This window comes from Astatotilapia calliptera, chromosome 10, assembly GCF_964374335.1.
Source record: "Astatotilapia calliptera chromosome 10, fAstCal68.1, whole genome shotgun sequence".
Classification (NCBI taxonomy): Eukaryota; Metazoa; Chordata; class Actinopteri; order Cichliformes; family Cichlidae; genus Astatotilapia; species Astatotilapia calliptera.
The window spans coordinates 10,401,139-10,473,227 of NC_137431.1; the positions used below are offsets into that span (position 1 = coordinate 10,401,139).

At 38.7% G+C, this 72,089-nt stretch overlaps 3 protein-coding genes across 8 annotated transcripts in view; all 3 read left to right on the forward strand.

Annotated features, from left to right (window-relative positions):
- Nucleotides 1–5,358, forward strand: part of LOC113031073 (protocadherin alpha-C2-like) — a 5,541-nt gene extending 183 nt beyond the window's left edge. Inside the window, exons 1-3 of one of the 4 annotated variants that reach the window (XM_026182953.2) lie at nucleotides 1–2,426; nucleotides 3,746–3,782; nucleotides 4,737–5,358. The exon at nucleotides 1–2,426 is cut by the window's left edge and continues 183 nt beyond it. In XM_026182953.2, the coding sequence (XP_026038738.1) occupies nucleotides 1–2,426; nucleotides 3,746–3,757 (2,438 nt within the window). In that variant the 3' untranslated portion in view covers nucleotides 3,758–3,782; nucleotides 4,737–5,358. The remainder of the gene's footprint in view (nucleotides 2,427–3,745; nucleotides 3,783–4,736) is intronic. The other 3 variants (XM_026182954.2, XM_026182952.2, XM_080307018.1) reach the window with 3 other exon arrangements.
- Nucleotides 5,359–16,410: 11,052 nt separating this feature from the next.
- Nucleotides 16,411–38,222, forward strand: LOC113030459 (protocadherin alpha-C2-like). Of its 2 annotated transcripts, XM_026181941.2 has the most exons (4): nucleotides 16,411–19,209; nucleotides 21,536–21,594; nucleotides 25,189–25,274; nucleotides 34,234–38,222. In XM_026181941.2, the coding sequence occupies exons 1-4, from the start codon at nucleotides 16,669–16,671 to the stop codon at nucleotides 34,545–34,547; spliced, it is 3,000 nt and encodes a 999-aa protein (XP_026037726.1). In that variant the 5' UTR covers nucleotides 16,411–16,668; the 3' UTR covers nucleotides 34,548–38,222. The 2 variants fall into 2 exon arrangements, with proteins under 2 accessions (XP_026037726.1, XP_080163145.1); XM_080307019.1 differs by lacking the exon at nucleotides 21,536–21,594 and having other exon boundaries at nucleotides 34,234–34,485.
- A 4,464-nt stretch (nucleotides 38,223–42,686) lies between these two features.
- Nucleotides 42,687–51,290, forward strand: LOC113031259 (uncharacterized). Of its 2 annotated transcripts, none has more exons than XM_026183288.2 (4): nucleotides 42,687–43,127; nucleotides 44,140–47,449; nucleotides 48,916–48,990; nucleotides 50,549–51,290. In XM_026183288.2, the coding sequence occupies exons 2-4, from the start codon at nucleotides 44,211–44,213 to the stop codon at nucleotides 50,745–50,747; spliced, it is 3,513 nt and encodes a 1,170-aa protein (XP_026039073.1). In that variant the 5' UTR covers nucleotides 42,687–43,127; nucleotides 44,140–44,210; the 3' UTR covers nucleotides 50,748–51,290. The 2 variants fall into 2 exon arrangements, with proteins under 2 accessions (XP_026039073.1, XP_026039074.1); XM_026183289.2 differs by having other exon boundaries at nucleotides 44,187–47,449.
- Nucleotides 51,291–72,089: the final 20,799 nt, after the last annotated feature.

Genomic DNA, 72,089 nt, shown 5'->3' on the forward strand with positions numbered 1-72,089 from the left:
TTATCCCTGCATCTTTACGGACACGGTTAGTGGTGGGTGTTTTTTCGTTCTTTGCAATGTGGGGATTTGCGCTCTCCATCACTCGGTACTCTATTCCGGAGGAAATGGAAGAGGGTTCCTTTGTTGCTAATCTGGCCACAGATTTGGGTCTGGATATTCGCAGTTTGGAGGAGCGCAAAGCAAAACTCGATGTCATTCACAGTAAAAATTACCTCGACATCAACAAAGATACGGGGGAGCTGGTTATCCGCGAGAAGATAGACCGGGAAAGCATATGCATGACTAAAACAACCTCGTGTTTTCTGAAAATGGATGTCATACTTTCAAGCCCGGTTCGCATTTTTAACATCGAGCTGGAAATTATGGACATAAATGACAACGCGCCGGTGTTTCGCAGAAAGACAATGCACTTAGACATTTCGGAGGCAACCCTTCCCGGTGAGAGATTCTCACTGACAAACGCCGTGGATGCGGATGTGGGGGCGAATTCAATCAAGACCTACTATCTCAGTGAAAGCAAATACTTCAACATCGACATCCAGACCGGCAGCGATGGCTCCAAATATGTCGATTTAGTGCTTAGTGGTAATTTGGACCGTGAGGAGCATGCTGTTCACGATTTAATTCTAACCGCTGTGGATGGAGGTGTGCCTCCTCGCTCCGGCACAGCCAGCATCATTATTAACGTCCTGGATATCAACGACAACGCCCCCATATTCAGTCAGCCGGTATATGCAGTCAATGTCTCGGAGAACTCGGCAGCAGGAACGGTGGTCATGACCTTAAATGCAACAGACTTAGACGAAGGCACAAACGCCCAGTTGGTATACTCACACACACTGTACACATCGGAGAAGACACAAGAGCTATTCTCACTTGATCCAAATTCAGGTGAGATCAAGGTGAAGGGGGTGATCGATTATGAAGAGAGTCAGAGTTTTGAGATGCACATACAGGCACAGGACAGAGGGACGAACCCTCTGTCCGGACACTGTAAAGTCACAGTGTTTGTGACAGATCTCAATGATAATTACCCTGAAGTGACTATCAAGTCTCTGAAAAGTTCGCTGACTGAGGATGTCTCTGTAGGGACGCTGATTGCAGTGGTCAGTGTGAGCGACAGGGACTCTGGAGCCAACGGAGAAGTGGAGCTCTCTCTAAATAGGCAAGAAACGTTACCGTTTCTCTTAAGCAAGTCCTCTGAGGGTTACTTTGAAATGCTAGTGTCAAAACCACTGGACAGAGAGGTAATAAGCAAATATGACATCATACTGAGAGTGACAGACAAAGGTGTGCCACCCTTATCGGAAAATGAAACCATCACTTTGGAGATACTGGATATCAATGACAATGCACCTACATTCTCCCAGTCGTTCTACACAATCCATGTCATGGAGAACAATCCACCGGGGGCATTATTGACATCTCTGAGCGCATTTGACCCAGATCTGAATGAGAACCAGTACTTGGTTTATTTCATAATGGAGAAAGAAATCGTTAACACTTCTATGTCGATGTTGTTTTCCATCAATCCTGAGAATGGTGATCTTTATGCCCTGAAGACCTTTGATTATGAGAGAGAAAGGGACTTTCTTTTCCACATTGAGGCAAGAGACTCTGGTGTTCCCCCGCTGAGCACCAATTGTACCGTGCATATTATTATTCTGGATCAAAATGACAACACCCCTCTCATAGTGTCACCTTGGCGCGCACAGGGCTCTGTTGTAGAGGAGGTGATACCGAGGTCGACTGATAAGGGACATTTGGTGGCCAAAGTGATCGCCATTGATGCAGACTCTGAGCAGAACGCCAGAGTCACATATCAGCTACTTCAGATCAGCGATTCAACCCTCTTTAGCCTGGATCAGTACAACGGTGAGATCCGGACAACAAGGATGTTTAGTTACAGAGATCCAAGACAACAGAGGCTGGTAATTGTTGCTAAAGACAATGGTCAACCTTCTCTTTCTGCTACTGTCACCATCAAGATATCAACAGTGGAACATGCAATGGCCTTTTCAGAGACTACAGAGCTTCCACTAGACTATGACATGTTCACTGACCTAAACCTCTATTTAGTGATCGGTTTAGGAGCCGTGTCCTTTCTGCTACTGATAACCATCTTAGTTATTATTGTGCTCAAGTGTCAAAAACCAAAGCCAAAGGCCATCAAGATCCCTCCAGCCAATAGAAATAGCGTGATCAGCAGGAACAGCGTGATCAGCCAGAGAAGCTCCACTATCGCAGATTCCACGCTGATCTCCAGCGATGCCTACTGGTACAGCTTGTTCCTCGCAGAGACCAGGAAGGGCAAAGTGGTCGTGAGACAGCCCATAATTCCCAAAGGAGCTGGGTATTTTGTTTCCAGCATACCCAGGAGCATAGGGCCAAGTGAGACCACAGATTCCAGAGCATCAACACTGGAGGTATGTAGAAATATCGGATGGGTTTGGTAAAAAGCTTAAAAACGTTGAAATTGCCCATATGGAAAAGATATATATAAATCTTATAAAGTTTGTATCTGTCTTGTGTGAAACTTGTATGAAAAGCATACAAGCGTGAAAACACTTGAGTTGAAGTTTCCTTCAACCTGCATTCAAGTATAAATCAGAAATACTGTACTTATACTCGACAACATTTCAGAAGTAAATATTGCAAGTTTGAGGTTAATCCTGAAGTGAAGATTTTACCAAGTCTCGGGATCCCCTGAAGGAGGCCAACCTCTGGCTTAGTTTAAACTATTGAACTGTATATAAATCAAATGACGTACTGTAATATGTAATAATGTGTCATTTTTCAGTGTGTTTAATAATAATATTTATGAAGGATTTTGAATGTTAATTCAGGCTGTTTAAAAGTGTAGGACTGGTACTTTTACTTGGGCAAAGGATCTTAGTACTTCTTCCACTGCAGTGACTCCTCGCTTGTACTTTGAAATGCATTCAGGATGACACGACTGACTGAAAAATCAAAGCGCTTTCTATTATTTACCTTGGGTCTGTGTCATGGGTCTGATGGGCTAGTTTTCTCTGCAGTCTGAAATCTGATATGAGTTGAAAATAAAAGTGGGGCTAAAGTTTTTAGAATGGATGAATTTGATAATGACTATAAGTAATTTCATTGACATTAATCAAGTGAAATGTATATTGTAATGAATAATAATGCACCTATTTTCAAAATTATTGGAAATAAGTTACAAGTAAGAGGACAGCTCAATTTATTTAGTTTAGTTTAGTTTTTTCATCAAGCATGTGTTTCTAGAGCAAATCATCAGTGCTGCTATTGCATAATTAGGCCAAACAAGTCCACCCCACAAAAAATTGTCACTTTTTGATGTCTTATGTAGCATGTAGGTCATGTACTGCAGATGCATAGCACAGAATAATAGCATAACTGGTAGGTGCAAGAGCGGGAGTACTACAAAGAAGATCAGACGTGGGAGGGTTGTCTTCAAGGACAAGCGAGATGCCTCTTGAGTCTCTAGCAGTGTTCTGGCACACTGTAGACTATCAACAATGCATGGATGCTAAAAAAATGATCCAGATGTTGTTTCTGTTTGTACAGCTGGACCTGCAGAGTAAACTGAATCGAGTGATCCGCTGAATGATCAGCATAAATATGCATGTTGTACGGGGGCATATGGAGGGAAAGAGACAAACACCCATGTATGATGTGGATGTATTGTGAGCGTGAGTTCGAGTGTCTGCATTACCACTGAATTTGTCTCTTTTTTTCTATTCTTAAGTACTCAAAATGAAAGGAAGTCCATTCTACAACTGGAGGTATGCTGGTTGCTAACTACATCTGTAGAGCCACTATAATTGTGTAGACATTTTCTATCTCTTTCTATTTGGTGTTCGTTCTTCGTTTGGCTCTAAAAATTTGGATTTTATACAATTTTTTTTTCTGATTCTTCTTTTTTTTTTGCTGAAATCATTTCCCAAGATATTTTCCTGATTAAATAGAACAGGTTACACTAGCCCACAAAAAAACAACACTCCCCTCTAATTCACTGCTACTGTGAGCATTAAAATCTAAATTGGCTGGTCTCTGAAGTGAGAAAACCATGTATCAGCTTATAACAAGAGCTGAGATTAGAATAAAATTGGCTGCTTGTCAGATCTGTGTTGCGCACATCTGGCTAGCTTGGTAGAGATTCAGGGCAAAAGTGATGGCACAGACATAAAAAAAGGATTAAAGAATGAATTGCCCTGAGTGGATTCTCAGCATACCTGAGAGCAGTGACTATATAAACTCAGATCTCCACATATAAACTCTGTTAGGTGACGTTTTAAATGTCGCAAATGAATTATGCCCTATTCTTTTCCCCCCACGTCAAAAAAACATTAGACAGTTTAATATTGGCATACCAAAATACCAAATAGCACATTGTGATGCTTGCTTGTGCATGCTTTAGTCACACCTTCTGCTTCCCTTATTTCAGTTAATGACTTTGATATTTTATTTTAGTCATGTATGTTAGTCAAACAAATTTTTTTGTATTTTTAAATTTGTAGATTGATTTTTTTTAAAAAAAAAACAAATTTAAAAAACAATCCTGATTATGATTGATTTAGTGACTTATCTTTCAATTTAAAAGTCCCTAACGTCTATTGACATGTCAATGATGGTGGCAGTAACCAGTCACGATCCACTGTTGCATGAGTGAGGACTTTCTGTAAGTTTATATTAAGACTTACTTCCTGTGTTGGCTAATTCTATGTTCTTTCTCTCAGCAGGGGCCCAGAAGAGAACTGCCATGATATAATCATCTCTTCATGGGAGTCTTTGGCTAAAAAATCTTCCCTGTGACTCACAAAGAAGATGTAAAAAAAAAAAAAAAACCAGAAACAAAAAAAACATCTGCTAGTCCCTCTGCTCCAGCTGTTCTTTCTCTCTGCTTCCTCCATTGGCCACTAACCACCTCAGCCTTCCAGCTTTGTTAATCTTTTAAGCATGAATCTGCATGATTCTACAACTAAGTATTCAGACAACAATTTGAAATAGTTTCTGGCAGGATATGTGGACATTACTGAGCAGACCTCATGTCATAAATCATTCCCTTCATGATGTTCTGAAACTTTTAAATAGACAATTTTGCCTTTTTTCTCCAGAGTTTAAGCTGAGTGTTGTAGTTGTAGAAACCTTCAGTACTTTGCAATATTCTTAAGTTCAAGTCAGGCAGCATTTCATATAAGCAAGAGTTCAAAATATGCCTAAACCTAAATATACAAGTGAATCAGGGTGAATATACTTCTTCCATAATACTGATATAACATAACTGCAGCTGGTTATGTCACTGATTCAGCCTTTTTGTCTTGTTTCTTTTTCGGTTTTTAATAAAACGTTTCTACTCTATTATGGGTCTTGCTGGTTAGTAAGATTCATATGCTTTTAGTTGAGCTGTTTTCACACATGTGCTCCAGAAAATATTGAGAGAATTACTGAAGGACATTGTCTACAATTGCCCTTTTCACATGTAGCACACAAAAGGGGAATAGTCGGTGTCAGATGCTTTCTCATTACCAGATAGACGAGAGTGCTGCCTTGGCGGAGTGTGCAGAAAGCACACTTGCTGTGAATTCACTGGGCAATTACCTGCTCTAGTCTCAAATGGGTGCATTCAGATGTTACATGGTGTTTTTACTAAAGAGCTGTCAGGGTAAAGACTGTTAAATGTCCAAAATGACATTTGCTTTCTCACGTAGAGCTCTGCTGGTTAATGCTGAGGAAAGTTTAGGCCCACAGTGCAAGTGTGAAAACAGCTGTAGTAAGTTTCTAAGAAAAAGAGCAAAAAAAAGATTTTATTCAATTTTAAATTTTTTAAACAGTATTTGTTGTACTAGAGAAGTTATGAATGTGTCAAAGTGATGAAAAAGAATGAAAGATAAGAAAACTAAAAAAAAAACAATCACATTATAGGTGATACATTGTTTCTCTTTTCATTTGATTGTAGATAGATTAGTCGTATAGGGACGATAACAAGATTACAAAAGTTAACTAACAACAGATTTACGTTTTTTATCTGACGTGTATGAGCTACACAAAAATATTGAACTACACAAATATTGAACAATTTTCATTTTCACACTGTAGTTTGAGCTTGTCTCATTACGTTGTACTAAGCAAGGGGTCTGGAGGAGGGGTGCGCTTACACCTCTTTTTTTTTTTTTTTTTAACTGAGGTAATCACAGAGTGGGGTGAGGCCAGAGTGGGGGACATGTACAACTCTCAGACACAATGAACCGTATTTTGAAAAAACACAATCAAATATCAAATGTCAGTTTAACTGTCTGTGAGAAGATTTGCTTATTACAAGCTATCATCTCTTCGGGCTCATTTCCTTAAAAGTTCACAGTTCAAATAATAACTGTGTTCACTCATTGCACAAAGTGCAAATTGATTAATTTAATATGAAAACAAAGGAATAATATAGAGCAAGTATATCCAAATGTATTTATCTTTGCCAGGGTACAAAGGGATATCAGGTACAGGCATGGCAATTTAGGAATATTATTGTTTTTATATATTTTTTGGTAGTAACTTTTAATGCTGCTTTTGTGAGCTTATTTGAGGGCATTTTTTGTTGCATATTTGTAGTTTAGTGTACGTAATGTTGTTTTGATGGTGTACATATTAATATATAAATAATAAAACTAGAATACTTCTCTTGACCTCAAAAGTAGCGCTGTTGCACTACGAATAAGCCCAGGACTTTCATGACTCAGAAACAAGGAGCTTATTAATACCACTTATTAGGGTGCTAATTGATCAAATGTAACTGTATGTGGTAAAAGTATTGGATTATGAGAAGAAGAGCGCAGTGTTAATTATGCTCACAGCATTAAAGTGCAGACTCTGCAAGTTCAGAAATCTGCTGAACCCATACGTGGAGCGTGAAAAGCATTAAGCAGATGCCAGCACTTTGAATCTGAATCTAAATGTGATCGGAGCACTCCCTTCAGTAATGCAGTGAAGGTAGAAGATTTCAGGAAGTATCAGTCTTCACATTTAGAGTCAGTGAAATTGAACCTCTCTTCCTCTCTTTTGCACCAGGCTTCCCAGACATAAACACATCTTTCTGGCTGTCTGTCAGGCTAACGATGTCACGTAATAAACGATTTCTCGCTGTGAAGAACGTTTTATATGTTTAATTCATGCCTGAACCAATTCGAACAGTGTTTAAAATGATTTTTTTTAGAATTGCACATACGATGAGCTCTTTGTGTGCCTTCTGCATTGTAAAAAATAAACATGACTGTTGATGAATGAAATAATGGCATTCCACTAGTATTACAAATTACACTGACACCCATGATACAATACCTTGAATTTCTTGTTGGGTGGGGCTCAGCCTTTTGGTTTCAGAGCAGGTTTTCAGTTAAAAACAAAGAAACAAACAAAAAAAAGCAACAAAAAAAAACATGCATTTACTGTAAAATGAAGTGCTTTGTACTTTGTTTTTTCTACAGTAGACTTTTTTGATATTTTCTGTATTCACTGTGACTGAATGGCACAGGAGGTGCTTGTGCTCAGTATTGTAAACGTGAGTAATTCTCATGCGTACACAGCTCAGTTTTTTTTTTTACTTTTCTCCTTCTCACTTATTTGCCAGTCAGACTGTACAGTATGCTTTGAGAGTCGCATCAAATGTTAGCCAGTTCCATCCCATTTAATGAATCAAAGACAGTATGGGTGAGAATGGTCTTGCTTTGTTTTCAAGTCTAGTCAATTGTCAGATTTTGATGTTGCTTATTTGGCTTAAATGTTCTGCCTGATCATGCTAGTTTGAATAAAGCTTTTTAATCTGTCTTTCTATTGTTTCTCTAATGAAGAATGAAGCTGAAGTGATCAGAAGTGACTTCTTCAATATGATGTTCTCTCTTCCCCCTCTTCCTTGCTCTCTCAAATTCCCTCACATACACACATTTTGACCCAGTTTCTCTTTATAACGCTCTGTACTAATTCTTGGAAATTGAAAACTAAATAAAGGAGATGCGCCTGCAGTTCAAATCACAGAAGCAGACAAATAATAGCTTTGTCAGGATTAGTAAAAGCCATGAGCCAAATTGCAGTAGTCTGCTCTTCGCTGTGGCCACACAGGGCTTTTAGTTTGTAGTCCTATGGCAGACTCATGTATGAGAGTACTGTGAATTTGTATCACTAGCTATTGCCACTGCTATCAATAACAGCAAATTTCTATCTGTTATCTGGCTAAATAATAACAACTTCCATACCTGGATTGATGTGATTTACAGTGTCTTTCACAGTAATGATCTGGCTTGCTTTTCAAACAAAATCAATACCTGTATATAATAAAACTATTAAGGATAGTATTGACTGAAATCTAGTAGATTTGGATAATAAAATTGAGAAACAGTCCTGTGTCTCAGCTGTATGCTGGTCAGTTCAGAAATACAGCACCTTGTAAAATTACACAATACTATAGAGAAGGCCCAAAAGTTCTTAAGTAACTTGTGCTTTAAAAGATCCTGAAGTAGGTCAGTGCAAATGAGCAGTGCAACTGTGGCTACATCCCATGTGCTGAGTGCTGTTCCCGCCAACTCTTCCCTCAGGAGAGCTACGTTTTTTAAACCAACGCAGTCCATGTTATTGAAATTGTTGTGCAACCCACCAGTGATAAACACGAGCAGAGTGCAACTACAGTTCAAAAGGGTACTTTTAATCACACTGGTTCCTAGAATGTTTAACTGTTTTACAATGTTTATAAGTACTGTACTGCACAAGGTCATCATACTGTAATTAAAAGGTAAACCAAAATCTAAAATGTAAATACAAATTAAAAAGTAGATTTCAGGAGGAAAGAAAAGATTTTGTATCCTGACTAAACTGAAACAGTTCCCACCAGTAAAAAATAAACTGTCATGATTCAATCTGGAAGCCAAAACCTCTGATAACTGTGCTGCAGTATTTAGGGCAGCACTGTCTAGCCACCCAGCTCTGATCTGTTTAGGGATCCACACAGTTTCAATGCAATAAAACTGGTGACCTGCCCAGGGTGCTCTGTTCAGTGATTCTTGTCCCACCGTGAACCCAAACAGAGCAGGCAAATGTGGAAAATCAAACCGATGTTAGGTTAGGTTAAGTGTTTTCAGAGTGCACTTATAGTGAAGCAGCAGCACTTAAAAAAACAAACTCCTCTCTGCTGTAATCTGTAATGTAGTAGAAGTTGTTTTGGGGTTTTTTTTCAGACAACTTTGTGGTCTGAAGAGGTATGCAATTAAGCACCCCATTACACATCATCACCACTTTTTTCTGCAATGCTGCAGTGCTTCCATATCTAATGTGTGGGCTTCATTATAAATCATTTTAAAATCTATCTGCCTCACAGTAAAAAGAAATGTTTTTGTTTGCAGCTAGCTCATCACACAGCACTATATCGATCCGTTAAGTGTGGCAGTGTGTTTTAATCTTCAGTACTGAGATACAATATTCAAAACAGAGCTTTGGGGAAGCTGCTTAAGCATATTTTTACCAGATTATCTGGACTGACTCAAGTCTATATTTTGGCCACTGTAAAAGCTTCTTTTAGATCAGCTTTAGATCAGCTTCAGTGTGTGGATTTGCATTAACTATAATCAACCTAAAACAATTCTCCTTTTTATGAATTAATGTGATTTTGATTTAGTTGCTTTAAACACATGTTTAAGCAGGGTTTTTTTTCTCCAATAAATGAAGTTCAAAAAAGGAGTCAGTGACCAAATATTATACCTAAAATATAAAGTAGACATCTGGTGCCTACATTGTGGATCGTCCACTCTAGATAACTCTATATAAGCCCATATTATATTCCCAAAAAGTATTCACTCACCCATCCAGATTTTTGAATTTAGATGTTCCAATAAATTCCACGGCCACAGTTCTATAAAATTAAGCATGTAGGCATGCAGACGGCTTCTACAAACAAGAATTGGTCACTCTCAGGAGTTCAGCGAATTCCAGTGTGAAACTGCAGGATGCTACCTATGCAACAAGTCCACTTGTGAATGTTCCTCACAGCTAAATATTTCACCGTCAGATGTTAGTGGATGTGTAACAAAGTGATTGGGAACAACCGCAACTAAGGGCACATCAAATTACAGATCGGGGTTAGTGCACAAGGTCGACAACTTTCTGCAGTCAATCACTACAGACCTCCAAATTTCATGAATGTGGTTCCATAGCCGAGCAGCTGCATGCAAGACTTACATCAGCAGTTGCAATGCAAAGTGTCCGATGCAGTGATATAAAGCACACCGCCACTGGACTCTAGAGACGTGTTCTCTGGACTGACAAATCACGCTTCTCTGTCTGGTAATCCAATGGACAGATCTAGGTTTGGCAGTTGCCACGAGAGCAGAACTTGTCTGAAGTTTGGTAGAGTGGGGGATTATGGTGTGGAGGTGTGTGGAGGCCCCCTTAGTCCCCCTCTTAGTTGACCCCCTTAGTTCCAGTAAAAAGAACTCTTAATGCTTCAGCATATCAAGATATTTTGGACAATTTCATGTTCCCAACTTTGTGGGAACAATTTGGGGATGGCCTCTTTTCTTCCAACATGACTGCACACCAGTGCACAAAGCAAGGTCCATAAAGACATGAATGGTGTGGAAGAACTTGCCTGGGCTGCACAAAGTTCTGACCTCAACCTGATAGAGCATATTTGGGATGAATTAGGGCGGAAACTGCAAGCCAGGCTTCCCATTCAACATCACTGTCTGACCTCACAAATTTGCTTCTGGAAAAATGGTCAAAGATCCCCATAAACATATTTCCAATCCTTGTGGAAAGCCTATCTCAGAAGAGTTGACACTGTTCTAACTGCAAAGGATGGACCCACATCATATTGAACCCTAAAGAATGGGATGTCACACAAGTTTATATGTGTGTGAAGGCAGACAATCAAATACTTTTGGCAAAAATCTGTGAGGTCGACGCTTACACTACCAGAACACTCAGGCAAAGTCAGATAACCTTGGCAAAAATATTATTTAGAAACTCTTAATCAATGTGAACAATGGTAAAATGTGTGCACTCTTAAGACTTATTGTATTTGCAATATTAAGATTATCCTTTAGCAGGGAATCTCTACTCCAACTTAGCATTACAGTTTTTTCTAAACTACCGTAGGTTTCTACTACTACTGCCGTCACCACTCCCAGGGTATGGGCCACCAAAGTTAGATCTCCAGAGTGGTTCTCCTGGTTGAAAGGAGAATCGGTTCGGTGGCTTCCTTTCGGCTTTCACCACCTAGCGTCATTCGTCCCTGAACTGTCGGGGGTCCTCCATCTTCCAGAAAGTTAGTCTCTGTTTTTCTTATTGGCATTTCCTGTAGTGGTTGAGATTTTCTCTGGGGTGGGGTTGCTAACCCCAGGCCCAACCCTCCTCCTTTAACTCCTCCAACGGCGGAGTTAAACAAGGTTTACCTGACCCATATTTGTTAAAATCGGATAATAAAGACATCACTCAGATTTGGCAAGAAGTTACTGGGTCAGTCTGACTTCTGAGGATGGAAGAGGAGCAATGCTGGATCGTCCAGTATAAAATAGTTATCACACTTGTCATCTGGATATGATGTTCAGAAAAAAACAATTTTAAATGCTTGATTTAATCAGGTCAGATCAGAGCAGCTTTACCTGCTACACAAGCTTACCCTTGTTGTTTCATTTAGGAACCCATGTTGCTATTAGATTGGCAGCATTATTGGTCAAAGTGTCAGACAGCATGTGAGAACTTGACCCATTTATGCATGAGTCAGATGAGCAGCCAAGATACCCTGGCTGGAGCCCATGCACAATGGGGTCATGAGTCTTATCACCTAGAGCTTTGGTCTTCACTACAGCTAAAAGAAAACTAAAGAGGTTTCCTGCAAAGTATCCCTGTCATTTGTTTGATTTTGTGAGGAGGCTGTGTGACAAAGATAAAACAGTTATTACATTATTGCAGAAAAGGACATGACCAGGCTGTCACTCTGATTTAGAGAGACACACTGGACAAGACACTGATACAAATCTGTTGCAGAATCTACAAAATTTACCGTTTATTTCACTAGATCTCCACAGACAAAATCTGTCTATTTTGGTGTGTTTGTTGTAATTTGTTGTATGTATTGAATATTAAAGATGTGGATATACAAACACGAATAACCAGGATACCAATAAGCAAGCTTCCCACTCGCAGGGAGACCAGTGATGGAAATAGTGAATGTTGAACTGGAGGGTAATCTTCTGGATGTACTATGATGGAGTGAAGTGCAGTGTGACTTATGCTCCATCTTGAGTGATGCCTGTGGCCGGTTTTCTATGTGCATGGTTGCCCTTGCCATGGGGTTACTGCTGCACTCATTTATGATGCGTCTGCTGGTTGTTTTAGATGCAAGCAGGAGTCCATTAAATACTGTGCAGTTTGGCAAAATGGCCATGTCTGTCGCAGAAGTCACAAAAGGCTTGTGTTAAATCGAACATTAACATGAACAGGCACAGACTTTCCACAGCAGGCAAAGTTAAGATCAGTTCAAAAATCTCTGTGGTGAAAGGTGTACTCCCACACTTCTTTCTTTGTTGGTAAGTGTAACACGGACCTTTCTTTATGTTGGAATATAAATAAGCATAGATCTGTGTGAGGACAGCACATCCAATTTAGCTCACATATTCATCAAATTGCTGTTGCTATGGAAACAGAAGTCTTATGCAACAAATGCAAAATGGTTCCTATAACCAGGTGAACAGCAAGGAGAATATCTGAATGAAAAATGTGTCTATCTATAACATGCACATACACACACACACACACATATATATATATATATATATATATATATATATATATATATATATATATATATATAAAAATTCCCCACTCGCCCCTGTGGGCGGTCAATCCTTCAAGCTCGGGTCCTCTACCAGAGGCCTGGGAGCTTGAGGGTCCTGCGCAGTATCTTAGCTGTTCCCAGGACTGCGCTCTTCTGGACAGAGATCTCCGATGTTGTTCCCGGGATCTGCTGGAGCCACTCGCCTAGCTTGGGAGTCACCGCACCTAGTGCTCCGATTACCACTGGGACCACCGTCATCTTCACCCTCCACATCTTCTCGAGCTCTTCTCTGAGCCCTTGGTATTTCTTGAGCTTCTCGTGTTCCTTCTTCCTGATGTTGCTGTCATTCGGAACCGCTACATCGATCACTGCAGCCGTCTTCTCATGTTTGTCTACCACCACTATGTCCGGTTGGTTAGCCACCACCATTTTGTCCACCACCTCCTCTATCTCCTCTCTATATATGGCGATATTCAATAATTACTTAATTATATTTTTTATTACATTATTATCATATCATTATATTGTTTCATAACTGTGTGGAGTTCACACAGGAGGTCTGAGACTTAATATTGTAAACCTTTAATTCTTTTGTGCCTGTTGTTTTTCACTATCACAACCCTGCATTAGCACCAAGATGAAATTTAATAGCTTGTAAAAATCCAAATTAGGGACTAAAGACATGCTAATTCTAGGGCAGGATGGGAAACAGCTTTGTGCAAGTAGCAAAATATCTTCTGTGTACTAAATAAAAACACATCGATGGCTGTTTTAACCTATTTTCTCCTCATTTTTTCTTTACTTCAGCTATGTGGTGATTCATGATATCTCAGTAGCATATGGCATTGACATTAAAGTGATGTTTTGTTGCAGAAATACTGATAAAACTTTGATTATTATTGCAACACATTCTAGTGGTCCAGCTAACTGTGCATAAATAGCCAAAGAAGACATTATGGCTTTCCTCCATTGGATGCATTCATCCAGTGATCTATTCTGCTTAAGGCTATCAGGACAGCCTTGCCAGCTGTTGTGACCGACTTTGCTTTCCTGATTTGGAACGATTTCCCAGACCTTAGCTTAATCAGAAACAAAATGCTGCCCTTTTACATTGAAATGATACAAGTCATTTTTTTTCCAGTGGTTTGCTAGCTTTCACCTCAAATTGCTATTACTCTTCCTTGTTATTCACCATAAAGCTCTGAGCTTCATAATGTGTAATCAGTAGAGCTTCCTTTGTATTCACAGTGTGATAGGTGTTATGTTCTGGCTCTACCCCAAGCCATGGTTACTGACCTAGCAAACCTCTGTCATGGTTTTCTGTGATTTATGATCATTTCCTATGATTCTGTTGCTCCTTTAGTACTACACCCCCCCCCCCCCCCCTTCACACACACACACACACACACACACACACAAACACACATATATTATATTAGATATCTCTAATCAAACAGCATCTTGGTTCTCTTGGCTCATCTGTTCACCTGAGCCTCAGGTACCTTGGTGTGATCTTTGATTCTGCCATGTCCCTAGAACAACACTCTTGCCAGTTGTTTAGGAATTGCCTTTTTTAGCTAAGAAACATCTCCAAACTGCGAACTTTGCAGTCTGAGTTAGAAATGGTTATTCATGCTTTTATTTCATCTCGCTTAGATTGTTGTAACAGTCTTTTTCTTTGTTTGGGCAAAAGGAATCTTGACCGTCTCCAGTTAGTCCAGAATGCTGCCGCAAGGCTTTTAACTAAGACACCAGTGTTACGTTCATTACACTGGCTTCCAGTACATTTTAGAATTCATTTTAAAATCTTGGTACTGACTTTTAAAGCTTTGAATTGTGATGCCCCTGCTTACATTTCTGATCTTTTAGAACCCCACGCTCCCTCTCGCAGCCTGAGATCATCTAATCAAAGGCTGTTGGTAGTCCCACGAACTCGTTTTAAGACTAGAGGTGGTTGTGGACTGCTCTCCCTCCATCATTACGTTGCCTTGATTGTATTTATTCTTTTAAAAAGCAGCTTAAGACTCATTTATTTAGATTGGCTTTTAATTAGATTTGTGCTGTATGTTTGATTATTAATGTATTCTGTTTTATATAACTGTGAAGCACTTTGTGGTTTTTATCCTGTGAAAAGTGCTATATAAATAAATTGATTTGATTTGATTTGATATATATATATATATATATATATATATATATATATATATATATATATATATATATATATATATATATATAGTCATCATTTTGTCATCATTCACCTGTACATCGTATATCACGTTTCATACAAGGAATGAGACTTCTGCTTTATGGGGTCCTTTATGGGGCTTCTTTAATACGATTATGTGACCTGACAGTCTGAGGTCTGCCTCTGACAGTGATCCATGTGGAGAGGAGCTTGTGATTGTCAGTACAATGCTTTCTTGCTGCTGTGCCTTGCCTAAATGATCGCCATGCGGTAGGCTGCGCTGCAGAATCGCCACTGGCAAATTAACCATCCTTGCGACTTCGGAGCAGACAAAGGACGACAAATATGAGCCAGTTCCCGGACATGTGTCTGTGTTTGTGAACACGTTTCCCCACGTTTGTATTTTATTACGCTGAGAATTTCGGCGGATCCATTCATTACCACCGCCCCTCACTTCTTGCGCAATAGTGAATCCAAGAGAATCTGCCAAATAAAACATTTTAACTAAATATTCACGTTATATCATCAATTCCCTGTAAGTCTGCGATTAATATTTTGCCACATGCTGCACAGCTAATTTTAATTACCGGATGAAAGTCTGGTGAGACTGGATGCATACGCCAAATATTTATGTGGTCTTTTTGTGTGGTCGCCATTCTTTTTTTTTCTGGAGGTGCTTTAATATGTGGTTAGCTCACAGACCTTACACCGACATCGCAATGGGGGGATGAGAGGAGAGAAATGGGTGGAGGGGGAAGCGGGGAGCTGCGCCACAGCGGAGAGGAGAGAGCTGAAATCTGAGTGCGCGCTAGGGCGGATAGTGTCCTTCCAAGGTCAAGTCACCTACATTGAATTTTATGAGTTCCGGTTATCCATTCAAAATAAACCTAATATGAACAGACTGCACTGCTTTTTTTGCACAGAACATACTGTGTAAATATTTGATCCGTAGTGCTTGGTTCATAGTTCCATTTATTAAACTAAATTAAATACATAAACATAATACTTTTTAATCATGTCATACAACATGAGGCACAAAAAAAATGTAATACATTTCAAGCATCACGTCTCACATAAAAGTCTTTAATCAATACTAAAATAACTATTTAAAATGGTAATAGTTAAGTGACATATCACAAATTTTTATGTGATTATGAACAAATTATTATTCATAATGGTTCAAAATTTTACAATTTTTTTTGTAAGTAAGGAATTACAGAACTCCTCGCCAAGCTGTGACCTTTTTCCTTTTATTTCAGCGCCTAAAATAATCCCACACATTGGATTGGTTAAATCGTTTTTTCTTCTCTTCTAGTGCAAGCAAACTTGGGCACAGACCGCTTATAATTTTATTTTGAAAGGGACAGCAGTCTTTTCCGATTCCATAAGGTAAAACTTCGCCTGCCTTGATTATCTGACGGCTCCAGCGACAGGGAAACACACCCGTCAGCAGCGCGCATTGGAGACAAAAAAAGCGCCTCACGGACAAAGGTAATATGGATGCGCTGGAGAGGATTCGCTTCAGCCGGGTATCACAGTGGATGAGCCGCTTCTGTTTCATTTACCGGGACACCAATTAGCCCACCTTAATGAGGTGCTGGGATGCGAGATACTGCAAGCTAAAAAGGCGGAAGGCTGCATTTAATCCGTCTGCGGATCCTGTGAGCTTGCAATGGCTGTGGCTGGGCTGTGCAACCGGATAGGGAATAATGTGCCTTTTTATTTTGTGATATTTTCATTATTTTGTGGCCTTTCATTTGGACAGTTACGATATTCGATTACAGAAGAACTAGAAAATGGGGCACTGGTTGGTGATCTAGCGCATGACTTGGGGCTGGATATTCGAAAGCTCGCCACCCGAAAAATCAAGGTAACCTCCAACAGCGGCAAACGCAATGTGATTGTCAACCCCAAAAATGGGAAATTGCTTGTCAATGAAAGGATTGACAGGGAGGCACTGTGCGATTTATCCAGCACCTGCCTCATTAATCTAGAGGTGCTGATTGAAAACCCCACTGAAGTGCACCACGTCGAGGTGGAGATTGTAGATGCCAACGACAATGCGCCGCAGTTCCCCAGAGACGAGTATCAATTGGAAATAATAGAGTCTGCTTTACCGGGGTCTCGTTACCCAATTGAAAACGCTCAAGATCCAGATACTGGGTCAAATTCTGTTCGCATGTATCAGCTTAGCACAAACGACCATTTCGCGCTGGTTTCTAACAAACCCTCTCTAAATACAAAGCACATCGAGCTTGTGCTCAAAAAGCCCCTTGATCGCGAGCAGACGCCTTACCATCAATTAATTCTAAGTGCTGTGGATGGTGGGACGCCGGAAAAAACGGGGACGACTAAAATCAGTGTCCGGGTACTGGACTCAAATGACAATATTCCCTCATTTGACAGCTCAGTGTACAAAGTGAAAGTGTTAGAAAACTCCCCCAAAGACACCCTGGTGATCAAACTGAATGCAACTGACCTGGATGAGGGCACAAATGGGGAGATTTATTACTCCTTCAGCAGCTACACCCCGGAGAGAGTGAGGCAGATGTTCAGCATGGACACTAATACAGGAGAGATAAGAGTGAGAAACAATGTTGATTATGAAGAGACTAACTCCTATGAGATGTACATTCAGGCAATGGACAGGGGCCCCGGTGCTGTGGCAGCACACTGTAAGGTGGTAGTAGAGGTTGTGGATGTGAATGACAACGTCCCTCAGATAGTGTTGTCATCTCTGTCGAGCCCCGTGAGGGAGGATGCCCGTGCAGACACAGTTGTGGCCCTTATTAGTGTTACTGATCGAGACTCTGGAGCTAACAAGCAGGTGAACTTGGAGATCCCAGCAGGCCTTCCATTCAAGATCAAGTCATTCAGAAACTATTACACTCTGGTTACCTCAGCCTTTCTGGACCGTGAGACCACTGATGCCTACAATGTCACTCTGAGTGCCACAGATGGAGGAAATCCTCCCCTATCCTCCCAGAAGACTATACAGGTGGATGTGGCAGATGTTAATGACAACCCTCCACGATTTGAACAGACCTCATATACAGTCTATGTGGCTGAGAACAATGCCCCCGGGGCCTCTCTGTGTACTGTGAAAGCTCGAGATGCCGACATCAAAGAGAACGCACGCATCACCTACACAGTGCTCAATGACAACAACCACGGCATTCCTGTCACCTCATATGTGTCTGTGAAGGCCGATACAGGGGAGGCTTATGCCCTGCGAGCCTTTGACTATGAGTCACTGAGAGAGTTTCACTTCCAGGTCAAAGCCCAAGATGGGGGCATTCCTCCGCTCAGCCGCGTCGCCACAGTCTACATCTATATAATGGATCAGAATGACCATGCACCACTGATAGTCAACCCCCCTGGCAATGGCACGCGCTCCTTGGAGACGGTACAAAAGAATGCCGAACCTGGTGTCCTGGTGACCAAAGTGGTGGCATACGATGCAGACGCTGGTCCAAATGCTTGGCTCGGGTATGTGCTGGAGACAGCCACTGACCCGGACTTGTTCAAGGTGCATGAACACAACGGAGAGATCAGGACCACTCGGAGGATCTTGGAAGACAACTCCACCTCCTTCACTCTAACTGTTCTTGTAAAGGATCATGGCCAGCCTGCTCTTTCCTCCACTGCTACTATTAACGTGGCAGTCATGGAGGTGCCACCAAAAGTGGTGTCTGATCCCAAGAGGATTATGCGACCTCAAGGCCCAATCCCTTTGTCCAAAGTGACCGTCTACTTGACCGTGGCTTTGAGTGCCACGACCTTTGTTTTCCTGGTCACTGTGGTGGTGCTGGCTATTGTCCGCTGCCACGCCTACTGCACCCAGCCTGGGTCCTGTTCCCCATGCTGTGTGTCACAGAAACCCCCTCCAGATGGTGGGAACAGCAGCGTGAGTGCTGGCGGAGGTGGCAGCAGTGGAGCTCCAGGCCAGCCTAATAACAATGTGGTGCTTCGGAGAGACCTTAAAGTGGAGCCTCACTACATCGAAGTACGTGGGAATGGCTCCCTAACGAAGACTTACTGCTACAAGACCTGCCTGACTGCCACGTCTGGCAGTGACACTTTCATGTTCTACAACACAGGACGACCCATCAGCGGCACCTGGGGCAGCGGTGCCGACCGCTTTTTCACCAGTGGAAGTGGATTTGTACGCAGACTCAGCATGCCCGATGCCTCCCTCCAAATCTGCCCAGAGGTGGGTCATGAATTTTTTATTTTTACCTTTTGTTCGCATAGCCGGAAGGTCAGGAACCTTCAAGTTTTAAAAAGTGTCTTGAATTTGACCAAGGTGTAAGCAGTATTAGGCACTTTTAAACATACCAAACCGGACTTTTCATTCCAATATGGTGCCAGTGTGCAGTGTTACCATATTCTCTGTCACTGTCACTTTGTTGCTGCAGGGAGATGACATGTTGCACATCAGGTTTTTACCCTCTCCTGAACTGAATCCCTGCAAGCTTCAGTCTCTTTGTTTAGTTCCCACTTGCACTGCAAACTCACTCAGTGTAGCCTAGCTCAGCACTCACACCGAATTAGTGTCAGTTGTGATGCTTTTCAAGGGTCCTATGTTATTTCTGATGATTCAGAGATTTGTGTTTCACCTTGAGATTGTCATCACGTCTACACCAGGAACAGGTCATGTATCATTCCTACTACTTGGTCACCCTCTTTGCATGCAGTTTTGATTTGTCTGTGTTTTTGTTGTGTTGAGTAAGGCAGTGACATAGGAGCAGTTGGGGTTTCCTGACTTGATTTCTGATTATGGTTAGTTTTGAGGTTTATTTTTATGGCTGTATTGCATTTATGACTTCTGGGTGATTTTTTTTTAAAAAAGAGAGAATCATTAATGAGTTAACCTCATTTAATAATAGAGCTTTTTAACTGGCAATATTAAAATCAAGGGTTTGGCTTATGTGATTTCCTGAGCACATTATTTCCATTTGTGTTTATTTTAAAGTTATTCTAAAGTCATTTAGATTATGTCTTAAATGACTCTTGCAAAAAAGTTTGGGGTGACACATTCTGCTTTTATCACTAATGCTTGCTGATGATGCAAATATTCATTTTTTCAGTTATTTTTAGTTTTTTGCTTTTTTGTTGTTGTTGTTTTTTAATTTATATGATGTTGAAGGTTTGGATTTTCCACGAGTTCCCTGTCTTAATTAGCAGGTGGCAGTCTCTGGTAAATTAGTTATTTTAAAAATAAATCTGATCAAGACAAGTGTAGCAGTGTAAATGAAATTAACCTCCACACTGTGTTCATCAACCTTGCAAATTAAATTTACTCAAATGGGCTGGGTCTACCAGCAAAAAATACTCCCCCCTGATATGAACTAAGGAACATGATGTGCTTTCTTTATCTGGGACACTTGCTGCTGCCAGCGCAGGTTTGTTTCTTAAACACAGCTTTTTTTTAAATTCAGCGTTGTGCATGTGCCTACTCATGAAGAACATGATTATGAAAGAGTCCGGCATAATTAATGGCTGTGAAGCATTAACTTGTAAATGGTAAATGGCCTGTATTTATATAGCGCTTTAGCTCATTAAAACAATGACTTGCCCCTCTATGCCATTTATATTGCAAAGAGGGGGACGTTCTTTGAACTTAAATGTAGAATCATCAGTGAAATCTACAATGACCAAAGTCATATTGGGACTTCCACTTATTTCTGGGAGTCCTAGCAGGCTTTCAATGGTGAATAGCCTCAAGCCCCAGATCTGAACTTCACCAATACTTTTTAAATTTCTGTGCTCATGTGGAATTTTGTTTATCAGGTTTTCAGTGCAAGTATAGAATGTGCTATGTACTATTAAAATGTGTCCATACAGTTACCATTGATTAATGATAATTTAATGTTTTAGATGAGATATTCAGAAAAGGAACACAAGTAAAGAGGAAATACTTTTATAAATACTATGTGTTGATAGCTGAGATAGCCGTATCTTAATATAGCAAGGACCAATGCAGGCCAGAGATAGTGGATGTGGCTGGTCTCTCTTTTTTATTGGAGTTTAAAGGCAATTATTTACCAGAGGGCTGCTGGGAATTTGAAGCACTCAGCTAGGTTCATCAGGAGCAGACAGATTTACTCCAGTGACACACAAACACATACGCATCAGTCTGTACTGTCATCATAGTATTCCTTTAAAGGGCATTACTCTCCCAGCTCACACATTTACAGAACAGTGGAATGAGAGACTGTCCAGAAGCTGTCAATATGGCTTGCAGTCATTGTCCTTATTAAAGTCCTTTCGTGTGTGTGTGTTTGTGTGTTTGTGTGTGCGCGCGCGTGCATGCGTGCATAAGTGTGTGTGTTTGTGCTTGTAATCAGTGACACAACTGCAGTGTTCCTATCACGTCCAGAGCTGGGATGCGTATCATGATTAATTGATGAGGCCATGGCTCTGCACAGTATGAGATCAAGCTAAACTTACTCTCTTCATCCTCCCTCTCTGTCTCTACCTCTCTCTCCTTCATTTTCTTTTCTCTCGCAACCTCTCTCTCCCTCTTGCTCGCTCAGCCCAAAGCCCCGAATGCTGACTGGAGATATTCTGCATCTTTGAGGGCAGGGGTGCAGAGGTAAGCATTTTCCACGTTAAAGTCTTGTGCAACTTTTTATCATCTCAAAAAAGGTTCCACCTTTCCACTCTACTCATCCTGCCGCCATCTAGTCTGCACCATTAGAGAGACCCCTCATTTTGCTCTTGCAACTATAGCATATACGATTCCCCAAGCAAATGATTTATTGACATGTTACAGTTACATTTATCCCTACACCTCTATGGAAATGATTCAAAAAGCTACTGCAACACTAATGCTGTAGCTTTTCAGAAATGACTGTGAGTGGCGCCTAAGCATTTGTTTGAACCTTTAACCTCAACCTCTCCCTTTGGGAAAAGGCCTTTGCGGTTCGGTCACTGGATTCATAGCCTTGGTCCTCTGCAGTGAAATACTATATAGGTCATCTACATTCTGAGCATCACTCCCTCACTTGCAGTCTTTAAGCTGGAAGCATGAAGGACAAACAGGCAGATGATGACATTTCCTAGATTATCACATGCACATGTGCTTCAGTGTCTGCATGTACAACTGCCCCTCACCACCACCCCATGCATGCGTTTGCATTTCTCTGTGTATCACATATTATTGTGCAAAGATGATGTTTTTTTACATCTCTAAGTTTTTCCACTTCTTATTGTTAGACCAAATCCACACAAAACAACACCTCCAAAGACATATTAAACTAAAACATTTGAATTGTTTTAAGTCTACAAACACTGTAGTACTCTAGCCATGATTATCCTCTCCTAAAATCATGATTTCTAAGATTTGGGCTTGAAACCTCTCCTAGGTATTGTGTCAACAATAGATTGCTGTGATTTTAGTGTGCTTGCTCGAGTATTCCCACCTACATATATCTAATTAATGAAGCACTACACTTTAAGCAGTGTCATTAGCTGCAAATCAGAGAATACTGAAATGAAGAGGATCATAGAAAAAAGCACCAACGATTAGAAAAAATTCTACCCAAAAACAAAACTTAACAGTTTTCCCATGATTATGTCAGAAAATGTCATTTATTTCCCCATAAGTTGATCTAAAAACAGCAGGGACATCAGGAATTAATGTGTTTACTATTCACACGCCTATGCTTTCTGCAAAACTCTCCCAAATTTCATGGTACCAGTGCTTACCGCTCATTTGTGAAGTCATCTTCTTAGTCTAAGTTGATTTAATTGGATATTAGTGTTAATTTGTATGGATCATGTGCACTCTGTCATCAAGTCACTGTTACATGACATGGATTCAGATAAATCATCACTGCAATTTGCCGCTGCCACTTCTTAAATGACAGTGACTGTAAAACACACAGAGACACAGAGATGGCTCACATCAACACTTAGCCACAACACAGGCGTGCTGTAATGTAACAGCATGTAACACCAGCACTGTTGACCCATATTCTGAGTGTAGACAGAAGTGCAGTACATCAGTACTTTCTGTGTCATATTCGTATACATCAAACTGCTTAGAATACACCTGGTCATTTTTTCTTCATGGGGAAATCAAGATAATGCAGGTTGCAGATGATAGTATTAATGTGCTGCAGAAAAACCTAGTCAACAACAATTAACTATATATGTATAACAAATGGATGAGGGAAAAGATTTTTTGCTAGGGTGGGTGTGTCAGTTTTATATAAGCTCATACACTCATATTTAATCAAATATTTGGACTTTCTGCCAAATGCATTTCCTCAAATGTGATTGTTTTCACACCACGGTGTCAGCGTGGTAAAGATAACGCTATAAAGCAAGCTGTCAGTTGGCTTCCCTTAGCTTAAAAACTGGAGACCAGGATGGAAAGGGGCAGGTTTGCTCAGTCACTCAGAAAATTGGACAAACTAAAATAATTGTTTTTCTTTCTCAGAACTGAGTTAAATCCTATTTTTGCACCTAATTGTACCCTTGTTAGTCTTTCTCTCTAGCAGCCAGTGTAGGTGAAAGCCAGATCTCTTCCTCTTGTTTGGGGGTTGCTAGGGCACTGGCCAGAACTAGCTTTCCTATCATCAGAAGGAGAACTTCTAGCAACCTTGTTACTGCTGGCAGATTCAGGTTGGCTGATTTAGAAAATGCTGATATTTTTGGCCTGATTTTCAGACATCTGGGATCGACATCTGTTCATCCTTGGATGCAAACGGATTAACATTTGTTGGTAGGCTTATTGCACTCGTAGAAAAGTACCAAGTGCTCTTTAACTTAAATAGTTTTGCTGTCTTCACTTCACCTGTTTCTCCCCTACTGTGCTTCTTATAGCTCAGCCCCTGCTAACACACACAAGGTGAAACAAAGATCACAGGGAAGATGAAAAGCTAGCACACCCAAAAATGATGGCAAAACAAAGTCTCACACTGTACTAAATCTGTAATTAGTAAAAAATTTGATTGATAGACTGTTAAATGACTTTTTCACTGGTTTAACTGATCTTTTTAAAAAGCTCTACATTTGAAAAGCTCTATATATACTATTGCCATCAGTAGTATTCTTATGTATTTGTATAAACATGTAACAACTACATTAACCTACATTATGCTATTATTTCAAAGTGAATATGAAAGTATTTGTCACTTAAAGTGTTGAATTACTTTTTTTTAAAGGCACACAATGAAACATATGCATTTTATGCATTATTCTATTGTGATATCAAAGTCATTTAGACATATTCAATTACTATTCAAAACACTGAGCATGGATCAGGATAGTTCATTATGCTTATAAATTTCAAAAGCTATGGAACGATTACAAGTGCAGAAATCCGTCAAGTCATATTTTACATGGAAGCTCCAAAATGAATGAAAATGAAGACTTGCAGTGCACCTTTGTTATTCTTTGCAAGTGGCACTGTTTTCATGTAGCAAGGTGTTTGGCCATAGTTATAGTATTTTAGTGTAGTTATAGTGTATACTGGTGCGCACTGTTTTAGCGGTTCTTAATCCTGGTCAACTTCAACCACAAACACAACCACATAAAACAGCTGGTTATCTGGGACAGAACAGCTATTTTCAGTTTCCATTATAAGCAGCAAAGTTTAAAGAGCACTTCATGTAGTCCTACAGTAGTCGTCAGTATGCATATTTCTATTCTGTGAAAAGTCGCTCATTCTTTTATGTGCTCCGTCTTTCTTCATAGCTATTCCTAGACCAATTTAAATGCATTACAAAAGCCCTGAGTCTTTAGATATTCTGTCATATGAGGCAAAGCACAGGTATTCAGCCTGAAGGGTGGGATGGTTTGGGTTTGGGTTTGGGTTTTTTTTTTTTTAAAAGTGGGGGTGGGGGGCTGTACCCACTTACAACAAGACCACATGAATGTATCCACAATTTCTCTTTCTGGAGAGCCAGAAAGCCACTGTCAATGTCTAAAATAATCAGTATTGCTGTTTGAAAGTTTTTAAGCTATTTGAATACCACTTAATTTGCCTTATATTAAACAGAAATGTCATCTTATTAGACTATTATTTTAAATTGCTCAGTTGTGGATGGATTCCAGGGTCTGCACCAACAATCATTTGAATTTCATAACAAAATCTCCGAATGTTAAGGAAAATGTGTCCTATTTTTAAATATTTGAATGTTTGCAAATTTTTCACTGACTAAATGTGATTGCCTTTCAGTTCCGTCCACATGGAGGAGTCCTCTGTGATGCAGGGAGCCCAGGGCATGCTGGTTCAGAACTGGCCCACTGTATCTAGTGCTGCAGGTGAGTGGAAATGTAGGAATCAGGATACAGGATGAAGATTTTTTTTTAACTGATTTTGTGTTAGTTAGATGTAGTTCAGAATATTTAGCTAGAAATAGTTCAGATGCCCAAAATATAATTTGGGTTAAACCATCTAGGTCAAGGTCAAGTTGATTTATATAACACATTTAAAACAACAGTGTTGACCAAAGTACTGTACATTAGAAAAAAGTGTCCCAAGAAAAAGTAGACTAAAAATCCAAAACACAATAAAACAAAATAAAATGAAATGAAATAAAATAAAATACAAAACAATAAAATAAAGCAAAGGAAAAAGTTCTACTTTTTGATGGATGAGAAGCTGTTTTTGTCCTTACATCATGATATAACTTGAAGGGCAGCTGAACAGTGAAGCCCACTGCCAAGGTCAACACCTTATGCCAAAATCTTAAAGATTTTTTTCCTAATTTTGACAGGTTCCTCTTTTGAAGAAGAACCCGTGTTCAATCTCTACCTGCAACTTTTTTTGTAAGATCATTTTTTTGGCCTTTTAACCTTTATTGGATAGAGACAGTGTAGGTAGACAGGAAAGCGGGGAGAGAGAGAGAGAGGGGAAGACATGCAGCAAAAGGCCACGGGTCAGACTTGAGCAGGTGAACCAGTCACCTGCTCACCCACTCAGCTAAACCAGCACCCTAATCTATAACTTTTTATCCACCATTAATATTTACCATAAATAAGTAATTGACATTTGTCTCATCATGTAACTGTCAGCAAACAAACAAATTAGCATGTATGCAGAGTTCCATAGGCCAAGCAACATGCATAGTCAGATAGCCACCAGAGCCGTTGGACCCTTATGCAGAGCACTTTCATACCTAGAATATTGTCACTTTCCACAACAGCAGCAAGCAAGAGCTAGAAATCAGAAAAGGCAGCTGTCTCTTATAAGAATGAGTTAGTGAGTGGGTGACAGTGCTGAAAAATGTTGCAACACAACTGATGTGTAAAGAAAGCTGGACTCATAGACCTGTGCTTTACAGAAAGTGTGTCTTAGAGCTAATGCTTAAAAGTTTGTGTGTGGAACTTTACAAGGGCACAGAGGCTGGAAGACTTTGGTAAGCAAGATTTCAAAACCATGTTTCAGCACTGTGAACCGTCCCCCTATTCTTCCACCCCCGCTTCCATTCATTGATTTTCTGTCTGGCTTCAGGAATTAGGACATACGTAGACACTTGAGGGTGAAGAGTAGCATCACAGTAAATCACTTGGCAAACCAGGGACAGAGTATGAATTTACTGCCTGTCAGTAAACATGAATAAATAAAGATTTTTTTTCTCTCTGTATAAAAGGAAGTTGGGAAATTGTTTGAGATACCAGCTGCATCATTTCCCAGTTCTAGTGTATTCCCCTCTGCCAGAGTGCAGCAAAAAATGTGCAATTTTTTTACTTACAGCAGATGGAAACCATCTGGCCAACTCCGCCCCTATAAAGACTCAAATATTGTCTCAAATATTATCTTTAAGCGGAGTGCTCAGCATACTGCGGTCCTTCCAGTTGTTGCTGATGCATTAGGAAATACATTTTTAGAAGTGGCTTAGTGCAATAGCACAGACAAGTTTATCCTCTCTGTTACACGTCATCCTTTATTGTGACACATTTTCACATCTGTAGCAAACTGTTATCACAATGAAGCCTTTAATAATTGACCAATTATTAATAATTGGCCAATTATTAAAGTTCTTCATCTTCCATCAAGTGTTGCTGGAGTTCCTGCATTGTGAATTCTTTCATCCTCTCCATGCACCTTGGAAATAGGTGAAGTTGTGCCAGAAATCTTTGCTGCGATTTATCACAATGAAGTCTTCCGACATGCTGTGATGCATCTAAATGTGGCACCTTCAAAACTGTGTTTATGTAAGTGACCCTTGGTGCAGATGAGGAGACATTTGTCTGATGCCAGAGGGGGAGATGTGCTGTTATCACAAACAAGAAAGTGCCGTAAAAAAAAGAAAGATGTGGCAACATTTAAAGAAACTGTGATTAGAAGATGAACAGAAGAGACGTACAGGGGGATGGAGGGAAAAAAAGCGAGGTGTGGGGGGATGGAGAAACAGAGAGAGAAAGGTTAAGAGGATTGGCAGGTTCCTGCAGTAGTGGTGTTGCTAGGGAACACCATGTGACCTGTTGCCTGGCAACACTGTCTAACTGAGAGATTGCTGCAGCAGCCGCACCCTCCATCAGCAGGGAGTGGGCGAAGGCAGTTTCCATAGCAACCGGTCATATCTCTGAATGGAATATTTAGAGACAAAAAAACAGAGGAGTAAAGGGGAAGGGGACTTGGCAAAATCATGGTTTTAAGAAAGAAAGAAAAGGCATTTTAGAGGATATCAGGTGGAAAAGCAAAGTTTATGCTTCCTATGCAGAATACATGTGGTACATGTCACATATATGTACGAGCACTGTGACTGTCGCATGTCAGTGTGCCACAAACCATCAGAGGGATTCATTTCAGATGGAACCGTGTCTCGGAGTAGCCTATTTTAAATGTAGGTTACACCAAATGAGGCTTCCGACACCCTTATATTTTCACATCAGGTGCCACTACATGCTCCTCGCTATACTTCCCTGCTCACTAGCAGTTACAGTGTAATCCATTTGCTGTGAAGTATAGGCTGTTAAAAAGAAACACTGGCTGGAGCATGTTAGATAAACAGCAGCACAAAGGCAGCAAAGCTCTTTAAAATTTTGCACTCTGTGACATGAAGAGCTTATATATACCTAAACAGGAAATGTCTGAATTAAAACGTGGGTTGTTTTTTAAATTAACAATGCCAGAGGTCTGGATTTTTTTCAAGCAGTGCATGAAGCCCTAGAATGTTCCAAGACACTAAGGCGATACCCATTTGTTTCAGTATGCTGTGTCAGTGGATATTGTACTTCTCTGTACATCATGCAGAGAAATACAAACTTTTTGACCTCTGCTCTGTGTATACTATATCCACACACATTTGGTACTCTAAGCAGGTAATGGTAACATGGTTACAAATCAAAATTAAAATTGTAGAAAATCTAAAGATCATCCAAACATTTATTTACTACAGATTATAGATCCAGATGTTTCCACCAACGCAAGTAGCAACATTTCAGGATGAAAAATTAAGCAGCGCTGGCTCAAAGGTTAAGCCAATCCCTCCCTCCCAATGGTAAATTGCCAGACAGCAGAAATAAATGTTTTTACAGCCTCTATGGAGACCAGAAATTATTTGGCCTTTATGGGAACTCTAGAGTGAGTTTTAATATATTGAGATCACCTGTTTAAATTGCTTAAAGGCTTAACACTATGTATTATTAGGCCCATGGCCCCTTTGACTGATAGGTAGACGCTAAGCTTTACCTCAGCTAATTTGAGTCACTTAACTGGAAGTCTCTCTGGTACCTTCTGGAGTATTTTTAGTGTAGTTATCTAACAAATAGTATGGTTTGCTGTGAGGTATAGACCTTCTAAGAGTTTCTGCTTGAGTTTTGATATTTGACAACTGATATCTTTATATCCATTGATCCAAATATGCTCACTGCTTGTTCAAACCCCACCACCACCACCACACACACACACAAAAGAACACAAGCCATGCAGGCATCAGGGGCCCGTTCTTCGTACGTCGCTCACTACATCCAAGATCAAATGACACATCCAAGACCAAACCATCGCGCTAACCGTGAGCTCGCTATTCCGGTTCCCCGAACACACCTGCTGTTGACGATTAGTACAGCTGGACGCAGTAATGTGACATCACTGGGTGTCGTAAAAGGGGCTACGCATCGATAGTGGAAACATTGATCGGCAACCCTCTGATTGGTCGGCGAAAATGTCGACGGAGCGCGCTCGGCTCGGTATTTTTCGGCAGCAGAGCAAGAACTCTTGAGTGAGGGATTTCAGGAGTTTCAGAGTTTAATCAGAACGCAAGGGAACACTGCAAAGGCTGCAAAAGCAAGGAGAGAGGGCTGGCAGAAAGTTGCTGACAAATTAAACTAGTAAGTAATTTAATAATAACAATAATAATGGAGTGGATTGATATAGCGCTTTTCAAGGCACCCAAAGCGCTTTACAATGCCACTATTCAGTCACTCTCACATTCACACACTGGTGGAGGCAGCTACAGTTGTAGCCACAGCTGCCCTGGGGCAGACTGACAGAAGCCAGGCTGCCATATCGCGCCATCGGCCCCTCTGGCCAACACCAGTAGGCGGTAGGGTAGATTTATTATATTACACTATATTATCCAATATTATATTACATTATATTATAATATGTTATATTATATCCCCTTTCACATTAGAGCCACAACAGGACCCACTTGAACATGGGAACAAGTAAAAGTGAAATATAAGAATATTCTACAGAATGGTAATATTTATCACTTATATTGCTTTTCGTCTCTTGGAAAGAGACCCTGGAATAATCTGTTTGTTTATAACAGCAACCAAGAAAAGGGCAGAGCAAAAAAAAGACAGGTGGTGGTCCTGCACCCCCTCGTCAACAAGTTGGTTAAGTAAATAATACCCTCACGGGAAAATCGATATCTCTCTATGAGCACACTGTCGCGCTGAGCTAAAGGATCCTGTCTGTCCCGCAATATACGCTGAATTCTGAAAACTCTCCTTATCAATCTTGCACCTTCTGCAATGGGCTGCTCGCGTATACGGACAGGACATGGCTGCGACAGACTTCCCAAATCCACCTTCGCTTTTATAGCCGTGGTCTCTCATCTTGATTACACAAAGTAATTTGCAATTGCTACTCTGAAATATGAATTACATCTGTAATAATCACATACATGTAATAGAATGATTAATAGTACATTTTCCTTTTTTAGGAAATGACCTGTATGTATCTGTGTGACATCAATAAATGGATCAGGTGCTGCATTGTCTTTAGTTACATTGATAATATTTATTTATGGTGAAACAGTGGTAAAATATCGCTGTTGCTTTCGTATAAATGAAGCGGACACACCTGCGTGGCCGCGATCTAATCCTGTTTACATAAAGTAAACCTGCTCCCGAGCAGGTTTACGCTTACGGCTCTGTTGCTATGACAGCAAGTCCCGGATGAGCTTCGGGGAACCGAACGATCCAAGATCAGGCGAAATCGTCAACAATCAAATCCAGCTAACCTACTTAGCGAGGTACGAAGAACAGACCCCAGGCCTTCAGAACAGGAATTCACAAACAGTGTGACATCACATATCACATGGATAAGTCTCTTTTATATACAGTCTATAGGTGAACTTCAGGATTTTCCTTGGCACCTGAAATGTATTTAAATAAACTTGATATTCCATGAAGATGAACTCCTAATTTGACCTTTCACCACCAGAATACAAACTTAAAGTACACAAAATGTTTCTAACTCGTATGGTAATCATCGAATTACACCGACTACATTATACATAATACACGAGGTTGAAATTTTAATGACCTTTTAATGGCTTGTTCTCAACTACTGTGTCACCACTACTGTCCAAACTACTGTGTCACGTGTAATTTTATGGTGAAAAGTAAACTGCAGGCTATAACGCTTGCCCCAAATTAATTTTAATACTGTGTTTTCACATTGCATGTTTACATACATTAACCTGTAAAAATGAAATGTAAAATGTGGAAAGACCCTTTGTGAACATTTAACTATCAGATAAGACAATATTACTTAGAACTCCCAAAATTTAAGCAAAAAAATCACCTTCCTTTAAGAGGACTTATCAGGTAACAGGAAATGGTGTGTCTGTTACATAAAAATGAACTCTATACTATGTATAGAGCAGTAAAGTGCACTATATTTTCTTCCGCAGTTTTTCGTGCATCTGAGCAGCTATCTTTTCATATTTTATTACTTAAAGTTCTTTCTTCTCCACATGAGAAGTGGACTTTCTCACTTTAGCAATGGAATCAGTTAAATCGGACTTTGTTGAGCACAGATTAAACATATGCTAACAGACTGTCAAATGGTATAATCCTAATCCTAAAACGACTGGCATTAGAGTTTATTAGTAGTAAGTCCACTAATGTTAATGTGAGATAATAGCATCTGACACTAAATAATTACTAAGAAGCTGGTTATTTAAGCAAAGAAACAAAAAAAATGCAGAAAGTTGTGTGAATTTTAAGAAAAAAGGTCAACCAGATTACTCTGCATGCCTTCAGTAGCAATACCCAGGTGTTAATGTGGCCTGGAAGGATCTAGAACAGCAGTCCAGCTCCCACAGTTGGCGACTTATAAAATCTGATAGGCAGGTTAATGCTTATTACTATTGAATGAGTTCATTTTCATGCGCTGCAGACTAGCATTGCTTTCAGTGACAGCCTGGAGGTATTTGCTCACTGGTAAGAAAATAATGACATCCCACAGCGCGCTTACACTTTCAACACATCCCGTTTTTCCTTTCTCTTCCCTGTGATGCGTTCACGGCGCAGACGTAAAGTTGGTAGAAGTGCTTAACTAGCTGCTGAGCAGGAGGGAGCATAAACTCGAATGTATCTTTTCAAACAGCTCAACAAATATCAGCAAACAAACAAACGCTTTCTGCACAGTTTGTCACAAAATGCATCCATCAGATAATTGCGGTATTTCCCACGGAGAGAAAATAAAACGTTAATGTGTGACACTGTCAGAGATGGAGAAACATGTAAGAAAGAGAGGAAAGGAGATCATTTTCAAAGGACTGCTCAGCAAGTTAAATTTTATAGACTAGAAACTTGAATCTTACATGTTATACCCTCATTCATTTTAAACATCGGTAAAACATATAGTTGATATAGTGATGCACTATGCTGGGCTGGTTACGTCTAGGGTACTATTACTAGCTTATACTACAATAAGGGTAGCACACAGAAATGTATATTTAAGATGATGATGCCGATTAGATTCACTCACTGAATCTACCTTTTATAATTCCTCATTACCCCATTAAATATCACCTTAAATCTTGCTGAATTCATTTGGCTAAAGCAGTGAATATTGGACTAGCAGCACAGGTCAGCTGATCGCAGTCTACATGCAAAGAAAATTCTACTGAGCTTGCTAAACAAATTATTATTTGACTTATTTCGAAGTAATTCTTTCCCCCACGTTGCACTGCGACACCCAAGCTTCCAGTTCCCCCATCTGCCAAATCCCAATTTGACCCCTGGCTATACCCCATTGTTTCTGTTTTATTTTGGCTTTTTTTCCCATCACCTTGTCTTCTATGTGCTAATTATAAAATGTTAAACATGTGTAATAATTAAATGATCACTTCTGCAAGCAGAAACTAATTCGAACTAATAATTTATTTCTCTCTTATCTGACTACTCCTTCTATATTAAAATCAATGACCCTTTCTGGCATTGTAGTTTCTTTATTTAATATCTAATGTACTTGCAATGAGTCAATGATAAATCATATATGAAGAATGCCTATACACTTTATATGCTCACTGAGGTTAAACAGCACAATAATGCAGAGCGACTGACTGACCAGTTCAGTAGAGACCATTACATCTGCTGTCATTGTAGCCTGTACGTGTTATATATTTTTATACTCAATGGACTCGTTGTGGGGACTTTGTGGGACACTGTGCGTCTGAAGAGCGCACATTTTCAAAATAGTGTACTTCCCAGTGGGGCAGTGGTTGAAATCATTTCAGCACTCCAGCAATGTCATAAATAGCCTACAAAGAAAAATCAAACAGAATCTTTTTGTAGGGGCCCGTTTTTGATCTAAATATTATCCAGGCTGAAAGTAGGTCAGCGCAGAGGGAACTGGTGTGAGCCTGAGAGCGCCGTGTCTGCAAAACCCGCCCACCCCCATCTTTCTTACTGCCTCTCTCTCATTCACGCTCTCTCTCCCTTCTCTCTCCGGCTTCATCTCATCTAGCATCCGCTTTCTTTTTGCATTACGAAATGTATGACCCCTTGACCTCAATAGATGGGTCCTTTTCTCACGTTTCAAAATAATTATTCAATATAGGCTATAGATCCCTTCTTCATTTTTTATTTTTTTGTCAATTTGCAATCTGGGTTTCTTAATCTTTCACATCCATGCACTGTTGAATCCTTGTCTCTGGCTTCCAATGAGAGTAGGATTATGCTGCAGCCATCATCCAAATACAAATCGCACTGCCAAGTTAAACATCCCTGTGGTTTAAAGGTTAGTCCCCTCCAGTCCCCTTCAGTGAACTGGGTTGCATTGCTCTCCTTAAAGTATATGAATCTTGGCTATTGTCAGGCCAACATTTAACCCTGTAATGCCAAATGTATCATATCATGCTTCTACCACTTACAAGCAAAACGATCAAAATATCGCTGCGTGTTAAGGCCGCATTGAAAGAGTATACAACGCGTATGTGTAAATGTACCAACAAAATGCACCTCATTGATAAAAGATTAATGGAAAATTGATATCAGTCAAAATCAGTCAAGTTACACATCTTTACCACTTCTTTCGACAATTGATGCTTTCATTTGAGATTTTACTTCCTTAATATATCTTATATAGCTTTGATCTCAGCTCTTTTCTCCTTTTTTGTCATTTCAATTTAACTTTGCTCTTACTTTAAGATTTCCAAATTATTTTGGTCTGTGATATTGCATTTATTTTATTTAGCTGAGTTTTTCATTATTTGGCTTTTGGGATAGTTTAGCTTGGAAGCTTTAGAAACAAATGGATAGCTTTAGCCTAACTCTCATTAAAGGTATTTAAGTCTGCTTACCAGCATCTCTATGGTGCAACTGGGTACCAGGTAATGTGATGTTTTTAAAAGGTTAATATTTTTTTCCTTTTTTTAATCAGAATCTCTCAGCTAGAATGCTAAGTATATCGATTCCCTAAAATTTTAAACAGTTCCTTTAACAAATAAATAAAATGTAATGAATTATTCTCTTTTCATTGTTTTTCTTTTTCCTTTTTGTTCTTTTCCATTTTTTAATCACACGTGTGTAGATGGAGAAGGTGGTGGAGAGCTATCACCTCCAGTGGGCGCTGGAGTTAACAGCAACAGCTGGCACTTCAGATACGGCGCTGGACAAGGCTATGGCCTTCCTCAGCCCCTGAAACCAGGAGAGATTCCACCTGAAGCCTTCATCATTCCTGGATCTCCAGCCATCATCTCTATCCGCCACGACCCAGGTCCTGTGGATGACAAGGGTGAATTCATAAGCTTTGGCAAGAAGGAGGACGCCAAGAAGAAGAAAAAGAAGAAGAAGGACAAGAAAGATAAGAAGGAGAAAGGAAAAGATGAAAGCGGTGATGACTAGAGAAGTGGTGATATGACAGCAAAGCTATTAACAAACTACCCAATTTCAGAGCCAGAAAAATAAGCCAAATGCATATTGTAGAACCAAGGGAGCCTCCTTGCGCCATATTTGCATAGACATTGTATAGTGGCCAAATCCTCATTAGACCAGGCCTGGCTCCAAACGTCATGCGAACTTGTTAAACAAATGCTCTTTATCGAAAGAATGGACCAAATTACACCAGAAAATGATTTATTGTCTTAGATTAGCCTTTGTGATTTGCTGCCCACCCCCACTTCCCCAACCCCTTGCCCCACCCCCAGTTTGTATAACAACAACAAAAATAGCACCCAAAAAAGGTGTACTATTTGTAACGACCATTGTCCACTGAGGCTGCCTGTGATGACATCTCTGGCCCTCCTCCTTTTTGACTAGTTCAAGGGTAAGTAAAAAGTAAAAGAAATAACTTTAAAATTAAAAAAAATAATAAACGGGGCTATTGTCTTCAGAATTATGGAGGCGTTGTAGAAAATCTAAAAATGTGGGCTTTTATAAAAAATAAATACGTAAAAAATATAATAAAATGAGCAAAGACAACAGCATATAGTATGCGTAACATAGGATTAGCACCTTTGAGACTACAAGGTGCCTGAAAGAAGTTAGACCATGCTCAATAAAGAGCTCTGTTTCAGTGTAACATAGCACATTGTGGAGGCTGAGGACCTGGACTGGGTTGCACCAACTATGCGCAAGTTTGTTCCCAGGTTAGGGTATAAAGTGGTGGCCTCATAACTGCTAATTCCTTTGCAATTAGCATGTCGCTAAATTCAATGATAGAGTAGGTATTAAGACGTGAGTTCAAAGGTGAGATCTTTTGATATTATTAAAAGTTAGAATGAGTAGCAAATAAGTAATAGCAATATACTGGATGGTTTTGGGACTAGATTGGCATAAAACATGGCCGATTCTCATTTGACTTTTAAAGGAAAATGCTAGTATTTGAATGTTTTAGTCCACTTTCTACCAGTCATTTTTAAGGCTAATCATTTTCTAAAGCACATCATTTTGTTTTTGGAAATTCTATTGGGGTTTTTTTTTACCTGTTTTTTTTAATGGACTATAGCACAAAAATGCATTAGCTGAGACTCGGAACTGTTTCACACTGAACACATCGAATTTTGTCCTTGCTTTAAGCCGTATTTTCATCACACTATAGTGTAGCTACTGCACTGACACAATTAACCAGATTAGGTACAGTACCTAAGGCGAGTCTCAGCGTATTATTTTTCACATTCCATGGAATCTAATGCCAACAAAAAAGGAATGACACACTAAATAGTTGAAAATAGCCCAAAGTGTTTGTGCAATGTGTAGACAATGGACAGAAACATTCAAAATCATGGCTGTGGCTCTTCAAGTTGCAAAACAGCAGGGAACTGCTAAAGAAAAAAAAAATGCTGCGTGCAGAAAACTAGATTCTTTATTGTTAGTGAGTGCATTTGTGTGACTTGTATCATTTGCACCTGCTTTATTGCTTGCTTAATATGTTTAGCGTTTACTTAAGGTTACGTTTGGACAGATTTCTGTAGTGGTACCGCTTGTAATTTTAGCAATGCCTGAAATGGGATTGTGGCGACTTCGGCCATAACTAGGGAACCTACGTGCAGCTGATGCAACCAGCCCCTGACATGGCTTCTTCTCTTGGAATGTGACACAGGTTAATAGGGTCTGAATTAGCACACCCAGTCTGAAAGACACATTACTGTACACAAACACTGATTTTCTCTCCGCCGCTTACACACAATCCAACAAATCAAACATACGCACACATGAACACATAAATTCAAAATACACGAAAAGAATACGCAGCCCTTTGTGGAAACTCCAAAAACTGAAGGCCAATGCCACCCTTAACATGGGAGTGTATTATATGGCTAGGAAGCAGGAACGCTGCTTGTCGCTTCATTTCTGTTCCGATCCGTCCTCTTCTGTCTTTGAATGTTAAATAGTTGTTCTTTAAGCCTTGCGCCACTGCCTCGCCTGCTTCAGTGCTTGTAGGATGTGCTTGCCCGCCGCCTGTTTCCTTGCTCTACTCCTGTTTCCTCAAATCAACATGGTTGGACATCTTTCCACTTTGCTTCAATGAACTGTACAACAGTAACATGTGTGTATTTGCATATTTACACAGATACAGACACATAGACATATAGACACATGTCACACTCTCATAGACATTTTTTTTGTCTCAACTTCAGCTGAGTTTAGGCGTTTCTGCCAGAATGTCTCCTCTGGTTGCTCATTGTTGACAGCTCTGTCATCTCTCGCATGACTTGTATGCACTGAATTGCGAAGACGCCTGAGAGCTTAGCAGAAACTGAGATTATGCTGTGCTAGATATGAGGCAAGATGGAGTGAGAGTCAGAAAATAGTAGTCATAGTAGTCCATTGTGTAGATACAGTGTAGGAGACAAAGAAACTATTGGGCAAGTCATTTCTCCTTTGCACAAGCACATGTATTGCAGTTAACACTGACTGGGAAGTACAGTTCAGCTGCAGTACAAAGAGGCTGGAGGCTGCATTCAAATTATGATAATTACTATTATAATAAAAATTGTGACTGAAAGGTGACAAAAGTTCATTGGCTTCACCTGGCATCACCTTAAAATTTCCCTTTTTTTGCTTTATGGCTCCACATGAATATGGGGGGAAAAAGTTTGCTGGGAAGTTTTGGCACTGATATTGTGTATAAACATAGTGTGGTAGAAATGGGAGCAGCGTCAACATGATTGAAAGTGTCATAAAATCTCACCTCGCTGTTCCTTTTATTAGACCACCATATTACCGATCACTATAGGGGTATATAGGTGCTGCTCAGTCCTTCCCATGCACACTATTCCCTCCTCACCTGCCCTGTTCTTCAGGTGTACTTCTGTGCTGTCAGATCACCAAGTGGCTGTTTGCATGTTATAAGCAAAGGAAACAGATCCTATATAGATACTATATATATATATACATAGATATGTTTTTCCACTGGGAAATGCGTATTGGAATATTTACATATACCTCTGATACACATTCTCAAAGACAATACACACACCTCTCCATACAGACACAAACATACAGTAAATACAGACATGGCAGCAGCAATTTGTGGAAAAACCTAAAAGAAACACATTTTCTTATCATGTTGAAAATAAATTTAATCTTCTAGATATACATAATGCTATTGTGTTATGCTATGAAATGCCTTTTTTTCTTTCTGTTTTTACCCATATGATTTTCATGGATAAGAAAATCAGTCCTTAAACTAACTTGTGTTCAACTTTGAAATGATGATCAAAAAGACACTATTGTGAAATTATATACTTTGCTCACCCTCTGTACCTTTCCCTTGCCCAGTAGAGAAAAAGGCAGAAAAATAAGAAAAAAAATATCAAAATACAAAAAAATGAAATAAAAAAAAATAAAGTTGATGTATTCTCTGCTTGTGTATAGTGAATGTTCCTCAGTCGTTGGGTGTGGCGGTGAGTGGCACATACCAGTCGACTGTGACAGTGCAGATCTGTTAATAACTTTTTTGTACACCTGCTCATCATTGTAAAGGTGATCATAGTGATTCTTATGATTTAATCAATCTGGTAATGTGTTTTGTTAATACGTCACAAATAAAGTTTTTTTTTTCTTAAATATCTCAAACAGTGTTTTGAATTCAGTTGAACTAACAGCTTATTTTCTCCTTCAGTAGACTGTGACGCCCTTTTTTTCTCTCCACTTTTGCAACAGTGGAATTTTGAAATATGGGAATGCAGGAAATGAGAAAATACAGCATTAGTATCCGAGGTCAACAAGATCTCAACATTTTAAAGTTGGCAAAGCCATGAAAAGGGGACTGGATGATGATTAACGTGGGACTTTAACATCCCTTCTATTTGAACAAAGACTTGTCTTTCTTTAGGAAAATAGGAAAAGCCTTTATCTATTCATTGCACTGGCTCCATCTGTCTGGAGAAGTAATTAATGCACACCACCCTTCCTCCGCTTTCTTGCTGCAGCCGACCCATACTGTTCATATTTAATAAGCATTTTGTTTGCAGCATATGTAATAACTAAAAAGGCTTTCTTTTTGTGGAATTAATATCTAAAGACATCAAATTCTACTTTAAAGATGACTTTATTCTAACACAATTCATTCTGAAGACACTTGTACATAGGATTGTGACTTTCCTCCATTCCTGGGTAGCACAGGGGGGCAGTGGTTAACAAGAAAGTCCCTGCTTCAAACCTCATGGTCACCTTTTTCTGTATTAGCATTCTAACCAGGCCTGCTGGCTTTCTTCTGGGTACTTCCTGGCAATTCAATTCAATTTTATTTATATAGTGCCAAATCACAACAAAAGTCGCCTCAAGGCGCTTCATAGAAAAAGGCTTTCTTTTTGTGGAATTAATATCTAAAGACATCAAACTCTACCTAAAAGCCTAAAAGCACGTATGTTAGTCTAACTGGGGATTTTAACTCATTAGTGTGAGGTAGATAACGTGGTTAAAGTGCATAGAACAATGTAGTGCATGAATCTATGGTTAAATGTGATTTAGGTATGTCTGAATTGCTTTGAGCGGTCAGTATGATGGAAAAAATGTTACATAAATGTCAGTCCCTTTCCAACAGACTGATGATAATTAGCAGTCATACTGACATGTTGTCAGTGATGTAAAAAAATAGAAGAGGAAGAAACAGTGAAGGGGCATAATTAATGTTTATCTGCCCTCTTGTGGCAGTTTTTTTGAATGCAGCTTTAAAATGAAAAACAAAATTGCTAATTTAAGTGTTTGGATTTCATATTACAGCTGTATGGCACGCTATTGAACCTCACTAAAATATGTTTTCACCATTGTGACTCAACAAGAATATAGCACTCTGGAAGCTGCTGAATTGCATACAGCTTTTCAGTAACTTCTCAAATATTTGATGGCAAGGGCAACAACTTTAGACTTACAAGAAACACCCTAACGGGTCTGCAAAAGACTTATATGATCCAGACAGAGTCACAAGCCATGTCACTTCATCACCTTTGTATAACTTAATTGGTAACTACAACCAAACTCTCAATAGTCATATTGCATTGTGACAAATGACAACAAGAGTCCAAGGATTAATAATGTCGCTCTCTCTGATTCACATGTACAGACTATTATCAGGAGTTCTCATGGTTTAAAAAGATGGGCTATAATTATTCTAATATGTCATTATATTTGCCTAAAGGAAACATGTTTGAAAAAAAGAGAAAGAGCCTTAGTAAAATGTAAATGTATGTGCATCTCTTAGACCCACATCTAATATTCGAAGCCCACTTGTCAAATTATCAGTCTATTGTCACCACGCTAACAAGGCAAAATACAAATATACACCCTCGCAAGATTTTTTTTTTTTAAAGGAAAGCGATTTTCCTTTTCAAATGTCTTCACTAAAGCATAACCAACTGTTATGATGAATAAATGCAAACCACACAAAACTCTTACAGTGACAGTTAAACCGTTTTCACTGTAGGCATTTTCCCTGATACAATACTGTGTAATTGCCCCGAGGCTATGAGATAATATTTTATTCACAAAGTCAGCCTCATGTTCCCTACAGCTGCAGTGATGGAATTTGAGTGCAATCTCTTGAAATCAGAAGTCAACACACAGCCTGGTTTCCATAGTCAAATTTGCTAATATCTGATGATAACAATAGTCTGATAAATAATTATATTACACATCATATTTCTCATCTTTCCAGTCTAAACGGAGCTGACTACCAACCAAATTATTAGTCAGCAGCCAGTCTATGCTATATAGAGTCACAGAATGGATGCATTTTCCTTGCGCAGCAGGACTTTCATTATTTTAATAGATTAGTGTATGAAAATAAAACATTAAAGTATTAGAATATTCTTAGTTTGATTTCATTTGTTTTTGTATTTAACGTTTTTGGAGGTTTTAACATCCATGACAATCCTCTTCATCCTGTCTAATTTATCCTTTCTTTTCTCCTTTAATTTGCAGTGCTGTCTAATGCTGGCTGAAGATTTAATCTTGTGAAAGTAATAACATTGTAGGAGATGATGCAAAAAAATCATTTCAGGTGCAAAAAAATCATGAACATCAAAACATACAGTAATAAAACAACTCATTCTTATCTTTTTATTTTAGGAATATATTATTTAGAGATTGTACAAAGATCACTTGACTATAATCAATATTATGATGTCCATAATAGTGCATAACCTGATTTATTTGACAGCAAATATAAACATTACCATACTTGATTATTCATAATTTCAATATATCCTATGAATATCCTGTTGATGCAGGCATGGTGATAAATTATGTTAGAGGCTGTGGGCTCTAGTGTCCATAAACTTAAATGACATACATCAAAGGGCTTATATACGACACATTAAAATCCATAAATGAGAAACATTTTGATGTTTTATCAATTATTTGTCAGATGTAAAAATACATGGTTTTTAAAATACACATTAAATACACATTAATTGATATTAAATTAAACTTTTATTCACTTAAAACATGTACTTGAATGTTGCATGTTTGCTGTGGAAAATAATATTTTTTTCCATTATCCCAAGACAATATTCAAATTGTTGTTATAATTAAAGAAATTTGCCAAAAGAAAAGAATTCCACAGGGCTTAACTGCAGTACTTGATAAAGGTAGAAACCATGCTTTAATGTCAGCAGCAGGAAAAAACCTTCAAAGCTCTTTTTTTTTTAATGTATTTATTTATTTTTATTTATTTGTGAAGACATCAAAAATTTTGCACAACAACATAATAAAGTTGCAAAAACAAGAAAAAAATCTGAATCTGAAAAGTAATTAATATTCATAAAAGTAAGAATACACATGTGGTGAAGTGCTTTAAATGCCAATGTGGAGAAAAGTACACTGTACGATAGAAATACTATATGTTAATTACAAGTACTTTTTAAGGGTGTCCTGTCCAAGCAGAATTATGGTCTACATCCACTGTTGTGCCAAAGGACCTGGGTGTGATGGTGAAATGCAAACTGTGTACAGGACAGAAACATCTGTATTATTCTGCTAACATAACTTTGGCTCCTTTTTGCGAACATTTGCACAGACAGCATGCTAATGCAAAGCTGGCAAAAAAAAAAAAAAAAACCCAGAGTGATGTTGAAGCTGAGTGATTCCAAGCCCCAGACCTGCAACTGGACCCTGAACTTCAACAGAGGCAGTGGCATAACAGAGGAAGTGATAAGGAGTCAGGCTTGAAACACTGTTGCCTCCATTTCTGTCTTTACATGCTAAAGTAGAATCACTGTGACGATCACTTTGAATTCTCTTTGGGTTGGTTTTCAACTTTGCTTTGTGCTGTCGATTTTGTGTTCATATCTAATCACTAAAAGAGAGATCCTCATCCTCAAAGATGTGTCCTCATTAGAATATGGATTTGTGTTGGTATGTAGAACATTAGCTTATGGTATATATTGTTTACTGGAATAAAGTGAAAGTAATGTTTAGTGTATTGAATTGCTTTTTCCAGTGAGTAATTAAGAAAGTACTTGATTGCTTTTAAGAAAAGTAATGTGAAATACGTACATAACAACCCCAACACTGGTCATGAAATGTACATAATGAGCAGTGAGAAGCTGAAACAATGGCCTCTGGGAACTAGATGCAGACAGAGAAAAGCCCAGGAGACCCAGGGCATCCGAAGACCCCCCAGAGCACTGAAGACATGGGGCCACACATCCTGATAATAAAAGGATGTGTGCCCAAAATGTGAAAAATCAAACATTAGCTATACATGAATGCTTATTTTCTACCTGGACTAAGCCCGATCTAGAATAAAAGTGCCTTCTCTGTAAAAGAAACCACATACATTAAAGAAATTAGAGACTCAAATTAGTAATAGTGTTAAAGAGGCTTAATTTGTAATTACCGCCTCTTCAGACTGCTACAACTTTGTTTACATACATTTGCTGCCATTTACATTTCCTGTTTTTTAACTTGTATGGTAATTTACACACAGTCCCTACCCCACTGATGCAAGTCACTTCCTCTCTCTCCCTCTCTTTCTCTCTCTTTCTCTCTCTTGCTCTCTTTCTCCACCCAGCTATAGACCAGGATACATGAATGCTGGGAAGGAGGACAGTAGCAGAAAGAGCAGAGAGGGAGCACCGCAGAAAGAGTAAGTGAGAAGAGGAGGTAAAAAGATAAGGCATAGTAGGGCAGAGTGTGTTGGAGGACAGCATACTGTGGCATACTATGGAGCAGTGTGGAGCAGCAGGACCAAAACAAGAAGCGGGCGCAGTGAGGACACAGCTTGGCTTTATGCCTGATCAATAAAAGGTAGATTAGTTCAGAATCTGAGCAGTTACGAAGAGAACTCATTAAGCAGCATTGCTTTACCAAGATGACTGCCTGTGGACAGCACTGAGTTTGAATTGTGCAGCTAAGGGATAAAAACATATGAAAATAAAGTCACTCAGAACCTTGAGAATCCATGAGGACATAAAAGAGAGTGCGTAAAACTAACTCATTTGGAGCCAAGACTTGCAGCAGGATCATACAAAGACTGAGGTATGTCTGTGTTTTATTCTTAAGTTGAGGGCATGTAAACATTTTGCGGCTTTTCAATAGCTTGTTTTTTCTCTGCTTGCTTTTTTATGGTGTATTAACAGGACAAGACAGTTGTCACTTATTATTAGACAGCAACTACAGACGTGGGTCACTTGACCTAGCTCAACTAACATCAGTTGACACGAGAACCAAAATAATAGTCCCTGTGGATGACTAACGTTCGTCTAGCAATTTAGACATATCTGGATAAAGGAGTTTGAGGGGTATGAAGGCCAGGAGAAAGTGAAGAAAGCATTACCAAAATGTTTTTACATGTTCTTTTTTTGTCATGAATGAATACATGCAAGCGCTAACATAGACACACACTCTGTGTTTAACTGTATAATAAAGAATTGCTGAAAAATCCACACATGATCACCCTGGTGTTGACAAGTGAACTGTTGTTGCATAAATCATTAAAATGACCTCCTCTACACATGAGAAAACTTGTGTGCACGCATAGACACACACACACACACTTACACAGGCTGTCCCCTTCGTGAAATGGTGTTGCGGTTAAATGCACACAGACCTTAATTAAGGCTATAGCATTAGTGTATGGTACTCTTTTTCAAGGTGAGCTGAACGTGAAGGGTAATGGGGTGAACGCTGCCTTCTATGGCAAATACTGTAATGAAAGAAGACATTAGAGTTTACTCCAGGCGCTATGTTGAAACATTAATGTGGGTGGGATCTTTGCATTATGTTCAAAGTGCTGATATAATATACAACACTTCTCTTGTTATCAGCATTTGCACATTGTCATTGCTTTTTCCAGTCTTATTCCAAGAAAGTAAGAGCACAATCCTCACAATTCTTGACAACTCTAGTTATCCTCCTTTTTTTGCACTATTAAAGCGCTTCCTTGTCTCAGCCCAAGCTCTGTGCATTGTTTCCTGCTTACTCATGGATTTCCTTCACAGTGCCATCTAAAATGTCTCTCGCTTTAAACGTGTTCCTCTTTTACTTTTAGATGGATGTAATGATGTGGAAACGCTGACCCCCTTTTTGAATTATCAGACTTTTGAGTCGACCAGTCGAGGAATGGGGAGACGAGCAGCTGACCTGACGACTTCGGTTCCGGTTTTAGGAGTCCCTGCCTTGGTTGGCGTGCGTGGTTGGAAGGCAACAGGAGGAGACAGATCCGGAGGAGCCCTGTGGGGACTTCAGTGCAGTGTTGGTGTTCAGACATCCCCTGCGATAAGTAGACCTCCTACCCAGCTAACTGATACACTCTCAGATAACATTAGTCAAACATCCAACAGCTATATTACCAAGGAAACGGAAGACAAGGAGATACTACTAACAAAGAGTGACAAGGAGAAAAAGGCTATTCTAAAACAGAAAAGTGGCGAATCCAAGACCAAAAAGGAAGTGACTTTCAAAGCACTTGGAGGTGAGGCCTCAAAGGATGTGGCCTGCTGTCAGAGGAACAGTAGAGGGACTTATTGCTATACCAGGGCAATCAAGACAAATCCACACATTGCAGGGAATGCCAGGTCTAATTGTAAATCTGGTAACCGTTACACTAATGGCAGTGTGGTTGACTCAGAGGCAATCGGTGGGATTACCGTACACAATGATGAGGCCGAGCCTGTAAAGGGAGCAACCTGTCGTGGAGGAGACCGGACCAGATTGCAAGGTCATTATACAGATTTGTGTAGGAAGACGCTGCCATTATCTGCTGCCCGACCTTTTGGTATGCCTCAAAAAATATGCAACCACTGTGGAGGGAGACAGTCTGTAACCAACAAAGCTGTTATTATAGGGGAGAAAATTCCTACTCCCAATGCTTTCCTTAGAGGGAACTCTTTAAACTCATCCTTCACCTCACTCTCGACCTCTACGCCTTTCCAAATATCCCACACTGAAAAAAACCCTACGGCAAACCAACAACTCTCCGACAGCATTAATAATACTGACAACAGGACCCAAATTACAGTCAATCCACAATTATTATACGTTAATGAGGAACTAAGGTATCGAAAAACACCACACCCTGCATGCCCGGTCCACTCTATAGGCAATCAAGTCACTTTGTCAAATATAAATCCTGCCAGAAGTGAAACATCAATCCAACCTACAACCGTCCTACATGCTAAAACCATCACTATCACAAAAGCAACAATAGAAACCAGACAGGATGTTTCCAGTGAAAAATTTGGTGCTAAACCTCCACAGGACCATAAGCTCTCTCGTCCAACAACTCTCCCTTTGACCCCCAAGTTGGCCATAGCTACCAAGGCCAACAACCCACATTCGCACACTTACCCCAAGCGCATTAAGACAACACAACACATTTCTACACAATACAATGAATCTCAAAATGTATGTGTGTCTATACATGCTGCACCTGAGATTACACTGTCACCACCTTCGCATTTCTATACTGTAGCCACAGGGACTGGAAATACATCCAGTACCAACACACTCATATCAACCACAGTTTTTAATTCTGCACCAACGTCCACTGAAAGCATAGCTGCTAAAGTCAATACTCAGCACAAGCCTCTACACTCCAAGCATGCGGGTCAAATAAATACAACTAATAACCAACAAATTAGCCCTAAATGCCCCACATTATCACTGGCCAGCAATGCATTCAACCAAATGCATAAATCAAAGTCACCTGCACACGTTTTACCCTCAGGTCCACCGCATGCTCTGCTTGAACATCATAAACTACAAGAAAAGGCATCCACAGTAGCTGCTAGCACATCTTTAGCTAAAATACCTTTTACTGACAGAGGAATAAGCTCAACTGGAATTCAAGCTTTTGCTAATCCACAGCATCCAGCTATACCGCATCTATATTTGAGCATTTTAAATTATAAAACTAATTCAGATCAAATTGCATGTGATGATAAGTCTGTGCCTGCACAAATAATTCACCCTAACTCTTCAAATTCTGAACCTCTGCTTCACGCTTGTACATCTTTCCTAGACACAACATCTAGTGCATCCAATCTCCTAGACTCGGAAGTTAAGGTGCCTGTGAGTACTACTTCCAGCTCTAGACTTGGATTTAACAGCACCCTGAACAAAAATATAGCTCTCAGGAACACAGCATTCAATTCGAAAAAATCTGCAACCCCAGCTGGCACGCATTTGTTTGCCTTGACAGAGAAACAAAATAATGTCTCTGTATCAAGTGCAAATTTGCTTCAATCAATAGGCACAGCACAGGTAGTTAGCTGTAATGAAGCCCCCGACAAAAGCAAACCTCAATGCACACTAGGACCAGACATCAGAACTCAAAGCAGTAACAAACCTGGTAAATGTGGTGTTGTTTGTCATCAGGAAAGCAACCTAGCACTTCCGCATGCATTATCTAAGCCTCAAATTGTGCCAAAAGATCATAACAGGGGCAGTGATGCTAGCACTAATCACCCTAAATCAACCAATAAACCCAGCGAGAAGTTGCATTCTGATAAAAGTAACTTCAGTGCTAATCTAACCAATGAATTAATTGTGCATGAGTCAAAAGACCATGAAAATTCAAATCCATCGCAGGTCGCAAACCTCCAGAATTACATTTCCCTAATTAAGTCAAACAGCTCTTGTCTGCAGGGTTTCATAAAAACGGAACAACAAAAGCCTGCACATAATCAAGGATGTGCAGAAACCGAACATGAGGGACACTGTGCAACATGCCCACCGGTAACAACAGCCCAGCAAAAGAATTCAAATGCAGAACGGTTTGCCTTGGGTGTATCAGCCAGTCATGCAAATGTTAAGCTTAAAACTGACGTAGTTAAAGAGACACATCCCATCAACTCAACACCCTCTATAACAGTGCAAACAAACTGTGGACCCATCACCTCAACTAGAAATGTCAAACCCATCATCAAATCCTCAGTCCAGCAAAACTCTGACACATTATTACCGCCACAAACACTCACACGTACCGAGCGTTCTTTCACTGCGCCAGCCCCATGCAGCAGTGAGAGAGAACCCCGTATGCACACAGGCCTTGATTGCAATTCCATATTGCTATCATCAACAAAGCCCTTGGCATCCTATCTCCGCCTCCAGCCTAAGAAAGTGGAGGCAATTGACAACCCCGCTCCTCCTCAGCCATGCCCAGAGGACACCAGCCTGGCTCACTCCCACCCAGCTGATGCAGCCCTGCTGCTGCCATCTTCCCCACAGTGCTGCAAATCAGCAGCCTTACAGCAGAGACTCGAGACTGTGGAGGCCAGCCTGGCAGCCAACAAGGACAGGATCACTACTCTGCTTAACATTATCCATGACCTAGAGACATGGCACGCTCCAACCAGTGGGTAAGTAAATGTGCGTGTGTGTCTGGGCTCTGAGTGTGTGTGGAAGTGTAATAAGGGATGTGTTGAGCTTTCTTTATCACTTCAGGATCATCAGTTTTTTACTTGAATATCTAATATTTAGTACAATAGAGCTTTACATATTTGTGAATGGCATATACTTAACATGCTTTGTTAGAGATGAGTTGTAAATACTTTGCTGTAATACTTTATATTCAGTCCAGTACAGGTACAGCAGCCAGAATCCTGTCTAGGAATTATTTTAAAAGCATTCCTGCTTCTGCTGATCTCTGGCTTTACAGTGAGTCATCACTTAGATTGGAAACACTCAGCAGCATTGAATATCAATGCAAACACCATTGTTTTTAGACTGAAAACAGTTGTGCATTTGTTAAATTTATAAACACATGTTTTACTCACCCACTGTTCAGTTAATTAGCTACTAATTACTGTATTGCCAAGGACAAAAATGATACAGAAAACCAGGATGTAGGATGTTTCTATCTATTACTGTACAAAAGCAAGGGTACAGTAACCAAAACAGGGTCAGTTTTTTTTTCAAAAGCACAGAGCTTCACGTGTTTCTCACATATTTCTCACATATTTCCCCATTCTGTCCTATAACTAAAGTAAATAATAGGAAGAAAGATATTCCAGCATCTGCACTGGAAGACCTCAATGACATTTGAACCAAACGAGTTTCAGTCGTGTAAATAATTTCGCACACTGTGATTTAAGTTGCACAAATCAATTTGAAGGCAGTACTGCTAACATGTTATCAAGTCTGTTTCACAAACGTGCAAAAAATCTGATTCGAATTGTAGTTATGTGGCATTGCAACATTGTTGCAGGTTTGAAAAACAGGTCCGTGATTATGCTCCTGAGTATGATAGAAACCTACTTGGGCATTTCAGGGGGGCAGAGATTTATATAGCCACGCAATTCTTCTGGGACAAATAACAGGAATTAAAACAGGCCTCTGGCAACGTGTCTCTGTCAATCATTCTCATTCAGTGTGCTGTGTTAATAAGCTGTGACTGTCTCTGAGGTCATGTTTTAGAAAAACCAACTCCTAATAACCTACTGATGTCTTACACGCTATGTTATATAGACTGAAAGTGTCTCAGATGGATACAGTGATAGGAAAGATGATTACACTGTAAATCTAAAAGGATGATTTGGTTAACACAAAAGGACGGGTTTATGGTTTATCATGACTTAAAAAGACATCATATACCTTAGTTGTTACATCAGCTGCATCGTTTATTTTTCTTTCATTAACAATAAGACACAATGATTCATGTAAGCTGCTGATAGTTGATAGGGTCATACATTAATTCATCCTTCCTTTTCCATTCAAGTTATGTTAGAATTCTTAATAGCTCATACTCTCTTGCACTGAAGGGTTACAGAGTTAAGCAGTTATTCACAATATTTGTGATATAAAATGTGCTTTATCTGTATTCCAGTCGGCGATCCCACAAAACAGGACAGGACTTCAAAGACTGCTCAACGTGTCAGAAAACTGCTTGTGTTGTATACAGGTGAGATGACAGTTGTGCCTACATGCAAAGTCTGAACACATAACTGATCAAATCTGCTGCAATGTACCATAAGAATGCTACAGTATAATTAATACACCTTAATTTTGCTACTTGCTTCCCTTTTGGTGTTCATTCAATAAAAGAGATGAAGAAACCAATTAAACCAAATCAACATGCATGGCATGCACAGTAACAGGAACACGTATCAGTTTATTCAAGGACAAAGTCGGACAACAGATTTACAGTTTCAGGCACACAGTTCAGTTCATGGGTCAGCACCTTTGCCATTGCAGCTGCCAGTTCTTGGCCAGTCTGTTCTCTTCATTTCTCTAAAAATTAATGACTTACTGTCATTAGCAAGCAGTTTCTTGCTCAGAAGTAACAGAAGGATTATATTTTCCTGTCAGAGAACACGATAAATCTTATGGAAAAACTGCCAAATTTAAGCACTTGCTTTATGTAGCATAGTCTATTTGGAAATGTAAGCAGGCAGACAGAACTGAGTCAGGTCCAAGCAGCCTACAAAACTGATTTATACTGATTTATGAAGTCAAAATTTGCATTGTCAGTTGGATTGTAGACTAATTGATGTTATGCTGTATTAAAATGAAATGTTTTAGAAGATTCGATGACTCGTAGGAAGCAGGAGAATATATCAAAAGTAGTTATTGCAAACTGAGCTATTACTGTCTTAGTTTTCATGACAGCAATTCAGCAGTAGCGGTTGCATTTCAGTGCATTGCAAACTTTATTAAAGAAAGCAGTGAAAGGAATTGTTTGTCTGCTGTCTGAGAAGAGCTTTCGCATCCCTTGCCTGTAAGACTTATCATGGAATATTGGTTAGTTCTCATATTCCAACACTGGTATAGTTTGCACCTAATAACTAAAATGTTGCATCAGGTGGAAGCAATGGAGAATAAAAAATATTACTAAGTGGGCTGAGGAAAATCTAAAATTCTTCTCATCATCTTTTCGGAAAACAAAAACGCCTCAAGCTCGAGAAAGCAAAACCTTAAATTGTCTTCATCGTGAAATATTCAAAACATTCCTGTTGATCTCCTTATTTTCCAAAACCCCTTTTGTATGACAAAAAGAGTGTTACATAAGTTGATTTGCTGACCAGTGTGTGTGCGCGTGTGTGTGGAGTGTGTGTGTGGAGTGTGTGTGTGGGCATCTGGTCCTTAAAAGGCCAAGTGGGAAGATAAGAATATTTAAACCAGACTTGTGTACCCTCCAAAAAAAGAGGATATCCTGCTGGGAAATGTCTACCTGCCCAAACCAATCAGCCACTTTGAAACCTGACAAGTACAGCGCTTCCCACATGAGGAGACCACACAAAGCAAAGTGAAATGTAGCAACACAGTTTATAGTGATTTTGAGGCATGAAAAGCTTTTGCATTATGTAAAAATGAGCTGGAAATGCAGATACGACACACTAAAACATTCATTTGCATCTTCGGAGAAAGCTTTCAGGTTTGACACACTTTTTGTTTTTTGTAATGTGTGTTTTCTTCAGGTGGAGAATAACTAATTTGGGGCTGTGTGTGTGTCTCTCCAGTGTAGAGTATGACTTCAGGCAGCAGGAAAGACGCTTCTTGGAGGTTCTGAATCGTTCAACTGCGCACCTATCCCAGCCTTTAACCTTCAGCCTGCTCCAAAATGTCGTCATTAAGAACTTAACAAAGACAAAGCTGAAAAGCAAAAAGCTGTGCAAGACTCTGTTCAAATGGCTTCCAAGAAAAACTCACAAAGTCTAGAACTCTTTTCAGTACCTGTGTGCAGTTTAATAGCCATTATCCTGTGTTACAAGTGACCAGCAGAAGCCTTTTGCAGAGAACTCTTACTATTCCCTTTCTTCCTGTGGAATGAGATTGCTTTGAATTATGTTCTTCCCAAGTAAAGTTCCACTCTTCTGCACACTGTCAAAGCCTATATGAAGGATTTTCTCAAATTTGAACCTGATCTTTGTGACCTTCAACTAGTACCATCCATAAGAAATGTATTTTCACTTTTTCTCAAGTTAAATATGTTTTCTTGTCAATATGCTTGCATTAAAATGTAGATTTCTGTATCTAATTTTGTACATGAGATTCTGTTCTGTTTGCACTGTTATAATTAAAGCATTTGATTCTATATTCCCTGTTTTAAATGTCGCTTAATGTCGCTTTACCTTTTAATTACCGTTAAGTAGTTTGATATAACCTCTGTTTATTTGTCTATAAATTAGTTAATTTGATTCATTCTAATTGCTAAACTGTTTTTGGTCATTTATGAATGAAATAAAGATTTTTTTTCACTTAGGACATGTACGTTCAATGCATCTAAACCTTTTCACAACTGCAAACTGGCCACAAGGGTGCACAAAATACAGAAGCATTCATTATGCCTTTGCCAATTGTGCTGATGGTCTCCAAATCCCCGAACAATCTGAACTTCATAAAAGGTCTCTGAGTAAAACAATGAAATGACGAAAGGCTGCAATGAAGCATGCACACACCCATGAGCACACTCATGGACACACACTTATGGACATAAAAAGCAAACTAGCAACGTGAAACAGACCCTTGTAGTTTCATAGAACTGTTCATAAAGTGTGAGGGGAATTTTGGATGAAAGCTTGTGAATAAGAGTGCGTGCAACTTTTATTTGAGCAGTATGTCAAACAAAGATTGTGATATTACCTTCTTAGCAGGCGATACTCGGGATTTAATTAAAAACCCCTCTAAGAAGAAATAAAGCACACTGAAAATGAAAGTCGTGTAACACTGTTACAAGGAATGAGGGCTCAAAGCACCTCTGAAAGCCTTGAAGCCTCGTACGAGTAGCCCTGTTCAGTACATTTAAATGTAAGTAATGCGACATGCAAAGGTGCAATTTTCACTTAAAGTCCCAAAAATTCTGCATTGACTTTTAGGTGCAGACTTAAAAATGCATAAAGGTATAAAATACTAAATATATAAATAAAATATATGATTGTCCAAAACACCCTAAGGCAACTGTTGTTGTGATTTGATGCTATATGAAAAATATATACATACACTGGTCAAGATCACTGTTCCATGTAATCACATTTTATGTGGCCAGAGACCAGCCTAAGAAGTTACTTTTACAAATAGCTCTTTCAAACTATATATTTGCGCATGTATCCTTCATCATTTATTTCTCATTATGTCTGGCTCCTCCACCACTGCTGTTTTGCTTCCCTCAGTTCTACCTCCTCAGCTCAAGTTTCATCTTCAGGGCTTTAACACAGCAATTAGACATGTGGCCCTCTCTCATCTCGGGACATCTGACAATAAGCCAGCTAAACAACAACAACGGCTGGTTATAAGCTAACATTATTGGAGCTAGTGGTAGGCTTTCCTAAAAACGCACTTTAGCTCTAAACATCTTGATTACATTGTCATCTGGTATGAGAACGTGGTCGGTAAGTGACTGAACTGATTTTTTTTGGAGCCTTTTCTTTAGCCTTTTTTCCCCTGCATGTTGATAGCGTAATATGCTGAAATCCTCACATAGCTGCTGACTGTCAGGTTGGATTGTAGGTACAAGCTGTGCAGGAGGAGAACTTTTCAGAATTCATGTCAGTTATGAAGAAAGCTCCTGTGTGAGTCTGTACTATGTCAGTGCTTTAATGTAATGAGACACTTTGGAGAGTTTGTATTTCTGAATGTTTGTATTTCTCCATGAGCCAGTTCAGCAAAATTAAGTTAAACTTAAGTCAAATGTAATACGTGATTTGATTCATTTCAAAGAGAGATTTGCACTTAAATTTACTATACACAAAAGAAGTTTATAAACTTTGGCTAATAGAAATTGTGCAGGAGCATTCTGCTGAGTTTGTGTACTTATCTGGGGCCTGCTAATTTTGAAAAGTGGTACTGCTGAATAATATTGCAGCCACAGTCCACGCCCTAGAAGACAAGAGGAATGGGTCCATAAAATAAATTTAAACAGGGCAGACCACATATTACATTTTTATTGATATCCACATCAGAGATTATCTTTCACTGTGAATTAAACCAGTGTCATCTATGTGCAAATTCAAGTGCTACATTTTAAAGCGGTTCGACAAGTAGTTCTACAGTGTCATTTCCAACCTTTACTGTGCTTGTAAATCAACTAGTGTAACTCACAAAGAGGCAAAGAAAAACAATTTAACGTGTCTCATAGACAATCACTGCAAAAAATATGACTGTTGCTGCTTTTGAAGTGGGTAGAGCTGGAGGCAGATATTTGGGGGAAAAAAATCATCAATGCTAAAATGTCTGCTGTACTTAAAGCATACATATCTGAGGAACTGCACAAATAAAGTCTTTAAGTAATTCTTTAAGAAGCCATTTTCTATTTAAGTGGAGATTGTTTATCTAAACCCCCGTGCTTTTATGCATTTAAAACAGCATTTATCTTCATTTGCTTTCCCACAGTCAGGAGTTTAGTTTCCAAACATTTCTGTGAGCCATTTTCACCAGATTCCCCAATCATATTATACTTTGTCAGCGTCATTTCAGTTTTTAATATATGCTTCCTTCTTTTGAATTTTAATAGAAGTTTTTTGTGGATTTTTTTGTAACTCGCCTTGATACGCTGATTTTCAACAATATTCCCACATTTGTAAGAGGATAGTCAGAGCTACAAAACGTAGCTTGTAAACCACAGAAATATATAATAACACACAGCTTACATTCGTTGCAGTATATGCATATGTATACATATTTTTTGTATATGTATACATGCATATGTATACATATGCATATAAAAATCATTTTGCTGCACATAATCAAATAATAGAAACCGGGTTTACATATAAAGTGCTAATTGACCTTTTATAGTTGCTACAATACTAAAAAAAAGTCCGCCACCTTCAGTCTGCATCATATAATAGATGATATTACCTCCAAATCAGATTACTGCCTTCCAGGTGAAGTATTACAACACTGCAGCTGGTCTGCAGGTCCATGCATCCCTCAGCCACTTCATTATTTTGGTTCAATGGTCCATCTGGATTAGGTCCAGTGACTTCCATCAGCCCTAGCATTAAAGAAAAAAAAAAGCTAAGGGTAGCAGCCAGCTCACAGGCTCAGATAAGTTACACTGTATACTGTAGACTATACCTGTGCATTGAACAGCAGATTAAGTGATTTTACAACTGGTAAATAATGTTGATCATATATTAAGCCCTACCCTCCCAAGAGCTATGGCAATAGAATATACTTATATCTGACAAGAACAGGGACTGGATTGTGTAGATGAATAATACTGTAGTCCAAAAAGTTAATATAGGATTAAAGGGAACTGGTAACAATATAGGTTTCCACCTTGTGTCAAATGGGGCCAAAGTAATTATTTTCACTGTACCCAGGCAATGATCACTGTATGAGATGCATTGCTTAACGGTCTACACAATCAAGTAAGGTAAAAGATTCCTGGTTCGACCCAAAGAGGAGTAAATCTCTTCCTATAAATCCATGTGTTGTATGAAGGATTTCTGAGATATTTTTTTTTGTTTAAATCTGGCAGCTCAAACATACGGAGCTACCTGTTTTGGTGCCTTTTTGTGTGGAAAAAAGGCAGAAAGCCTCATTAATTATGAAAAACTCATTGATTATGAGGCATAGTGAAAGCCAGATTAGTTAGCAGGGGTGCCACCAGGGGGGGTGGGGGGTGGCCTCCCCCCAAAATTTGCTGCCCCACTTCAGAGAAAATGCTGATATTCCTTCTTTAGCCCCAGTTTTCTCATAATCAATGATTTTATTTAAAAAATAATAATAAATAAATAATGAAATATCAACTGCAATACCCAGTGCCTTGAGATAAATGTTAATGCAACATGGTAATATTCCCAAGCTAACATAGTGATGTGTAGGATGCTGTGTCAGAGTAATTTTAGTTTTTAATGTTTGTTTCCTTTCTTTTTGTAACTTGCCTCAACTTGCCTTGATATGCTGATTTTCAGAGAGTCAGATCCACAAAACACACAACATAGCTCAAGTTCTCATGCTAATATGTGCTACACACACATCTTGTGATAAAAGGACACTTCCAAGAAAGAAAGTGAAACTCGGAATCATTTAACTCCGATGACTTTCAACAGGATACTGCTTGCACAATCCTATGGCTCAATATATATATATATATATATATATATATATATATATAGAGAGAGAGAGAGAGAGAGAGAGAGAGAGATAGATATATAGATATATAGATATATATAGATATATAGATATATATATAGTATGGAATGCCCTTTAGGAAAATATTATATATATATATATTCCAACCAAAGTCTGAATATATAGAATGAAACTTGAATATATAGAATGATCTTCTGAATATATAGAATGAAGCTTGAATATATAGAATGATCTTTTGAATATATAGAATGAAGCTTGAATATATAGAATGATCTTTTGAATATATAGAATGAAACTTGAATATATAGAATGATCTTTTGAATATATAGAATGAAGCTTGAATATATAGAATGATCTTTTGAATATATAGAATGAAACTTGAATATATAGAATGATCTTTTGAATATATAGAATGAAGCTTGAATATATAGAATGATCTTTTGAATATATAGAATGAAACTTGAATATATAGAATGATCTTTTGAATATATAGAATGAAACTTGAATATATAGAATGATCTTTTGAATGTATAGAATGAAACTTGAATATATAGAATGAAACTTGAATATATAGAATGATCTTTTGAATATATAGAATGAAACTTGAATATATAGAATGAAACTTGAATATATAGAATGATCTTTTGAATATATAGAATGAAACTTGAATATATAGAATGAAACTTGAATATATAGAATGATCTTCTGAATATATAGAATGAAACTTGAATATATAGACTGATCTTTTGAATATATAGAATGAAACTTAAATATATAGAATGAAACTTGAATATATAGAATGATCTTCTGAATATATAGAATGAAACTTGAATATATAGAATGAAACTTGAATATATAGAATGAAACTTAAATATATAGAATGAAACTTGAATATATAGAGTGATCTTCTGAATATATAGAATGAAACTTGAATATATAGAATGAAACTTGAATATATAGAATGATCTTTTGAATATATAGAATGAAGCTTGAATATATAGAATGAAACTTGAATATATAGAATGTATGAACCTCTTTTTTAGAGATGATATGTTTCTGAATTCTCTGCCTTTACAAAATGGCATCAGCTGAACTATTTCAGTACTTTTTAGAGCTTGACAACTGTTTTGCGACAGCTGTTCAAATTGCAAATTTCCATAGTCCACTAGTTGTATCCTGTGGTTGTACAGTGTTCCAACATTTACTGACAACATTTGAGATATGGCCATCCAACTAAACCCCAAGTCTCGCATGTCAGTCAGCTGAGTAGCTGGTATGTTGTACCTAAAAGAGTTAGAAACAAAAGAAGAAATATGTTAACTTCTTTCTTATTTCTTGCATTCATTATCTTGTTTGCCATCTCTTGACTCTTTCAAGTGCCATACACATTATGAATGAATTTGTTTCCATTTTTATCACTTACCTTGACCTTCCTCTTTGAGATGTAGAATGATATAATGAGCCCATAACATGTGCTTCAGCTTCTGCTCGAAGTGTTAGCTCAGTTGACATCTCCATCAGTGATTGATAAATTCCCTCAAGAAGTGTGCATAATCTTCTCCCAGAAACATTTTGTTGAACATTATTCATGAGCACTAGAAATGTTGCAATAATGAAAACGTGTTCTTCAAGGTGACGTAGTATAAATTCAAATTATTTCTACCATTTGCAGTTTGAACAGCTGTCGCAAAACAGTTGTCAAGCTCTAAAAAGTACTGAAATAGTTCAGCTGATGCTATTTTGTAAAGGCAGAGAATTCAGAAACACATCATCTCTAAAAATGAGGTTCATACATTCTATATATTCAAGTTTCATTCTATATATTCAAGTTTCATTCTATATTTTCAAAAGATCATTCTATATATTCAAGTTTCATTCTATATATTCAAGTTTCATTCTATATATTCAAAAGATCATTCTATATATTCAAGTTTCATTCTATATATTCAAGAGATCATTCTATATATTCAAGTTTCATTCTATATATTCAAGTTTCATTCTATATTTTCAAAAGATCATTCTATATATTCAAAAGATCATTCTATATACTCAAGTTTCATTCTATATATTCAAGAGATCATTCTATATATTCAAGTTTCATTCTATATATTCAAGAGATCATTCTATATATTCAAGTTTCATTCTATATATTCAAGTTTCATTCTATATATTCAGAAGATCATTCTATATATTCAAGTTTCATTCTATATATTCAAGTTTCATTCTATATATTCAGAAGATCATTCTATATATTCAAGTTTCATTCTATATATTCAAGTTTCATTCTATATATTCAGAAGATCATTCTATATATTCAAGTTTCATTCTATATATTCAAAAGATCATTCTATATATTCAAGTTTCATTCTATATATTCAAGCTTCATTCTATATATTCAAGTTTCATTCTATATTTTCAAAAGATCATTCTATATATTCAAGTTTCATTCTATATATTCAAAAGATCATTCTATATATTCAAGTTTCATTCTATATATTCAAAAGATCATTCTATATATTCAAGTTTCATTCTATATATTCAAAAGATCATTCTATATATTCAAGTTTCATTCTATATATTCAAAAGATCATTCTATATATTCAAGTTTCATTCTATATATTCAAGCTTCATTCTATATATTCAAAAGATCATTCTATATATTCAGACTTTGGTTGGAATATATATATAATATTTTCCTAAAGGGCATTCCATAATATAGATATATAGATATATATATGTAGATATATAGAATATAGATATACATATATATATATATTAGTATGGCATTCATAAGCCATACTATGTTTTTCCCTTATTACTCTTTGACAAAAGTATGACTTTATCTGTGACTATGTTTATCTGTCACCCGATTTGTATGGATTTCTCCAAAATATTTACTGTATGATCTTGAGAGTGGAAGCAAGCGTACCACAAATAAGCACACCGAGGTAAGCTGGTGCTGATTTACATTTTCTTGTATTTTTACAGCGCTGTGAGTGTTATGTGACACCAATGATTCATGAATGCTTTTAATCCAGTATAACATATGCTAATTTTTTAAGAGCACACTACTGCACAAACAGTACTTGCACACATTAGCATGAGTAACAGATTAAGCTATTTTCCTAAATAGCTTGAAGGCAGGGTCCTTCTTTTTAGGAAATTTAGGAACATAAGAAAAAAAGTTACCATTCATGCAATTTTTGAAATAAAAGTGAAGATTTTAATATTTTGTGTTTTAACATGTTGTGTTTTGTTTTTGTTTTTTTAGGAGGCAGGGATTCTGTCCCAAGAGAGACAGTTTCAGAGAGGACAATCATTTCCACTGCAGTGCTTTTCTCCCAGGGCAGGCTGCTGTGCCCTGACAGATATTTTTTAGACTGAAATTCTGTGCAAATTGCTCTGTTGTTTTTCTTTCCAGCACAGTGAGCGGTGGATTTCTACACCTGCAGGATGCTATAATGAATGTATTTTCCAAAATCTAGTCAAACTGAGCTGGCCTAAATTTGAAGACTTTGAGTCATCTTAGCCATAGTTTTCAATCTCTTTCTATATCTCTACTGACAATTAATGTTAAAAAGAATGTCAGCTTCTTCTTTTTTGCATATTCACTCTGACAGTGTCATCATGAGGATGTTTTACACAGTGAGGTACTCCTGCCCTCGCTGTTATACTTGAAAGTGTTAAGTGTAAATATTTAGTAAATATCTGTATTAGTAGGGCTGTACGCAAGAAACTGCATGCTGAATTTTAAGTGCCGTCTTAATGCACTTAAAATGCATTAAAACAGCATTAGGGTTGTTCAGTAATATAATTACATTCAGAAAATGTAAGTTTGACCTCATTATATGTGGACAAAATGCAAAGTGTGGACAATATGCAAAATGTAGCAAAAATAAAAATCACTACACCAGGTTTCCAATCAGCCATAAGAGTGTAAAGCTGATTTCAGTTCATATGTCTTCATTTATTTGCTTATTTATTTGTTTAAATCAGATTGTTTGATCAGAATGTGGCCTATTTGCTGTTTTACCAAAGATAAATATCCCTGGCTCTTGTGTTTCTCCTCTATATATGGAAACATTGCTGCCGGTTTCATTCACAGAGTAAGCTAATGACTCATTCTGACGTGGAGACTCACTGCCAGTGTTCCTTGGGGACAATGAGGAGTGGAATAGGGCAGAAAAGGGCACATTGGGGTTTAAGCTCACTGCTCCTCTCAGGGTCGAGTGTCCTCCAGAGGAGTTTTAGAGCAGCAGTAATCCGCAGAGATGGAAGATATCGGCTTTCCCCCGAGCAGAAATGGAAAAAATGACATGGAAGAGAAAGGAGAGCGTAATGGTTAAATTTCCATAAGAGACAAGTCAATTGACTGGGGTTTATTTTATGGTCTTGAATATGATGTAATGTGGTTTGATAGTCTTGTTTAACAAACATGACAATTCCCACTTTAGTCTGACTTTTCTTTTTCATGACTTTACACCATCATGTTAAATGTTGCGTGAGGTCAAATTAATAAAAAACAATGAATAGGGATGTGTGAAACCTGTGATCTCTCCACATCACACCACATTAAGGCGGTATTTGTAGTGTGAATTATAATCACCAGAGATAACCTTGAGAGCTTAGAAGCAATGGTTGCTTTATTTAATAGAAGTGATGTCTCTTTAAGAAAATGACTAACAGTAACCAAGACATTACATGTCCCTCATTTCCCCAAGAGCCTAATCTATTTGACTGACAAGGAGACTACCACACGTATCCACACATAGAATACATAAACATGTAACACAAGAATTTTTTTAATGCATATTAAATATTAAAAAACACATTAAACTTTTTTTTAAAGGTAATTTAGTTTGCAGTTTGAATATCTTTGTCATTAATTTTACTTGAGTTTACTTAGGTCAGACTGATGGTTTTTGGACTGTATGTTTTACACCATTCCTTAGTCTGTGATAGAACAATAGAAAATATATAATCTGAATCTTAAAAAAAAAAAGAACCTTGAGAGCGGAAGCAGCATCTAAAAGCTTTTACGTATTTAGTAAAATATTAACTAAATTAATTCACACACTTTCCCATTATGTGGAACCAGCTTCCAGAGTGGATTTGAGAGACAGACCCCCTCTGTACTTCTAAGGCTGGGCATAATACTTTCCTTTTTGCTAAAGCTTATAGTTAGGGTCGGATCAGGTGATCCTGAATCCTCCCTTAGTTATGTTGCAACAAGGTTGGAACTGGGGGCTTCCCATAATGCTTTAAGTATTTCTACCTTTTTCACTCACTGATGACTTTACATTTAATCATTAGTAATTATTCATCTCTGGCTCTCTTTCACAGTATGTCGTTTGCCTTGTCTTCCTCCCCTCATCCCCAACTGGTTGCAGAAGATAGCTGCCCCTGCCTGAGCCTATTTCTGATAGAGGGTTCTTCCTGTTAAAAGGGAGTTTTTCCTTCCCACTGTTGCCAAGTACTCATTCAAAAGGGATCGTTTGATTGTTGGGATGTCTTTTTATTGTTGTAGGGTATTTACCTTTCAATGTGAATCACCTTGAGGTGACTTTTGTTGTGGTCTGGTGCTATATAAATAAAATGGAATTGAATTGAATTTAGACTTTTTGTGCATTTTTTGGACATCAGATGATGACATCTGTTTTTTAATTGCCTAATAACTACAGAATTACAAAGGCAGGGTTCACTTCAGGTCACCAGTCTGTCACAGGATCATTCATGCTCACATTCACACCTATGGAATTACATATAACATACATATAACTTGACTATGAGATGTTCAAACCACAATTTCTCTTTTGAAGTAACAATGCCTCCAGCACCTCTGTGCTCCCTCTATGCATGACATCTACTCATTCATACATTTTCTTCCACTTATTCAGTTTAGGGTTGGGGGGAGCTGAAGCGTAGCTTCATATGGACAGAGGCCTAGTACATCCGAGACAGGTTGACAGACTATCCCAAACATAAACACCTGAGTCATCTGACATACTCTTTCGCATGCAGTGTGGATATTGGAAGTTTTGTACTTTAGTTTTTCAAATTTCAAAGATAATTACCTGGTTGCTCGTTTGTTAAATCCATATTTAGTTCAAATGCTTATCTTACATATCAGCAAATTAAGAAGAAGCCACAACTGAAGAGAACTTACCTAGTGAATCTCTGTGTGTGTAGAAGACCTGCTTATTAAAGAAATTAGAGTTAGGGTTTTTTTTTTTTCAACTTTATAGAACAGCTGTCATAAATGAAAGCTAAGGTTTGGGGACGCATCAACACCAAGCAGGACATACTCAACACCTCGGAGAGAGTGACAGAAAGCTTGTTAGTCAGGCACAGCACTCCAGGCTTACATTTTGTCAGCACACCTGTTTGAATAATGATGAATGACTAAAACATAGCTCAAAGCCCTTTATCATTCCTGCGTTCAGTCAAGAAAATATGCATATAAGCAATAATAGCAGCTTGGCAGATTTCCCTCCAAAAATGCAAACATTTTTACATGAACACATTATAAAGCACAGCGCTATGCAAATTTTATTGTGGAAGGCAAAGAAAACCATATGCAAACTGAGTTCATGCATACATTTATGTTGAATGCGACATCACCATTAAATGCTAATGCACCGTAAACCGCTGCAATAAAAGACTCAGCAAAGCTGAGTGCAACAGCTACTTAATAAGTCAGATTATTAATGATTTACACTGCTCCTAGTTTATTCTATCGCATTTGTTTCAAACAATTACATGTTTTTTATGTACATTTTATATTCCTTCAGAATATAGTTACAACAGGTAGAAGCTGAAACAGAGTTAGCTGCATATATCGATATATCCATAATATAATTTATTGATTTATGTAAAACTTTAAAACATCTGAGTAGCAATTAAGATCATATTTTAAAAGGTTCTTCGCTGTGTTTCCAAATGTGAAAATTCACTGTTCTCTATGACAGCAAACTAAATATCATCAACTAAGAACATAATGTATACAGTAAAGCAAATCTATATCTATAGAATAGGACAAACATAATAATTATAACAGAATAACTACATGTTTACATAGATCCATAAAGTACAGTTCTGGACATTATGCACAATTGTATTAGGGAATTGCTTTCTGTCTCTATCCATTTCTGATAGTGCAGGAGTTGAAGCCCCTTCTACAGTACCCACTCATGCCCAGCAGGTGGGAGAAAAGAGTTACTAAACTGACTAGAGGATTTGAAGAAACAGTGGCTTGCAAAAGTATTCGCCCCCTTGAACTTTTCCACATTTTGTCACATTACAGCCACAAACATGAATAAATTGGTGTACACTTGAGAAGTGGAACAAAAATCATACATGATTCCGAACATTTTGTACAAATAAATAACTGCAAAGTGGGGTGTGCGTAATTATTCAGCCCCCTTTGGTCTGAGTGCAGTCAGTTGCCCATAGACATTGCCTGGTAGGGCTGAACGATTATGGAAAATAATCTAATTGCGATTTTTTGCCCCAATATTGCGATTGCGATGCGATATGCGATTATTTTTTAAGGTCTTTGTCTTCTGTATTATTAAACAAAGACAAGCAATACATCATATAGTATGGCCAATACTATATTACATTAATTTTAAACTGTTCTTTCCTGGAAGACAGACCTCTGTTATGATGACATGAGGTGATGCATGAATTGATGACTGACATTTTTATTTAACTTCTTCAATCACAACAGTATATTTGAACATACACAATAGTTTATTTTTAGCTTACAAACATCTGAGCATAAAGTGCTGACAAGGAACCCTGGTGTAAACATTAAAATGAAAGTCAGTACAATGTGCAGATTGCAGAAATATACATAAAAAAAATCAGTGGCTTTACCACACTCAGTTTTTCGACATCTGTGAACTACTAGACAGTCATTCAATTAAAAAATAATATTAAATAAATAAAACTAATAAATAAAAAATACACACATCTTACTGATCTCTGCAGTCAGTAACATTACACATAAAGTGCAAACATAATAGCAATTGTATAAACACACACACAAACACGCCTTTAAAGTTTAAAGGCGTGAAATTGGACGGTCTAGTTCTGATTAGCGTCACCGCTGTCTCGGTGGAGTTTAATAAACTCGGCCGTCTGCTTCTTGCTATCTAAAATATAACCAGACACTGGTGTAAATTCTCGACTGTCTCATACTTCTGTTTAATAAGTTTTCTGTTTGACGTTTAGTCAGCTGTGTGAAAACCAAGGAGGAACCCACCCGGGGGATTAATAAAGTTTTATTTTATCTAATCTAATAACTTTAATCTCAGCCAAACCGATTTACTCACGAACAAACAAAACACTGAAAAAAGCCCAACAATAACATTTTTAGGTTGTCTAAGTGACTTATATATTACGTTTAACCCGAGCAGCGAAACTCCGCGGTGATCTGAAAATGATGTGCCGGGAGTTGTGCCGTTCTCGGCCACATCAGTAACCCTCGAGCTCCCGGCTAGCTGTCGAGCTGGTGGGTAGCAGACGCCTCTGAAAATGTCGAAGCACTTTTGCAAATATGGGATATCTTGATAAACCGAGCAGATATTTGATGTTTACACAACTACTTTCTCGCCTGAAAATATGTTAAAAGTTTATTTTGTGACCCAGAAAGATTAGTATGAGTAATTTTAAAACTTAGTAGCGGCCGCCATTGCTGGAAACTGGAGTTTGGCTGGGCCGCGCTATGAATTCTGGGATATGGTAGTAATTTGGACAGCCTTCGGCGCGTCGCTGTGACGTAATCGGTCTACAAATGCGGCCTCAGGAGGATGCAGCCCATGAATTTGGACATGTCCAGAGTATAATCGCAGCCTTTGCGGTTAGAAAATTGCACTTGATCATGTCGCGATATTATCGCAAATGCGATATATCGTTCAGCCCTATTGCCTGGTGAGTGCTAATGACTAAATAGAGTGCACCTGTGTGTAATCTAATGTCAGTACAAATACAGCTGCTCTGTGACGGCTCAGAGGTTGTCTAAGAGAATATTGGGAGCAACAACACCATGAAGTCCAAAGAACACACCAGACAGGTCAGGGGTAAAGTTAATGAGAAATTTAAAGCAGGCTTAGGCTACAAAAAGATTTCCCAGGCCTTGAACATCCCACGGAGCACTGTTCAAGCGATCATTCAGAAATGGAAGGAGTATGGCACAACTGTAAACCTACCAAGACAAGGTCGTTCACCTCACAGGCCAGACAAGGAGAGCGCTGATCAGAAATGCAGCCAAGAGGCCCATGGTGACTCTGGACGAGCTGCAGAGATCTACAGCTCAGGTGGGGGAATCTGTCCATAGGACAACTATTAGTCGTGCACTGCACAAAGTCGGCCTTTATGGAAGAGTGGCAAGAAGAAAGCCACTGTTAACAGAAAACCATAAGAAGTCCCGTTTGCAGTTTGCCACAAGCCATGTGGGGGACACAGCAAACATGTGGAAGAAGGTCCTCTGGTCAGATGAGACCAAAATGGAACTTTTTGGCCAAAATGCAAAATGCTATGTGTGGCGGAAAACTAACACTGCACATCACTCTGAACACACCATCCCCACTGTCAAATATGGTGGTGGCAGCATCATGCTCTGAGGGTGCTTCTCTTCAGCAGGGACAGGGAAGCTGGTCAGAGTTGATGGGAAGATGGATGGAGCCAAATACAGGGCAATCTTGGAAGAAAACCTCTTGGAGTCTGCAAAAGACTTGAGACTGGGGCGGAGGTTCACCTTCCAGCAGGACAACGACCCTAAACATAAAGCCAGGGCAACAATGGAATAGTTTAAAACAAAACATATCCATGTGTTAGACTGGCCCAGTCAAAGTCCAGATCTAAATCCAATCAAGAATCTGTGGCAAGATCTGAAAACTGCTGTTCACAAACACTGTCCATCTAATCTGACTGTGCTGGAGCTGTTTTGCAAAGAAGAATGGGCAAAGATTTCAGTCTCTAGATGTACAAAGCTGGTAGAGACCAGTGTTGGGTAAGTTACTTTAAATTAGTAACTTAGTTACATTACTAGTTACTTCTATCAAAAGTAACTCAGTTACTTCAAGTTACTCGTTACTTTCAGAGTAACTAGTTACTAGGGAAAGTAACTTTGGTTTTACTCAGAATGCTCTTGTTAATGTGTTGCTTCCGTAACTGGATACCCAGCCAGAGTGCCAGTCTTCTAGCTTGCTTACTTGCCACAAGTGCACTGTGCCACCTACCAATAGAAAGGAAAAAATAATGTGCACATTTCCACGAGAGAAATCCCACGCCTGATTCTATCCTAGCCTGCTTTTTACATCCAACACAAAAACTGCAGTCGTGGTGCTTTCGATTGTACTCAGAACTCAGAAATTCTGCCTTCTGAATAGGAAGATGTAGGTAACACCAGACTGCAGATGAGCTGCATACAGAGCTGGACTGGGACAAAAAAATCGTCCCGGGCATTTTGACCACCATTATAGGAAAAACCATAAAGCCTTTGAATGAAAATAAACACTGTTGTGACAGTGATGTACACTGTTCTGATGGTATATATGTATCAATCTATCAATTGTTTGTTGCAAGACTCAGATAATTTTTTTTTTAAAAGTGAGACATTTTAAATGAGAATAAGAAAGTATTTCCTTGTGCCCCCCTTTTAATGCCCTACATGGACCCGGGCAACACTTTGCTAGATCCGCCCCTGCACAGTTACCAGCCGTCAGCTACATAGAAAAGGATCCTGGGGTTATTTGTCTCTCAGAAACAGTTCATAACTTCCCTTCAACTCATTCATGTTAACTAAAAGGTAAACCTGTTTCTCCATCACCTGTTCAGCTCTGATGATTCAGTAAGGACATCTCCTGGTTTCATCTTCATGTTTCCCTCTCACCAGATAACCACACCGATATCATGACCATGCTAGCTAGCACGCAGTACGAAAAAGTCAGCATAACGAAAATAAACTCCAACTAAACTTGGTTCATATCTGACCCAGATGGACTGCAGGTTATAACTTCTTACCTGAAGTTCAGTTCACCTGACACTCGGACCAGCGGCCGCTTCGGGTCTCCCCTCTTGCCTCCCTTTTCCTTCATCCACGTGCTGGCTTCCACCACTTGCTAATGTTATTGAATCTGTGGAAGCTCCACGATAGCCACCACACGAAGTAACGAATAACGAGCCTATCTAAATCCCAGTAACGAGTAACGCGTTCCCGGTTTTGGCATAATAACTAGTTATACCGTGCTCGTTGCCACAATAATAACGTAGTTACTGTAACGCGTTACTTAATAACGCGTTAGTCCCAACACTGGTAGAGACACACCCTAAAGGACTGGCAGCTGTAATTGCAGCAAAAGGTGGTTCTACAAAGTATTGACTCAGGGGACTGAATAATTACGCACACCCCATTTTGCAGTTATTTATTTGTAAAAACTGTTTGGAATCATGTATGATTTTCGTTCCACTTCTCACATGTAAACCACTTTGTATTGATATTTCACGTGGAATTCCAGTAAAATTGATTTGTGTTTGTGGCTGTAATGTGACAAAATGTGGAAAAGTTCAAGGGGGCCGAATACTTTTGCAAGCCACTGTATGTACCCAGATTTTACTGCAAAGGAAAAAAATTTTTTGTTTTTTTAGTATATATATCTCTATCTTAGAGTGAACTGAACTGAATTATATTTACATTTTTAGCAGGATTTCTGATTTTATTTTGGATATGTACACATGCGAGATAATCTCGCATGTGTACACATCCAAATATGGGCACTACTATACATGTGACAGGGATCCCAGGACAGACATCTTTGAAAAAATGAAGCCTCCTATATCATCTAGAGTTTGCAGTACAGTTAGGTATCATAACTCTTAAGTTACATGTGTTATTGTTTAATCCCTTGAGCCTGAAGGATTATTCAGACTTGCTTTAATTGTTAACTTGTTTTCCTTCGTGGGCAAGTATGGTGATTTGAGCACGTACTGTCAACTCAGGAACCTCGTTTGAAAGAAACCATTAACTTATTTTGTTAAATGACCATTTATTTTTAGAGTCTTATTGCAATGGAGGTACAGTTTTATAATGGATCACTAGTCATTATAGAGCCTGAATATTAGTTTAGGGATTCAAGAGAGACAGTGCATGTCACACTAGAAGGTTTGAAGCTAAAATACCAACAAACAGTCTGAGAATTTTTTTTTAAGTCGGGACTTGCTGCTGAGAAGAGACATTGTTATTGAATATATAAGACACAGACCATAAATAAAATGCCTGTTAAGTGACAATGACTGAGAGTGAAATTGAACTTTTTGTTTTATATACATATATATGTGTGTGTATAGATAGATAGATAGATAGATAGATAGATAGATATAGCTGGATAGCGTAGTTGTAAGACTACATGCCTTTGGAGCGGAGGGTCTGTATCCAGTAAGGTTCCCAGGGCTAGACCCCCCATGCTAAGCAAGCCTACTGCAGAAATGAGCGAGACAGATAAATATGAAGGCATGCCGGCGCCATCGCCCGGATCAACAAGGTCCGCGTCAGGTGTTGAGGAACCAGAGCACCCTAATGAGAAGTGGGCTACTGGAACAAGAAGGCATCGGTGGGCAAGAGATGAAATTAGGGCGTTGTTGGAATGCTACTACGCATGTAACCCTGGCGGAAGGGGTTACATGAATAGGATGAGAGACCTATGGAATCTTCGACACCCAACATCCACAATGACGGCGAAACAACTAGCAGCTCAGTGTTCCAACATTCGAAAGAAGGGACTGCTCTCACAGCTATTGACGAGGTACAACACAAATGCTATGGCAAGGGGGAGCCAGGATGCCAGGTCAGGGGAGAGATATCATCACCCGCGCCTGAGACTGGGTACCAAGCCCCAAGTGCAATAGAAGCAGGATCATTGAGTGCGAGAGGAACTGAAAGATAGGATCATGGCCAAGCTTAAAACTTGGATCACCCGTAGCTGGTTATCAAGACTATGTGAAGTACCCTCAGAAGGTCTGCTAGATGATGTTAATGCAGCACTGCGGACGATACCTACAGTCATCATTACCAACTCTAACAAGCTGATCTACAATACGGCGGCAGTGATCAGTGAGATGCTGGGCTATAAGTTGAACCATGGAGAAGGAGACTAGAGGCTAAGATCAAGGTAGCACGGAGAGAGGTTAGCCAACTATTGGAGCTGCAGAAAGGTGCGACAAAGAAGGTGCCTAAGAAGTACAGCAAGCTGTCCATACCTGAGGCAGCCTTGGCCAGCCACTTAAAGAGGTACACTAGAGAGATTGAAGGCAGGAGAATAAACCAGCTGTTCTCCACAGAACCAGCCATGGTGTACTCTCAGTGGCAGGGGAACAATATGAAAACAGCACCACCAAGGCTGGAGACGGAGCAATACTGGAAGAGCATAGGGGAGGCCACAGCAACCTCCCTGAACAGGGTCCAGTAACCATCACAGTGGCAGACATCCAAGAAAGGGTCTCCAGTATGAAGAGTTGGCACCAGGCCCCAACATGGTTCACGCCTACTGGCTGAAGAAGCTGACTGCACTCGTGGAGTGCAGTCAGCTTGTTTAATTGCATGTTTAATTCCCTAGAATTAAAAAAAATCCTGTTAGCAAACTGCACTTTAAATTTTGCTCTGCATTAATAAATCAATATTACCATGCAAACAAGTCAAAATGTGACAGATAGCAAGGATCATGTGCTAAACATCAGCAAGTTGCCATATCAGTTTACCAACATGAATGTATAATACTGATTCTATGAAAAGCATCACACGTGTGCAGGGTGCGGATCTTGATAATCATCCCTGAGCTGTGTAGGTCACTAAAAAAACAATATGCTTATTTCCTGTGCTGCAGGTTTTTTGTTTAAATTATATGCTGCTCAAAGGATCCTTTCTAAATGCTGAGAAAAGAATAGACTTTCTAAGCAGGTGATGCACTTACTGCTATATGATCGACTGAGTGTCATATAATGACTACTAGTGGTCTGCACTGCAACATTGTAAATGATAACAAATACAGTTATATAATTAAAGACATATTGTTTATAATTAAATAAATAGCGGCTCACTTTTCCCCACTAATTATATTACCTACTAACTCTGTCTTGTATAAGAAAGAATGATACAGGCTGAAGTTGTGGGATAAGCATTCAACTCTTCTGAAGATGTGGGCTGAAATAAACTTTAAAGGGAGCAAATGAAACGATGTCACAGAACTGCAAGAAGTGCATGTGCTGATAACATCTACTAAAACAGAGCAGGCAGTAGGGAGAGACAGAGCGCGCGAGAGAGAGAGAGCGAGAGCAAGAGAGAGAGAGGGATACGTTTACACAGCCAGGTCTGAGGAATCAGTACATCTATGTTCAAGGAAGAAGTGTTGGATCTGACAGGTGTTTACGACAAACCACGTGAGGTGAGGCAATAAACATTTCTCTTTTGTGGTTGTTGTTGTGATCTTATCTGAAATGAGACAGTGCTGAGATGAAGGCTCTCGCAAAAAGATAAACTTGATGTTTCTGTAGGACACGTGTGTGTGTGTTTATACCAAACGGATGTAGGGATTTGATTTATTTGATTTTTATTCCTATTCAGAGGATATTAGCTGGCATGTAGGCAGCTGGCAGTATATGTATAGGGCAACACAGAGATAAGCTGTGGCCAGGCATGCTTTTGCATGTCACATGTGAGTTTTAAATGTGGATTATCAAGTTAATGGGTTCTATTTTCTGATTTTGCTGACTTCATACTTCAGATTCAGATTTGGGTAAATGACAGTAGGGCTTGCTGATATTGCAGTAAACATGTAGGAGTTGTTCCGAATGAGCCACATGAAATTAAGTCTGTGTCTCTGAAAAGACATGAGCCGTGTCCCTAATGAAATCAGTTTACTCTAAACAAGTTGTAAACAAGTAGTAAAAAAGCAAAAAGCAGAGTTTCAGAAGACAAGGCAAGAACCCAGTGCCACTGGGCAAAAATTATGTAACCTCTTCTAGGATTTCACTTTGACAAATTCCCAAATGATTTACCAGACTGCTCTTCGTGGTTTCTTTTTTCAGTTGTTAAATTATTGAACTATAATGGTCCCTCCCCCTACTCGCTACATTCTTCTGCCATTCCAGCCAAGATCTTACTCCCTCTCATTGTTGATTTTTGGTACCTTCGTTAGTTCCATGATCAATTCAGGTTCTCTGACCACTGTGTGCACGATTGCTGCTGAACAGAAACATATTACCATTTCATTATTTTCAGTATTTAGTATTTATTTATTTATTTATTGTCATTGTCAAGAACAATGAAATTGCGTTTGGGGCTTCCATACAACCCCCAAAAAAAGAAGAAAATAATAAATACCCCTTAAAACCCAAGTGTACATATTTAACCCAGTGTGACTCCAATGCAATAAGACAATCCTTAGCAATAATAATGTTCGTAGAAATTCAGACAAAGACCTGAGAAACATGACAAAATACAACAATGCAACCCATTCAATATTATTGTACTGTGAGATATGATATCAGATATGATAGTTATCTATTTAAGAAAGAGGGGGGGGGGGGGGGCAGGAGGGGGAAGAGAATAAAGATATGATGCACCAATGCAGACCAGTTCATTGCTATTAAGAAGTTGGATATGGTTATTGTCCGTGAGAGGGGGGCAGAGAGTTCAGGAGCCTCACAGCCTGTGGATACAGGCTGTTGGCCAGTCTGGATGTTCATGAGATAGTCTGGAGTGCAGAATTGAAGAAAGAATTTTCATGTGGTAACTGTTAGTAAGCAATGTAGTATGATGAGCTAAAAGAGGCAGCATTACTTGTGGCATGTAGTTTGTAGTCATGCACAGAGTGTTAGCCTGACATCAATCCGCACATCCGTTTGTTATAAACACACGCACGTGTCCTACTGAAACATGGTGACCACAGATTATATCCAACTATTCACATTGCAGGGAACTATTGTAAGTATTACTTGGCAAGCTTATTTTTTTAATCTTTAGGCTTTTCTTCCTTTTATTAACCTCTTGCTAAGTGAAAGTTTGACAAATAAAAAATTGTTTGAAATTTTTATTTATTTATTTTTATTTTATTTGTTTGCAGATAAAATGTTGCATTTCACCGGTTCTCTCTGTGCGTTTGTAAGTCAACAAAAGTGCAAAAAAATGGAGACAAACATCAGTGATTTTTATTTGAATTTCTTTCCTATTAAATCCTCCCTGACTTTTTATGGCCTATACTCAGTAAAGCCTGGTTATTATGGCTGTAAATGACGGTAGCCAGATTACTAAACCTCTGTCTGTGCTGAACAAACATAGTCCCCATGGAAACAACACGTTTTTATCCCCGAGGGAAATCCATCGAGATGATCAAAAACATTAAAAGCTTCGATCCTCTGAATGGCCAAGTACAGGTGAAACAAAGGCTGCTTTAAATTCATTAACTTGAAGCATGAGAAGACAAATGGTAATGTCATGATTTGAAATAATGGCCTAGTTATGAGTTGATTATGATACAATTATATTATTATAGGTAGTTCTTAACTTCACATACTTTACAGGAAAGAAGAAATAATTACATTGTAAGTCAATTTGATTCGTGATTAAATAATAGCGCCCAAATTTTGGAGGAAAGGAGATACAAATTATACCGTAAGTAATTTTAAGTACTGCATAAATATTTTTAAGTACTGCCTAATTTGTTTGTAATTGTGCGAAGAATAAACCACCTTACATCTTAAGAAAACTGTCATTTTTGATAAACTGCACCTTACCTAACTTTCAGGTATTTACTGTAAAAGGAAAGGAGACACTCATTTCCTGTACACTCTTCTTATGTTATGTTATGCTTGAACAGTATTTGTGGAAGAAAAAAATTTAATTTAGAATTTTGCTCCATCATTATGAGATCTCCAAAGTCTGCAAATGCTGAGACTTATCACATT

Excerpts from the sequence above, each read along its gene's own strand:
- LOC113031259 (XM_026183288.2), top strand. The coding sequence starts at position 44,211 with ATGGGGAGACGAGCAGCTGACCTGACGACTTCGGTTCCGGTTTTAGGA. Across the intron at positions 47,450-48,915 it reads TGGCACGCTCCAACCAGTGG|TCGGCGATCCCACAAAACAG; the intron begins GTAAGTAAATGT and ends TCTGTATTCCAG. Across the intron at positions 48,991-50,548 it reads ACTGCTTGTGTTGTATACAG|TGTAGAGTATGACTTCAGGC; the intron begins GTGAGATGACAG and ends GTGTCTCTCCAG.
- LOC113030459 (XM_026181941.2), top strand. The coding sequence starts at position 16,669 with ATGGCTGTGGCTGGGCTGTGCAACCGGATAGGGAATAATGTGCCTTTT. Across the intron at positions 21,595-25,188 it reads TTGAGGGCAGGGGTGCAGAG|TTCCGTCCACATGGAGGAGT; the intron begins GTAAGCATTTTC and ends ATTGCCTTTCAG. Across the intron at positions 25,275-34,233 it reads CACTGTATCTAGTGCTGCAG|ATGGAGAAGGTGGTGGAGAG; the intron begins GTGAGTGGAAAT and ends ACACGTGTGTAG.